Source organism: Eucalyptus grandis, chromosome 8 (genome assembly GCF_016545825.1).
Source record: "Eucalyptus grandis isolate ANBG69807.140 chromosome 8, ASM1654582v1, whole genome shotgun sequence".
Lineage (NCBI taxonomy): Eukaryota > Viridiplantae > Streptophyta > Magnoliopsida > Myrtales > Myrtaceae > Eucalyptus > Eucalyptus grandis.
In genome coordinates this window covers 56711308-56781844 of record NC_052619.1, presented here as the reverse complement: position 1 = coordinate 56781844, position 70537 = coordinate 56711308, and the positions used below count along the sequence as shown (strand labels likewise).

The 70537-nt window shown below is 38.3% G+C and overlaps 8 protein-coding genes across 8 annotated transcripts; 7 read left to right on the top strand and 1 right to left on the bottom strand.

Moving 5' to 3' along the window:
• Positions 1 to 27813: 27813 nt before the first annotated feature.
• On the bottom strand, positions 27814 to 28610 carry LOC104415190 (pathogenesis-related protein STH-21). The gene is made up of 2 exons (XM_010026441.3): positions 28349 to 28610; positions 27814 to 28247 (listed from the first exon to the last, which is right to left on the bottom strand). The coding sequence occupies exons 1-2, from the start codon at positions 28530 to 28532 to the stop codon at positions 27949 to 27951; spliced, it is 483 nt and encodes a 160-aa protein (XP_010024743.2). The 5' UTR covers positions 28533 to 28610; the 3' UTR covers positions 27814 to 27948.
• A 2876-nt stretch (positions 28611 to 31486) lies between these two features.
• LOC104415189 (major allergen Pru ar 1) lies at positions 31487 to 32320 on the top strand. Its single transcript, XM_010026440.3, has 2 exons — positions 31487 to 31744; positions 31844 to 32320. Exons 1-2 carry the CDS (start codon positions 31561 to 31563, stop codon positions 32140 to 32142), a joined length of 483 nt encoding a protein of 160 aa, XP_010024742.1. The 5' UTR covers positions 31487 to 31560; the 3' UTR covers positions 32143 to 32320.
• A 4885-nt stretch (positions 32321 to 37205) lies between these two features.
• LOC104415187 (major strawberry allergen Fra a 1.06) lies at positions 37206 to 38055 on the top strand. Its single transcript, XM_010026439.3, has 2 exons — positions 37206 to 37475; positions 37587 to 38055. Exons 1-2 carry the CDS (start codon positions 37292 to 37294, stop codon positions 37883 to 37885), a joined length of 483 nt encoding a protein of 160 aa, XP_010024741.2. The 5' UTR covers positions 37206 to 37291; the 3' UTR covers positions 37886 to 38055.
• A 2177-nt stretch (positions 38056 to 40232) lies between these two features.
• Positions 40233 to 41083, top strand: LOC104415186 (major allergen Pru ar 1). Its single transcript, XM_010026438.3, has 2 exons — positions 40233 to 40496; positions 40596 to 41083. The coding sequence occupies exons 1-2, from the start codon at positions 40313 to 40315 to the stop codon at positions 40892 to 40894; spliced, it is 483 nt and encodes a 160-aa protein (XP_010024740.1). The 5' UTR covers positions 40233 to 40312; the 3' UTR covers positions 40895 to 41083.
• A 3588-nt stretch (positions 41084 to 44671) lies between these two features.
• Positions 44672 to 46387, top strand: LOC104415185 (major allergen Pru ar 1). Its single transcript, XM_039298871.1, has 3 exons — positions 44672 to 44931; positions 45047 to 45240; positions 46155 to 46387. Exons 1-3 carry the CDS (start codon positions 44748 to 44750, stop codon positions 46266 to 46268), a joined length of 492 nt encoding a protein of 163 aa, XP_039154805.1. The 5' UTR covers positions 44672 to 44747; the 3' UTR covers positions 46269 to 46387.
• A 5228-nt stretch (positions 46388 to 51615) lies between these two features.
• LOC104417534 (pathogenesis-related protein STH-21) lies at positions 51616 to 52215 on the top strand. Its single transcript, XM_010028791.2, has 2 exons — positions 51616 to 51727; positions 51965 to 52215. Exons 1-2 carry the CDS (start codon positions 51616 to 51618, stop codon positions 52213 to 52215), a joined length of 363 nt encoding a protein of 120 aa, XP_010027093.2.
• Positions 52216 to 54558: 2343 nt separating this feature from the next.
• LOC104415184 (major strawberry allergen Fra a 1.06) lies at positions 54559 to 55691 on the top strand. The gene is made up of 2 exons (XM_010026436.3): positions 54559 to 54941; positions 55055 to 55691. The coding sequence occupies exons 1-2, from the start codon at positions 54758 to 54760 to the stop codon at positions 55351 to 55353; spliced, it is 483 nt and encodes a 160-aa protein (XP_010024738.2). The 5' UTR covers positions 54559 to 54757; the 3' UTR covers positions 55354 to 55691.
• A 4379-nt stretch (positions 55692 to 60070) lies between these two features.
• On the top strand, positions 60071 to 61313 carry LOC104415183 (major allergen Pru ar 1). Its single transcript, XM_010026435.2, has 2 exons — positions 60071 to 60365; positions 60774 to 61313. Exons 1-2 carry the CDS (start codon positions 60182 to 60184, stop codon positions 61067 to 61069), a joined length of 480 nt encoding a protein of 159 aa, XP_010024737.2. The 5' UTR covers positions 60071 to 60181; the 3' UTR covers positions 61070 to 61313.
• Positions 61314 to 70537: the final 9224 nt, after the last annotated feature.

The window sequence follows — 70537 nt, the reverse complement described above, 5'->3', positions numbered from 1 at the left end:
GTCATGGGACCCAGAATAAAACGACAACAAATCAAGCACCGGTTTATGACACTCTGGATTAGGATGGATGTGCAAAGGATTGTTAAGAACTACCAATGTCTAATGCATATGGGGTGTAATTACTCGAGTATCGTAAAATTTACACCCTTTATTTTTCTACAGGACACCCTACAAGGTGTGCATTGTTGGATGCAAATAGCGCAACCTCAAGATCTCCATAACTAGAACAAGAATATGCATAATTGAGTAAAAAGATTAACACACATGTTTTGAGATCCATTGTTCTTAAAACGGAAACGAAAACACAATCTTCCACGCAAGAGTCATTTTCTTATATTGCCCTCCGTATCACTGACTCAATGAGACGGCTCCCTCACGTTTAACGTTAGGTAAACGCTCCTTAAGTGAGGATACATATGAGAATTATGATTAGATGAGAGACTTGAACACTATTTATAGAGTTTCCAACTAAATCCCCTCACTACGGGCTCATTATGGGCCAGGCTCAACTCGACCCACACTAGCCAGTCCCATATTATACTAATTAAGAAACATTTTATCTCACCTTAAACCAATAATGTTTTGCGATAACTGTAAAAACAATAAATTACAATATCAATTAATGTAGTCTAGGAATGTGTGTAATGATTTAGTTGTTTTAGCTGACAAAGAATTTAAATTCAATATTTCCATAGCACTCCACTTTGGACTGGTACGACTTCTAGATGAAAAAACTTGTACAATGACTTTTTGAGAGATTGAGTAAAATCTAAAAATTGAAAATATAATAGCCTGGAAATGAGGCATACTTAGTTATAGACGACCTTAGTACGGAAAATTTTGTTATTTCACAGTTTCTATATGGTAAGATGGAATCGACCCCATTCTTTTCTACAAAATGTATTTTACAAATGCTACATTGAGTTCTGGCATGCCATATTTTCAAATAATGACCACAACCTCACCAAAAGGACCAAATTGCACTCGGTAAAACAACATTTAAGATTTAATTGCACAATTTGAAATGTTTAGTATTTGATTGTATATTTGGCAAATCATTTTTGGATTGTCTTGTGCAATTTTTCTATGCTTGTATATTGTGAGCGATATATATGTCAAACCTGCACAATAATATTAGTGTTTTTTTTATTCAAAATTTAAAAGCTTATGCATTTCTCGTCGATATCTTACCAATCGAATCAGAAATTTTGTGCAGTTACCAAGGCTGCACATGATAAAAATTTTGTTTCTTGATTTCTCTGTTTTTCTGTTCCCCGGAACAGGTTTGAAAGCAATCCGTTTGGTAACACAATTTGATTTCTCTATTTCTGAAATAGATTTATATTCCAAAAATAGATTTTAAGAAATCAATTTCTGGCTAAAAATCAATTTCGGTTTCAGAAATTTTGTCATGCGCACCCCAAACGTATTATTTTGCTCAAAAATTGTTTCCTGGAACAGAATAAAAAAGAATAATTTCTGATTAGAAATTGTTCCCGAAAACATAATGGTTACCAAACCGCACCCTAAGAATAGCCACGTTTATTTTTTATTTTTTTATTTTTTATTTTTATGGATCTTCTTTAAACCTCTGGCTTGACACATAAGGGGATTTCCTATAAAAAATAAAAAAAATTTGGAGGTTATTTGGTCAAATCTTATCAATCACGTGCAAAATATTTTGGGTTAGGACCACCGTCATAGACGAAACACTTGTATGGGACTAGCAAGATATTCCATGAACTCTTAGGCATTCGAGCTTTTAGGCTCATGCCTCTAAATTTAGAAAAAAAAGGGCAGAAGAATAGCCCAAGTATCATAACTTTGCGCGGATGACACACTTAAGCCGCCATAATTTTGAAATGGTATACTTAAGTGCCAATTTCGGAATAAAGTGCAATACTTACGTGCCACTCTAGCCAAAATCAGGCCAAAAAGTTGATGTGGCAATTTTCCGGCGAGTGGGGTTTAAAACGGCGTAGTTTTGCACGCGACGAGACAAGAAAATGTAAAAACGACTTCGTTTTGTGTCTAATGTGTAAATAATTAATATAAAAATTAATTAAATTAAATTTAAACTTAATTTTATTTTAAATATTCAAAAAAAATTAAAAATTAAAAAACTTTAAAAACTTAAAAAAAATTTAAAATTTAAAAATTTAAAATTTAAAAATCTTAAAATTTAAAAATCTTAAAATTTAAAACTCTTAAAATTTAAAAATTAAAATTTTAAAATTTTAAAATTTTAAAAACTTAAAATTTTAAAAAAACTAAAAATTTAAGAAAAACTTAAAATTTTAAAAAAACTTAAAATTAAAAAAAAATTAGTATTAAAAAACTTAAAACTAAAAATTAAAAAAAAAACTAAAAATTAAAATAATTAAAATTAAAAAACTTAAAATTAAAAAAAAATTTAAAATTTAAAAAACTTAAAATTTAAAAAACTTAAATTTTGTGTTTTTTAAATTTTAAGTTTTTTAAATTTTAATTTTTTTAAATTTTTAGGTTTTTTAAATTTTAATTTTTTTAATTTTATGTTTTTTTAATTGTAAGTTTTTGAATTTTATTTTTTAAAATTTTTAAGTTTTTTTTTTAATTTTTAATTTTTTTTTTAATTTTAATTTTTTTTAATTTTAAGTTTTTTATTTTTTAAGTTGTTTAATTTTTATAATATTTTAAATAAAATTTAGTTTAAACTTAATTTAATTAATTTTTATATTAACTATTTACACATCGGACATAAAATGACGTCGTTTTTGTATTTTGTTGGCACGTCACCGTACAAAATGACGCTGTTTTGCACCCAACTTGTGAGAAAATTGCCACGTCAGCCATTTGGCAGTTTTGGCCGGAGTGACACTTAAGTGTCCCTCCGTGCCAAGTTATGGTACTCCAGGTGTCCCAAATTCGAAAAAAGAGAGGAAGTACTTCTTTCTTCCTTGATAAATGTTTGAGTTAAATTACTCAATATCACAACCCACATACAAGAAATAGTTTTGGATTCTCTTGGTTAAAAACAGTTATGTAAATTTTATGTAAATTGACTAGTGATATAGTATATAAGCTAACATAAATCACCTAAACAAGCAAAACTATAACTAAGTTCTAGTTTCATCGACAACATAAAACCAACTCAAAGCTAGTAAGCATTTTCAACAAAGCGACTTGTCATTACTTTGTGGGAAATAAGAAGGATCCTCTGTCCGGACCGATTTGAGTCTCCATGTCCCAACGTTAAATTAGGTACGTCTTACTGAAAGTTGATCACGCCTGCAAAGCCCAAGTACTCAAGTTCTCTCTTTCTCTCTCTCTCCACCGCCTACACCCGGCTGCCACCATCAACGACAATTTCCATAAACCATCATAACATCACCCACAAAAACCACCTTTACCAGCAATATTTCTGCCAAACCTAGCATCGGTAGCTGCCATTTTTACTTGGCAATTTTGATGATTTGTGATATTCCTTTCTTGAAATAATGAGTGACATATATGTTAGGAAACCATCTAATCAATTATCTGGTCCGGTACTACTTGTTAGGATGAACAATAAAAATCTAATGACTTATGAGCAAGAGATCACCAAAAGGGAATCAAAATGTGAGGCAGTTAGCATGCCTAATTATAATAAGTTTCAGTTTCAAAATAAAAGCCAAGAAATTTAAAGTTAAATACCTATATCAATTAGTCGATGATTAAAATATTCAGAGCGTGATTTTATTGCACCGATACCCATCCAAATTAAAACTCTTTGCACTGAAAGCTCAGTCGTCTTTAACTTTTTTTCTCCATTTCCTATATCAAGTACATTTCATGATATTCTAGACAAATGACGATGTGGACAATGTAGAAAGTGACAAGAGTTTGGAAAGTGGTTGCTTAAGGCGCGTTTGGTAACAATTTTGTTCCCGTAAATAATTTCTTATCAGAATTGATTTTTTTTTATTTTGTTCCAAAGAATAATTTATGAGCATTTTAAGCCGTTTGATAACCGTCCAAAATTTCTTATTCTAGAATAGAATTGTGTTTGGTACCGTGCTTAAAATTTCTACTCCAAATCATTTTCTTTTAATTTTTAAATAATTTTTTTTTTTACTTTTTTCCTCTCTTTTTTTTTTTTTTTCCTTTTCTCTCTCATATTCTTTTTCTTCAAGTTCCAATCGCTAGTCCAAGGTGGTGACCAAACGAGGGCCAGCGACCTCACTAGAGCATTGCCGGCCCTTGTCGGCCGAGCCTCACCGGCAATTGGGCGAGGCTCGCCCAGCCTCGCTAGTGGCCAGCGGGCCTCACCGGTGTTGGAGAAATCTTCTTGAATTGTTTTGAAGTTGACAAATCGTTTCTATCGTCTAGTCCGAGGCTTGCAGACTATGCTATTTAAAGTCTGAAGACCTTGGGACAGCCAGACTCAAGACTCAAAGTCTATCCTCATTGATAGTCACTAATCCGTTGAAGAAAGGTTATCCAGAACTGGATGTTTCGTTAAGGATTTAACCTTATCAACTGGAGAAGATCTCATGGATGGAGAAGATCTCATGGCTGGAGAAGACATAAACGGAGTCCTTTGATTGATCGAAGATTGATTCGATAATTGAAGATCCGGTGATTGCCTAAATATTATTGGAAGGTTCGCTTATGGAAACCGAGATCCCGATTGTATGGGCGAACAAGATTGATGGGCTATCAACACGTTCCTTTAATAGCTTGAACAATCTTCCTAATTGATTCCGTCCAACGGGTAGATTGGAGGAATTCCTTTGGTAAGTGCCAACGGGTATGATGGCATAAATGAGTATATAAGGAAGACTGTCTTAGTTGTTCAAGGCATGCGCGATAGAAAAATTCCAAAGTCTGAAGCTCCTTTTTTGTTTAGACAAATCCTTTAAGCGAATACTTGTATACGAAAGAGAGAGTCTATATTTGTGAGAAATATTGAGGAGGTGTGGTAGAACATCTACACTGTGGAATCAAGGCAAAGCTGTGCTGTAACCTCTCTCTTGTTCATAGTGGAATCCAGCCAATAGGCTGTCAGTGAAGTGAAGAAGAGTGGACGTAGGCTTGATGTGTTTGAACCACTATAAACCGCGTGTTCAATTTTCTCTTCTCTCGGTCTTACTTTGATTATCGTTTCCTCCAACTGTCTAGTATTGTGCAATTGCTTGAGAAAAATTCTTTATATACCTATTCACCCCCCTCTAGGTACTCATACTAGCAATATCAATTGGTATCAGAGCTTGTGTACTTACTTTATTTGAAGTGTTTTACTTCGTAGTAAAAGATCCATGGCTAGTATGCTAGCACCAGGGCTGATGGAAGGGCAAAGCAATACCCAGACCACCCTACTTTGATGGAAATGATTACAACATCCGGAAGAACAAGATGAAAGCTTTCCTTCGATCAAAGGATCCTCTGGAATGGGACGTTGTAGAAAAAGGAATTACTCCTACCCGCATCGTCTCGAAAGAGGAAAAGAAACTGATGAAACCAGCGAAATGTCTCGGGAAGAAATAATCAAGAGACAAGCACTCGATGCAAAAGCAATTTACTCCTTATGTTGTGCTTTATCACCAACTGAATATAATAGAATATCTTCTTGTGGTACAGCAAAAGAAGTTTGGGACAGATTGCATATCACCTATGAAGGAACAGTCGAGTGAAGGAAACAAGAATCAACATTCTTCTCGGTCAATACGAAGCCTTCGTAATGAAATCAGGAGAATCTATATCGACATGTTTAGTCGTTTACGATATTGTGAATGGTCTTGAAAATCAAGGTCAACCAACTTCTGATCTCATGAAGGTAAACAAGCTACTGCGTGGACTCTCCGAGGATTGGAATCACATAAAGACTTCGATAAGAGAGACGCAAAGAATTATGCCACTATCGTCGACGAGCTAATTGGAACTCTTCAGGTCTTATTAAGTGGAACGGATCAATGAAGATGAAGATCCAAAAGGTAAGAAATCCATTGCATTAAAATCAAATGATGATTACGATGATACAGATTCGAAGAAGATATGGACGATGAGGAGCTTGCTCTCATGATAAGAAGATTGGAAAACTGAATAGAAAAGGAAGAAGGTTCAACTCAAAGAAACAAAGCTTTCAAAGACAGCAGACCAAGTCTGGTGATGATGAGGAACCAAACAAAGACATAGTCCGCTTTGAATGTAAGAAAAGGGACACATCGGACCCTTTGTCCTCTTCGAAAAAGAAGAAAGGAAAAGCTGAAAGATTTGAAAAGCTCTCAAAAGCGAAACACAAGTGACACGAGTGTGAAAAAGTGATAATGAATATGCCAATCTATGTCCGATGGCACAATCGACTCGGACTCTAGATCGACTCGGATAGTGAATTTGAGGCAAGTAATTTTAAAATTCCTGTCAAAGTTTCTAAATACATTGATGAACCGTGTTTCGGTCTTAAGACTTCTCTCAAAAGAATTTGAACCGAAAAAGGAAAACTCAGCTCTAAAGCAAAAGGAAAATGTTTTAGTAGAAAGAGTTAAAAGTCTAGACTTGATTTGTTTCCATTCTTAAAGAAAATGAAGATAATCTTTTAAAAGAAAATGCTCTTTTTAAAATAGACTTATCAAATATCTCAAAGAAATTTTCAATAGGGTCTGAAAAACTTGAGAAAATTCTTTTAGCTCAAAGACCTTACTTCAATAAGTCCGGTCTAGGTATGACAGCAGAAACAATTCCCTTGATTGATTTTCCTAAAGTAAAAGAAAGAATTAAGAAAAGACTCGAAAGAGGTTTACAAAAATCACTTCAAGAAAGTTTTTGTAAAATCTGTAGGTAGAAATACTCGAGATGTTCAAAATGCAACAGTCCGGATCACTTTGAAAAAGAGTGTCATATGGTTTGGAAACTGTTAAGAAATTATGGGCTAATATCGCTTATGTTACTAACACCAAAGGACCCAAGAAAGTTTTGGTACCAAAGAAAGCTTGAGACTCTTTTTAAATGCAGGTCACCGTCAAGAAAAAGGTAAAGTGTTATCTTGACGGTGGATGCTCAAGACACATGAGGAAGACTCAAATTGTTTTATAAAGATTGCTCAAGTAAATGGTGGAAAAGTTTCATTTGGAGGAAAAAAGACAAAGGGAGTATTGTGGGATTTGGAACTGTGAAAATTGGAAATCTCACAATAAGTAATGTTTCCTTAGTGGAAGGACTCAATTACAATCTTCTCAAAGCATTAGTCAATTGTGTGATACTCGGTTTCAAGATCTTCTTTCAAGAAGGAATATGTTCGGGAATCAGTAAAGACTCTACTCAGTCCTTCATGGGTCGTAGACATGGAAACATTTATCTTCTGGATGTGAAACCAAATGAAGCGCAATATTTTATCTCAATTCAAGACGAAGGAAGCTTATCGCACAGAAAGCTTGGTCATGTCAACATGAAGCAATTAGCCAAAATCTCATCAAAACAGCTTGTTCGAGGACTACCCAAATTACCTTATCAAAAGACTGATCCATGCACTCCATGTATTACGGGAAAGCAGGTAAGAAATTCATTTAAGCCAATAAATCATGTCTCTACTAATCATGTACTACGGTTGCTGCATATGGATCTCTTCGGACCAACCGAACACGAGTATTGGAGGTAAGAAATATTGCCTAGTAATTGTGGACGATTACTCCCGTTTTTACTTGGGTATATTTCCTTGCAAGTAAGTCTGAAACCTTCTCGTATTTTGAAAAGTTTGCTAAAAAGGTTCAAAATGAAAAAGGATGTGTTATCTCAAGTATAAGAACGGATCATGGAGGTGAATTTGAAAATCAAGATTTTACAAAATTTTGTGATGAATCTGGCTTTAATCATGTGTTCTCCTCTCCATATACTCCTCAGCAAAATGGAGTTGTGGAAAGAAAGAACATATCTCTTCAGGAAATGGCTAGAACTCTTTTAATTGAAAGCAAGATTTCTTCACGATTTTGGGCTGAAGTTGTTTCAACAGCTTGTTATATCATCAATAGAGTCTTCTTAAGACCTATTCTAGAGAAAACACCTTACGAATTGTTCAAAGATAAGAAGCCTATTGTTTCATACTTTCATGTATTCGGTTGCAAATGTTTTATATTGAAAAATGCAAATGATCGAGTTGGTAAGTTTGAAGAAAGATCAGATGAAGGTATCTTCCTTGGATATTCTACATCAAGCAAAGCATTCAGAGTCTATAACAAGAAGAGCCGTACGTGGAGGAGTCAATGAATGTCAAATTTCAAGACTCAACGCAAGATGAATCAAGTCGAGACTCATCAAGAAGAGTCTCCAAACTCCCGGATCTTCCAAAGCTTACAACTCAAGAAGCATCTCGGACTACGGAAAACCAGCTTCGGGATGTTCGTGAAGATCCAAACAAAGAAAGAGATCATCAACCAGACGGATCAACGAGTAACTGGAAGCATAAGTCCAGTCATCCTAAAGATCTTATAATCGGCGAAATGAATGAAGGAATTCACACCAGATCCAAAAGGCGAGAAGAGTCTAGTGCTATGGCTCTTGTTTCTGAAATTGAACCAAAAAGCATAGAAGAAGCTTTATCGATGAAAGCTGGATTGAGGCTATGCAAGAAGAGCTCGAGCACGGTTCAGCATTAATGATGTGCGGGAATTGACATCCAAACCAAAAGGTAAAACTATTATTGGAGCTAAATGGGTGTTCGAAACAAGATGAATGAGAAAGGAAAAGTCGTATGAAATAAAGCAAGACTCGTGGCCAAGGGATATACGCAAGAAGAAGGAATAGACTATGATGAGACTTACGCTCCAAAAGAGCAAGGTTAGAAGCTATTCGACTGTTACTTGCGTTTGCTTGTTATAAGAATTTCAGGTTATTCCAAATGGACGTCAAAAGCATATTCCTAAATGGATTTATCCAAGAGGAAGTTTATGTGGAACAACCACCAGGGTTTGAAGACCCAAAGAAACCAAACTCAGTCTTTAGACTGAAAAAGGCTTTGTATGGTTTAAAGCAAGCACCTCGAGCTTGGTACGACAAATTAAGTAAGTTTTTAATACAAAATGGTTTTGCCAAAGGTAAAGTAGATACGACTTTATTTATTAAAAAGGAGAACAAAAGTTTCTTACTTGTTCAAATATATGTGGATGACATTATTTTCGGATCTTCTAATGAAAATCTGTGCAAGAAATTTTCTAAGTCTATGCAGGATGAATTTGAAATGAGTATGATGGGAGAGTTAACATTCTTTCTTGGTCTTCAAGTAAAACAATTGAAGGAAGGAACTTTTATTTATCGAGAAAAATATGTTAATGATCTTGTCAAAAGATTTGGACTGGAAAAGTGCAAAAAGACCGACATACCGATGTCAAGTTCTTTGAAGATAGACAAAGATGAAGAAGGGAAGAAAGTTGATCAAAAGCTGTACAGAGCATCATTGGTTCACTTCTTTATCTTACTACTTCTAGACCTGACATTTTGTTGAGTGTTTGCATACGTGCAAGGTTTCAATCAGATCCTAGAGAATCCCATCTCGGTCTTTGCGAAACGCATCATTAAATACGTTGCTTCATCATCAAGCATCGGTCTTTGGTATCCTAAGAAGGGAGACTTTAATCTTCTGGGATATTCAGACGCAGATTTGGCCGGTTGCAGAGTTGATAGAAAGAGCACTTCGGGAACCTGCCAGTTGCTTGGAAGCAGGACAGTGTCTTGGTTTTCAAGGAAACAAAGCACTGTGTCTCTTTCAACAACAGAAGCAGAGTATGTAGCCCTGGGAAGCTGCTGTTCGCAAATTCTATGGATAAAACAACAGCTAAGAGACTTTGAAATTGAAGACTCATGCACGGAGATTAATTGCGACAACACCAGCGCTATCAACCTTACCAAAAATCCAATTCTCCACTCAAGAGCAAAGCATATAGAGATTCGACATCACTTTATTAGAGACCATGTTCAAAATGGAGATGTTTCAATTCAATTTGTTGACTCAAAGAATCAGCGGCGGATATATTCACAAAGCCTTTGGAGAAAAATCAATTTGAGTCTATACGCTCCAGACTCAACATTTTGAGGTATGAGGATATCAAAGTCTAAAGACTTTCGGACTCGAGACTTACAAGACTTTATCCGAAAGACAGTCTTGGTACGTCCGTCAGACTGTAAGTCTTTCTCTCTTGAATCTCATCTTGAAAAGGTACGATCGTTAGACTGTGTTTAAGTTGTTGCTATATTTAATTGACGTAAATATTGCATCGTTTCATTTTCAAAAGGAAGTTATTTTTGAAATGGCTATTTTGCGGAAAAGACTGAGTTATTTTGAAAAGGCATATTTTTATTTCCTTTATGACGGTTCGTTTATCCCTCTTTTAACCGATCGTGAATCGATTCCTCTTCACTTTTCTCAAACCCTAGAAAGCATCGATCCTCCATTCCCGTTTGTCTTCTTCGTTTAATCCTCAAAAGTTGTCATCTTTCCGGGAAAGTCAAGCAAGAAATCTTCCAAAAACCGAGAAAGATGTCATCTTCAAGAAAGTCTTTGAGGATTGCAAGCGGGGACCACGGCGGATGAGTGAGGGGCCTACGCACTTCGATCTTCGAAGATGAAGTGACTCCCAGAACGTGACAAGCGAGCCCACAACATTCTCAACAGCGTCATTCTCCTCCATCTAGTCCTCAAGGCGTTGATCATCATCAACAGGAAGAAATCATTGAGGATGCAGACCCTGTAAGAGTTCAAAAGCCCGCTTATATTTACCAGTTATATCGTGCCCTAAAAGGAATTCGTACTCCTTTGAACTACATTGATGATTTTTTTAAATACAAAGGACATGGGAACGAATATATCTTTTTGAAAAAAAATGGAAAGTTTGGGAATTGCTCGAAAATGGGTGGCTGAGGAAACCCTTGCAAATATCCCAAGTGATCCTCGTGATTGGGGGCCGAATCCTGTAGATGGGAATGATGATGATAAATTATACAGTCAATTCCAACCGAAAATGGGTGTTGCGGTTGATAATCAAGGAAAAATGGGAGATTTGTTCAAATCAAATGAGCAAAAGGATTTGTACTCGAAATTGCTGAAGCGTGGGGTAATAAACCCTAGGAGTGTAGATTTTGATTTTCTGGATGCTGTGAATATGAACTTGAGGGAAAAGTTCAGTTATCTTCAACTTGAAAAGTTCTGCTCTGACTCTACAGAGGCCTATGCTGAATTAACTGCATATTTCTATTCAAATCTAAGCTTTTTGGATGTGAATAGATTCTCGTTCAGCGTTAAAGACCAAGATTATGTTGTGGATATGAATATGCTGGCAGCTGTGTTAGAAGTCGAAAGAGGAAGATATCAACCAATCAAAGTTTCCATTGATCGGGCCACTCTTAAACCGGTGAAGGATAGGAGAACAGATGAAAAGATCACCTACTTAAGGATGGGTGCATTCAACATCTTGCTTCACAAGATTGTGATTAATTGCCTCCGACCGAAATCAACTTCCAAGACTCGATGTTTCAAGTTCGGATGCCAAGCCGATGTATGCCATTCTCTTTGGAAAAGGTTTTCTCTCCCTCACACTATGATGTTTCACATGTATAGAGCAATGATGAAGGACAGAGGTCAACTCCCTTACCCAAGCCTTGTTACGAAGTTATTTAGACATCTGAATAATCAGCCTCCACAAATCTTTTGTGTTCGACCATGCGGTCATATGGTGGTAGGTCTGAAAATGATGACCAAAATGCGTCTGAAGGAACTGAGCAAGGAGTTGGAGAAATTCAAGGAGAAGACTCCTACAAAATCTCATCAAATATCTTCTGCAGCTAAAAGAAAAGGGAAGGAGCCCATGGTTGCTCCATCCAAGAGAAGAAGAGCTCTCCTTGTTGAGGATGAAGATGATGAGGAATACATCACCATCTCTGCATTGGCTTTGAAGAATTTAAGTCGTCTGTTCCACGAAAGAATCGGAGCAAATGACGAAAGAAGCAGAGAGGAGAAGGAAGAAGAAGAAATAGAAGCTGAAAAAGAAACAGAGGAGGAAAGACCAAGAAGAAGAAGAAGAGAAGAAGGAGAACTGAAGAACACTCTTCTCCACCTGTAGGCATGGAAACAGGGGGAGATCAGGAGAAAGGTGTGAAGTCTTCATGTCCTGATGCAAGTGAAGGAGTCGGTCGCTCACCGGCGGACCCCTGAGGATGTTTATGCATCTCAATTTCCAGAAGAAGGTCATGAAGCTTCACCGCCAAACCCGCAAGACTATGCTGATCTACCATCGTCCGCATTTACTCCATCGATCGAGCCGAAGCAAGTACTCAAACCGATAATGGAGCAGATTTTCGCAGAATCATGGATATTCTTTTGGAGATGCGATGTCGATTTATGCCTTGGGATGCGAAGTTCAAAGCTTGAAGAATGAAGGTCAAGCTTCTTCCTGTTCATTGAATGCTAAAATGCAAGCCCTCTCTGTTCAAAATCAGACCAATGCCAAGAGTGAGGAGATTGCACGGCTAAAGGAAGACTTTAAAATTTGGAAGGCATCGTTCGCCTATGGAAGATTTCCAGCTTGTCCGCGTTCCCAAGCAATCTTAACTTCATCTCATCCTTTTTAATGATAACAAAAAGGGGGAGAGATGCAAGATTTGATCAAAACCTTTCATTCATTAAACTTTTAATTGTTTGTTGGATTGTTTTGTGGTTTGAATCTGTTTGACTTTGGTTTGTGTCTGGATGAGAACCGAACTAGACTTGGACTTGATGCTTCTATTAACCAATATTGATATCTTATAAATGGCTTCATCATATCTTGACTAACCTATTTTTACGTGGTTGCAGATTCTAGTGTTATTCTCGTTAGTCATTTATCTCTATAAGATATGCATATGTGTTTGAGAAATGTTTTGCAGTCAAAGATATCCAAATTTGCGGAAAGTTTTGTCACCATCAAAAAGGGGGAGATTGTTGGAGAAATCTTCTTGAAGTGTTTTGAAGTTGACAAATCGTTTCTATCATACTAGTCTGAAGGCTTGCAGACTATGCTATTTAAAGTCTGAAGACCTTGGGACAGCCAGACTCAAGACTCAAAGTCTATTCTCATTGACAGTCACTAATCCGTTGAAGAAAGGTTATCCAGAACTGGATGTTTCGTTAAGGATTTAACCTTATCAACTGGAGAAGATCTCATGGCTGGAGAAGACATAAACAGAGTCCTTTGATTGATCGAAGATTGATTCGATAATTGAAGATCCGGCGATTGCCTAAATATTATTGGAAGGTTCTGCTTATGGAAACCGAGATCCTGATTGTATGGGCAAACATGATTGATGGGCTATCAACACGTTCCTTTAATAGCTTGAACAATCTTCCTAATTGATTTCGTCCAACGGGTAGATTGGAGGAATTCTTTTGGTAAGTGCCAACGGGTATGATGGCATAAAGGAGTATATAAGGAAGACTGTCTTAGTTGTTCAAGGCGTGCGCGATAGAAGAATTCCAAAGTCTGAAGCTCCTTTTTTGTTTAGACAAATCCTTTGAGCGAATACTTGTATACGAAAGAGAGAGTCTATATTTGTGAGAAATCTTGAGGAGGTGTGGTAGAACATCTACACTGTGGAATCAAGGCAAAGATGTGCTGTAACCTCTCTCTTGTTCATAGTGGAATCCAGCCAATAGGCTGTCAGTGAAGAAGAGTGGACGTAGGCTTGATATAAGCTTAACCACTATAAACCGCGTGTTCAATTTTCTCTTTTCTCAGTCTTACTTTAATTATCGTTTCCTCCAACTGTCTAGTATTGTGCAATTGCTTGAGAAAAATTCTTTATATACCTATTCACCCCCCTCTAGATACTCATACTAGCAATATCAATTGGACCTCGCCCTGGCGATCTCGTGGAACCGGTTGTTGGCGACCGGTGGCGGTGGGTGGCGGACAGTGGCAATCAGCGGCGACCGGCAATGGTGGGCAGTGAATAGTGGCGGATAGCAACCGCGGCGGTGGCGATAGATTAGGAAGAAGAAAAGGGAAGAAGAAGAAGAAAATGGGTTGATTTTTAAATTTGTTCCCGGGAACAAGAATTAACTTCTTCTTTTTATTACTATTCTTGATTCTGCTTCAAATGAACTTTTGGGAACAAAAAATTAGACATTTATTCTCGAGAATAAAAATTTTACCATCTTTTCTAAAACTACTCTTGGGAACAAAAAAAAAATCATAATTTGGCATTGTTGGGATGATTACCAAGCAGACCCTTATGGTCCAATGTGGAGTACTCTTTGAATCTGAATGTACCAAAACAATTGACCTATATCGATCACTCTCCTCCATAAATACCACCTAGATGCTCTCTGAAAATCATCAACGCAAAACCAAACCTCTTCCATTGAGACTTACGAGTAATCCTTTTAAAATACTCTTAATTCTCTTCCCCTTCATCCACATCTTGGAAATGGTAGTCACTAGCTATACCCAAGAATTTACTGCCTCCATTGCCCCTTCTAAGATGTTCAAAGCTCTTAAAATTGATTCACGCAATCTCATTCCCAAGATCACTCCCCAGTATATCAAGAGCATTGAGTCTGTCAAAGGCGATGGAGGTGTCATAAGCATTAAGCAGACCAACTTTGCTGAAAGTTAGCATCGAATCTTATGCACACATATTCAGTAAAAGTGATTTCATGAACATCCTTTTATTATGTAGACTTCAGTTAATTCAATCGTTGTTGTTAATGCAAATGGCATGACAGGGGGGCACTTGAAGTATTTGAAGCACAGGTTCGATTCTCTTGATACTAGCAACTTCTTGTGCAAGTATACTCTGATCGAGGGTGATGCGATCTTCGACAAGATCGAGTCAGTCATCTACGAGATCATTTACGAAGTTAAGTTTGAAGCTTCAAGTAATGGAGAGTGTATTTATAAGATGACTAGCGAATACCACACCAAAGCAGGCGTTGAGCTTAAAGAAGAGCACGTCAAGCAAGGCAAAGTCAAGGCCGTAGGATTATACAAAATTGTTGAGGAATACCTATTGGTGAATCCTAATGTCTATGCTTTTTTTTCTTTTTTTTTGGGTCGAAAAGAGACATTGCATTTAGTAGAAAGAAGCAGTACAACCCGCTTCAATAGCGTCTGAAAAAAAGAAGGTCCTACTTATGCAATGTCAATATTCAAGCTGCCCGTGTCTATCTGAAGAGCCATTGAAAAACGTATTGCGTCATTTTGGTGGCAGAATGGAGATGCTAAAAAAGGGTTGCATTGGAAAAGATGGGAAGTTTTGAAAACTCGAAAAGATGCAGGGGGACTTGGGTTTAAAGATCCGCTTACCTTTAATAGAACCATGCTAGGCAAGCAAGCCTGGAGATTAGCCACTTCCCCATCAGCTTTATGGAGCAAAGTGTTGAAAGGGATTTATTTCCCCAAAGGCGATATCTGGACAGCATAAAAGGGACATCGACCATGATGGGGCTGGCACAGCTTAATGCTAGGTAGAGACACCATAAAGAACAACATTAAATGGTCAGTAGGGGATGGTACTTCTATACGTATCAAAGAAGACAGATGGCTTTCACAAGGAGTAATTAGCGGGGAAGGAAACCAAATAGAACCTACTCTAGTGTCCGAATTGATCAATGCTGATTCCAGAGAGTGGAAACAACAACTTATTCATCAACTTTACGAAGAAAATGTTGCTAAAGAGATTTTGGCAATCCCCCTAAGCCAACAATCACAGCCAGATATGCTAATATGGACAGGTAACAGCACAGGGCAATATACTGTCAAAAGTGGATATAACAGAGCACTGATAAACACAAGTAAAACAGACCAGAATCGTCCCTCTAGTTCATATCAAGCACCACGTACCCTTTGGACCCAAATATGGAGTCTTGACGTGCCACCAAAGATCCGCACTTTCCTGTGGAGCATCTGTCAAAACGCTCTTCCCACGAGAGCAAACCTACACACACGGAAAATAGTCAGCGATCCCCTATGTCCGTTCTGTCATACAAGCCCAGAAACTATAGAACATCTCCTATTCTTATGCAAATGGACCAAGACGATCTGGGAAGACCCAATATTTACAACGATCAGACCAAGTAGCAGCATAAAACGCACAGATCAGTGGCTGTTCACTGCTTTCCGAAAAGATTTGGACTCACCTACTCGAGAGCTTACTGCTATGGTCTTGTGGAACATCTGGAAGGCGAGAAATAGCTGGATTTTTCGAGCAAAGGAACCCAGACCAGCAGATCTGTTGAGCATAGCACAGGAACAACAGATTTCTTTCAGCAGAAGGAAACCACATAGACACGAACGATTAATCAACCGACAGAAACCTGCTCACTGGAGGCCTCCAGAAGGCCAGGATCTGAAGTTAAACGTTGATGCGACATGGCTCCCAGGCGAATTTCTTTGTTCTGTCGCGGGCGTGATGCGTGATTCGGATGGAAGAACCCTCGAAGGCTTCGCGGCCATGGCTAGGGTTTCTTCGGCAAGTGAAGCGGAAGCAGAGGCAATTTTACACGGCTTGACGTATACGCACGAACTTCAATCGATGCACGTGGGGAACAGAGGAAGTCGAACTGGGAAGTGCTTCATCGAAAGTGACTATTCTGCTGTTGTAGAAATGGTGATGGGCCGGGCCGAACCTCCATGGAACCTAAAAGAAATCGTGGAGCAATGCAGAATGGGCTAACTCAAAATAAGAACATCACGGTAATTCATTGTCCACGCCAAGCAAATGCTGCAGCGGATTGGATCGTGCGGAATCACCGGCTTAATACTCTCCCCAGTAATTTGATGCTTTCTCCCCCCTTTCCTCTCTTGAATATTTTATGTGCTGATCTTTCTCCATCGGTATTATGTAAGTCTCCGCATTAAGTAAGTAAATGGCAGTTCTATTTGTCAAAAAAAAAAAACAAAGGAGGGGGGGCAGAAATGGCCTAATTTGGAGACAAAGAGCCATTGCTATGGGCCTTTGCGGCCCAATCCGCAGCAAAATTTGCTTTGCGTCTGCAAAACCTAACTTGAAGATGATGGAAACAGGGGAGGAGAGCAACAACTTTGCCGAGCAGCGATCTGACCTCCCATGGCATTGCTTGAAGATCTTGCATTGCTTCAACCATTGCGAGATAGTCCGACTCAATTAGAAGGTGATCCCGAGTCTTGTCGGATCGCAACAGGTGATGTGGGGTTAAACTCAGCGCCTGGATCTCCACCTACAACGCCGAGGAAGCAGGTACATCTCTAGTAAAGCCCTCGATCAATTTACCTATATGGTCGCGACAGAGGTATGCTATTGATCTAGTGGTGCTTCCTGGCTGAAAAGCCCCATCAATGTTGATCTTTAGGGCTCTGGGATTGGGTGGCCTCCAAGTTGTGGTTGGATCTAGGTTACTTTGAGCTAATCCCGCTGCATGGACAGAAGCAACTTGTGTCGTTCGAGCTTGGGCGAGTGCTGCAGCCACAACATAGGAGGGATCTGGACTCTATCGGCAAAAGATGGACTTGTTGCACACCTTCCAAATTTGCCATAAGATTGTAGCGATAAGCTCCATACCATGTAAGATGTTCCTTTTTTCAAATTGATTTGTAATCCAGGCCTCTATACGATGGATTTCTGTGGTTAGTATACAAATGCTAATTTGAGGATGAGACCAAACTTTGGATGTCCATGGATAGAATAAAAATAGGTGTTCCATTGTTTCTGGTTGTTGAGCTGAGTGTAAAGTACAAACTGAATCTAAACTGATGCGTCTGTGGAAGAGGTTGGCTTTAGTGGGTAGAGCATTTTGGCATATTGACCAAAGGAAAAGCCAGATTTTGGGAGGGAGTTTGAGTTTCCATATGTTTTTCCAAAGGAGCTTTGGTGTTTGATATGAAGATGATGCTCTGTTTTCATTAATACTAGGGCTTGCTTGCCGTACAGAATGATAACCGCTTTTCATGGTATACTCACCATGAATTATATTTGTCCAAATGAGCTGATCTGCTATATAATTAGGCCTTACCGGGATCTTGAGTATTTCCGTTGTAGTTTCGGCATCAAAATGATGTTGTAGTAAAGTCACATTCCATTGATTGGTTTCCAGATCAATAAGAGCAACCAATTTTTCGGGTTCGTCTCTAGCGGCAATACCGCCTAGTATGCCTCTAGGGAGCCATCAATCTTCACGAATTCTTATCTCTGTCCCGTCTCTTCAACCTTCCCAATGTCTATGCTTGAGAATGTTTATCTTGTGCTATTTTGCCCCTCTTGTCATTCATGTTTCAGATTTGTTGGATGTCGAAATTTGAAAATTTTATTTTAAATTACTTTTCAATCATTGACAAACAAAATTTTTAGTAACATTTCTGTTTAAAAATTGTTTCTGGGAACAAAAATAGAAAAAAATATTTCTGCTTCAGGAAACAATTTTTGAACAAAAAAAGAAATATAAAAAGAATAGAAGCACGTTTGGTAAATTTATATAATTTTTTTTTTAAATATTTTTATTTTATTGTTTCTATTTTCTTTCTTATTTTTCTTATTTATTTTTCCTTTTTTTCTTTTTTTTTTTTCTTTTTCCTTTTTCCTTTTTCTTTTTTTCTTTTGGCCGGTTGCCGACCTTGGCCATGGCCGACGAGGGCCGGGGCCTCGCCGGCCACGGCGAGGCTTGCCAGCTCCTAGCGAGGCCAAGCCTCGTCGTAGCCGGGCGAGGCTCGGCCTTGCCTTGGCCGGGCGAGCTTGAGAGCCGCCCGGCTCGGCGCGAGGTCGGTGACGCTCGGCCTCGTTGGGGGCCGGCGACGCTCCGGCAAGGTTGCGGCCCTCGACGGCGTCACCGGCCATGGCCGAGGCCGACGACCGGCCAAAGAAAAAGAAAGAAAAAAAGAAGAAGAAAAAGAGAATAAAATGGAAGAGAGAGAAAAAGTGTTCTAAATTTTGTTCCACAAACAAGAAACAAAATTTTTTTGTTTCTTGTTTCTATTCCAAATGTATTTCTGGGTACAAAAATAGATTTGGAACAAAAACGCAAACAAATGCGTTTATGTTCCTTTTTGTTCGCAGGAACAAAAAAAAAACGCAAAAAACAGTTTTTAAACAGAAAAAGAAGTGAAAACAAACAGGCCCTAATTGTAATTGTGGAAAAGAGTTTTTTTTTTCCTCCTATCGATCATACGGGGCAATTTACCGCATATATTTTGAAGGTCCGACCCAAGGAAAAATAATTTGAATTTTGAACTGCTTTTTGCCTACCGAAAATTTAAAATAATATAGATTCTGCACGTGGGACTTGGAGGAATTTGTTCGTTTGACAAGTAAACTGGAAACTACATGCAAGTGCAACCCACTCAACCAAAATAAATTGTAGTATCATTCACGTCTAAAATAGATGCGCCTGTCTAAATTAATAAGAAAAAGGACTTCCCAAGAATTTATGTACTTGGGGACGAAACCTACGTTCGGTCGGAGGTCGTGTAGAATGCATTGAGGGGGCACTATGCTTGCGCACCCCTGCTTTTCAAGATGTGTTTTAAGAGTTAGTTTTGCCCTAACATTTACGTAATATCCAACTTTCTTATGGATTGTGATCATCTTTACTTGTCATGAAATGAAATATTACTTATGTTGGTTAAATTTGGAGGTTAACATATTGTAAGGGCCTAGTGGTAACTCAACCAATATTTATGTCGCAAAAAGAAAACCTGAAATTTCAAGTATGACATGAGGCATGAGCTTCCTTGACTAGACATGAGTTTAAATGTAAATTTGTTTCGCGAAAAATAAATGATTTAGAAAATATTTTCTTAATAATAATATCTTATATTGCTTATAATAATGAATAAATAAAAAATATTTTCATTGTCATGAAAATATTTAGATGTAAATTGTTATAGACAATGAAAATACTTTTATTAATTACTTGTTGTAAGTAATATGAATAAATATTTTAAGGAAAATATTTTTCAAATAATTTATATTATGTGAAACGAATGAAGACTAAGTACTTAGTTTTTGTATCGGTGAAAAAAAATAAAGAATTTCCCTTTAGGTGTTCTCGTCATCGACTCCAATGGGAAATTGAGTTCTTAGTAGGGGTGAGCATCGGTCCGGGTCAACCATAGACCGACCTTGGACCGCCAAACCTTGCCGATCCGGGTCTGGTTCCCCGGAAGATTAGGTCGGTCCTTGATCTTAGAATTCATGGACCAACCTTTGTGTGGGTCGGTCTTGGTTACGAGAGTTCTAGGTCGGTCCAATTTGGACCAACCCTTAAAATATATATATTATTTATAATTTTTTTATATAGAGAAAATTTTAAAATAAACGGTGTCAACAACATTAAACAACTCTTTAGTGAAGAGTTCAAGTAATTTACATTATTCTTTAATAACTTAGATTTTTAATGTTTTTTACGATGTCAATAGTCATAATTTACGAAGGATAAAAATGTTTTTGTAAGGAGTCTTCACGGCATCTAAAAAAGTATAATTAACTCCTTATGGCATCCTCCTTTAGTATTCGTTTTCTTTTGTTTTATTTGTCCTCTTAGTCTTCAATTTGCCAAAATTGAAAGAAACAACTTCTTCACTCGCCATTTGCCACTCGACACTCGCCTCGCTCGCTTAGGGTCACTCGTGCCGCTCGATGCTTGCTTGGTTTGTTGCTCCCTGTTCGACATTTGATGCTCATTCTGTTCGACGCTCACCGCACTTAACTCTCATCGCTTGCCTTTCTTAGCTGACCTTGTTCATTATCGAACACATCGGGTCGGTACGGTCCTCGGTTGCCCTTTCAAGGAGTACAAAAAATGAAATAAAAAATTATTGGTTAATCCTAGGTTGATCTTGAAACCGGACTGAACCTAAGGTTAGTCCAGTCCTTAATCGCTTTTTTAAGGAGTATAAAAATGAAATGAAAATTATCGGTTGGTCCCAAGTTGACCCTGGAACCGGACCGAACCCACTGGGTCGGGCCGGTCTTCGGTCCCAACTCAATAGGGTTGGTCCTCGGTCTCAAAAATTGAGAACCAGCACTGTGCGGGTTAGTCCTAAAGTTAGGGGGTGGACCGGCCCAACCCGGACCATGCTCACCCCTAGTTCTTATACCAATCTTTTCCTAGTTCTCGTCATGACGTGGAAAGCAGTCGATGGAAAAGATATAGGAAATTAATAGTTCATTTTGTAAAAACATTTGCTTTGCAAAATCAATAAGTCAATTTTTAGATGACCCGTCCTATCTTCACATTGAATTTTTCATTTTCTATCAACAGTCTGATAATAATTATCACCAGTGGAAAAATCCACACGACCAGAGGTCAAAGTCTATCGTCAGGTCGTTGTGGAACCAACTCCATAGATGGAAGTGGGTCAATAGGAGTGTCAATGGATCGATGCCCGACCCGATCCAAGCAAATGGAACCATGCTTTACCTGACCCAATGCGATACCTGAAACACATATATTTCAAGTTGTCGGGAGTGCCCGGGTTGGGTCTATATTGCCGTGTGTTGTTGCTATAAAATAAAATAGTAATTTCATCCACTTCCCACTTATCCTTTATTTATATTAGTTGACTTGATTTTTTTGATTTTTAAAGTCAATAATTTGGCTCAAGTTTTATTTTGACAATTTAACTTTATTTTCTAAAAAACAATGACTTCGTCTTTTATATTTTTAAGAGACTTCACTCATTAATCAATACATATGGGGTTTCGTGGCCTTTATTGGCCTTTCTTTTAGCTTCTTTTTTTTAAATAAAAAGAATTTCAGCCAATAAGTTCCAATGTGTTCTAGTCAATTAGAATGTGGAAATATTAGTGTTATTCATTTTAATCTATGTCGTTTGTTCCTCAGTTATTATCTTTAATAGTTTTATTATTCTAATAGTCCCTCAGGCCATATTATAGAAGGATTTCTTTTTCTACAATAGAATAATGTTATTAGTCCTAAAATCTTATGATATTTATTTAATTACATTATTCGTTACTTGAGAATGTAGTAATTAAGATGATATATATCTTTAGAATCCGACAGAACAGATTGGGCATCTTATAAATCAACAATATTGGAAGACGATCATATTCCCAACATGATAATTGATCTTACAATTTGGTTTTCATTTGAATCTTCCGATGTCTCTATATATGTAAGCTGTGAACACATAAGTGAGGAATTTTACTTATTAAGATATAATCCTTCGTGTTTGAAAACCGAAGTCTTCCTGCTTCATCTTCTAGATGACCGTGGCCGCTGTTTGCACTTAAATGGTCTTTTATTTGTATGCTCAAAAGCATTTGCTGGTTATGTGTAAGATCATGTCAGAATAAAACTTGAAAGAGCAATGAGCAATTCAATGATTGTTGCATTATGTGTAAGATCATCGACTATCTGCTCATTTCGATCCAAACAAACGAGACAACATCCGCTCATTTCGACCCAAACAAAACAATATCCTTAGGACTTGAAACCACTAGCTAATCTCCAATTACGGTTTGACTTCAATTCAAACCTAAACACTCGGACTTGCAGACTCAGATTATCAAAATAGAGCAAGAACGTACCCGTGTCAGATATTTGGTTTCAGGCTTCGACCGCGATCTAAATCCACTAATGAAAAGCTTCGACAACAATGACCACACCAGCGTAGCTTGAATACTCGAGATTAAAACACTTCAAATCCCCTCTGCTCTCTCTCTCTCTCTCTCTCTCTCTCTCTCCGCTGACTACATAAGATTGAGCCTTCCCCTTTTGCCTTCGTCCAACGAATGTACGAATGTATATATCTTATCCGGAGTTCTTAGAGGAGAGCGAGAAGGGGTCAAATAGATCGATTCTTCTTCGCTCTCTCTGTTTCTACAACGATCACGAGAGAGAGAGAGAGAGAGAGAGAGAGAGAATGAGAATTTAGTCTCATTCATCTTTACTATGTGTTGCCGATATTAATGATGTTAACAATATTAAAATATCTTTTAGAGATGTTTATGATTTTTTTTTCTGAATTTCTATATCTATTTTGATTATACATATCTAATTTGATTTTCTTTGATTCCCATTATTTAAACCTATAAATAGGCTCTCCATGTACTCCCTTCAATATATTGAAATATACTAAAATTCTCTATTTCAATCATTCATATTATACCTAACTTGATTTGGAAAGATTGCTGAAAGGAGAATTGAGAGATTTCAGTAAATTTTGATGTCGATTTATGTATATATATAAAAGAGTACAAACACAACCTATTTATAGGCTTTGAAAAAAGAAATCAAATCATATGCACATAATCAAAATATATAGAAAATAAAAGAAAAATATCTTAAATATCTCTAAAAGATATTTTAATATTGTTATCATCCTTAATGTCGCTGACATTATGTACATGTGTTTGCGATGCTTAGGAGAATTGAACCCTGTCTCAAGTTTGAGCCCAATGCGAGATTCCGAATATTATGAATTGGATATGTTGTGGACATTCGAAATCGAGCAAAGAAGATCCGAAGATAAACTTTCAAATTTAAATCTACATTTGAGAGTTTGGCCACTGAAATAGGAAAGTCCAACGACTTGGACTTGGATTTTATTTAAAACATACAGAGATATGTTTTGGATAAAATTGTTTTGGATAGGAAACATAATCCTATGAGAAGCTAGCAAAAGAATAAAGGTTTCACTTATATATAGACTTGTGGCCGTGGGTGGTAGATGTGGATCACAAATTGTCTTGAAGCGCCGCATGAGTACTTGGTGTTCCACCGTTGATCATGAAGAGTTGGTCTTGAGGCGTCGTCTTGTCGTCGAGTGCTTGAGAGGGATTTTTCTTTGTCGTTTTTATTCTTGAATTACATCCAAGAAGAATTAGTGTTTGTAACCGATTTAATCTTGTGGTAAGATTTGCGTGTAATTCCTTCGTGAGATTATTTCGTGAGAAATTTCGGGACTAAACACTGAGTGTGTTATTTGGTGTAATTGGGGCTTGGGAAACACCGAGAGAGTGTTTGAGTGACTCGAGTGTGTAATCTCCTTGTATTGCTTAATCTATAGTGAAATTCGCTGCTGCTCTCCCCGTGGATGTAGGTCTTTACGACTGAATCACATAAATCTGGTGTCCGATTTATTTTCTTCTTCTATCTATATTATTGTTTGATCGCTCGCCTTATCACAACAAGTGGTATGAGCTAGGTTTGGTTAAGTTGAAGCGAATAGATGGCGACGAAGAAGTAAAAGTGAGAATCAATAGATTTGATGGGAAGGATTTCAGTTTTTGGAAGATGCAGATTGAAGATTATCTTTACCAGATGAAACTACACTTGCCCTTATCTAGGGAGAAACCAGAGATGATGAAGCAAGCTGATTGGGATTTGCTGGATTGGCAAGCTATGGGTGTTATTTGGCTGACGTTAGCTCGTAACGTCGTGTTTAATATCTTGAAGGAGAAGACCACTGTTGATTTGATGCAAGCCATGTCAGATATGTACGAGAAACCCTCTGCGATCAACAAGGTCTATTTGATGCGACATCTGTTTAATTTAAAGATGAGCGAATGTGCGTCAGTTGCAGATCATATCAATGAATTCAATGTAATTGTTAGTCAATTGAATTCAGTTGAGATTAACTTTGAAGATGAGGTACGCAGATGAGGTACGCGCTTTGATTCTATTATCCTCAGATAGTTGGAATACTACTATTACTGCTGTCAGTAATTCCTCTGGGTCAACAAGTTTGACGTTTGATGAGGTTCGAGATTTGATTTTGAGCGAGGATATTCGTAGAAGAGAATCTGGCAAACCTGCATCTGCTGCTTTAGTAGGTGAAAGTAGATAAAGAACTAGCACACGTGTTAGCAGGAACATGAACAGACGTAGTCAGTCTAGGATTGTTGATGTTGTTTGTTGAAGCTTTGGCAAGAGGGGGCATCTTAGAAGGAATTGCCTTAAGCTGAATAATAAGAAGGGTAAGGGAATTATAGTTGAGTCTACATATAATGTTGCAGCTGTAGCAAATAATATTGATTATAGCTTGTCTATCATTGATTATTCATCGTTTGATGGATAGATTATGAATTATGGTTTTTCTTTTCATGCCACACCAAATAAAAATTGGTTATCACTTATGAGTGCACTGGTAGTGGTAAAGTCCAATTAGGGAACAACGCTGAGTGCAATGTTGTGGGTGTTGGTGATGTTAAAATCAGAATGTATGATGGTATTGTGAGGACATTGACTAGAGTAAGGCATGTTCCAGAGTTGAAAAAGAACTTAATTTCCTTGGGTGCCTTGGATTCAGCTGGTTGCAATTATTCTTCAAAAGGTGGAGTTCTAAAGATTGTTCGAGGTGCCTTGGTGATAATGAAAGGAATCAAGCACGGAGGCATGTATAAACTTCAAGGTGAGACAATTACAAATTTTGCCCCGGAGACATCGGATGCATCTATTCGAGAGTCTTTTAACTACTCAAGGAAGACTTGGGTGTTTGTGCCAATACACAAGTTTGATACTAGTGTCAGGATCACGCGGTTGAGAGCTTTGATCGAGACGGAGACTGGTAAATCGATCAAGCATGTGCGGACTGATAATAGCATGGAGTTCTGCTCGGAGCTAGCAAATAAATTCTGCATGAAAGAGATCATAGTGAAACATTGCACTAGTGCCAGTAAATCACAACAATTTGCAAAATTGATGAGCAGAACATTACTATAAATGGCCCGAAAAATTATCTCTAGTGATGGTATTGCTAGAAGAATTCTAACTGATGTGCTTAGTACGATAAGCTACCTAGTGAGTAGATCCCCATCAACTGCTATTGAGAGGCGGACTCTTGAAGAAGTGTGGCCAGGTAACATTGCTGGTTATTCTATTATTAGCATGTTTGGTTGCCCGTATTATTTTCGAGTGAGTGATGGTAAGCTCGATAGGAGGACAATGTGCATATTCCATGGTTATGCACAAGGTGAGTGGGCGATTAGTTGTGGTACCTAGATATAAATTCACTTGTTAACAACAGAGAAGTTACTCTTGATGAGTCTCCAGTACTTCTGGCTAGGAGTGTTTATGGCAGTGTTAATACGGATCCAAACAGTGTTCAGCTTGAGCTGGAGTTGCGACCAGAAACTCCTAAGGTAGCGAGTACGAGTATTAGCAAAGTAATCGATACAGATGGTGCTTGTAGCGAGGTGGAGCTTATAGAACCAATGGTTGCTGTAACTGCTGATATTAACAATGTATGTATTCGATCTCTTGATAGATATGGATGCAATAATGGTTTTGCTTTATCTGCGGTTAAGGAGGTTGCATTAGAAAATCCTTGCGAAGTAGTTAAAGGTGCATGTGGAGTTGGTTTTCTGATGTGGTCCTCGGTTATGGCAAAGTTCAAGTGAGGCTTGGACTTGGATAATATCTATGACGGTTGAGCCCATCGGGGCTATGGAAAAGTAGCAGCAGAGTTTGAATTTTTGCGAAGCAATTGTAACTTGGCTCAAACGTCGAGCCAATATGGAGATTGTTAAAATATGTCTCGAGTTTGAGCCCAATGCGAGATTACAAATATTCTGAATTGGATATGTTGCGGACATTTGAAATCGAGAAAAGAAGATCCGAATATCAACTTTCAAATTTAAATCTATGTTTGAGAGTCTGGCCACTGAAATAGGAAAGTCCAACTTCGACTTGGACTTGGATTTTATTTAAAACATACAGAGATATGTTTTGGATAAAATTGTTTTGGATAGGAAACAGAATCCTATGAGAAGTTGGCAAAAGAATAAGGGTTTCACTTATAGATAGACTTGTGGCCGTGGGTGGTAGATGTGGATCGCAAATTGTCTTGAACCGCCGCATGAGTGCTTGGTGATCCGCCGTTGATCATGAAGAGTTGGTCTTGAAGCGCCGTCTTGTCGTCGAGCGCTTGAGAGGGATTTTTCTTTGTCGTTTTTATTCGTGAATTACATCCAAGAAGAACTAGTGTTTGTAGCCGATTTAACCTTGTGGTAAGATTTGTGTGTAATTCCTTTGTGAGATTATTTCGTGAGAAATTTCGGGACTAAACACTGAGTGTGTTATTAGGTGTAATTGGGGCTTGGGAAACATCGAGAGAGTGTTTGAGTGACTCGAGTGTGTAATCTCATTGTATTGTTTAATCTATAGTGAAATTCGCTGCTACTTTCCCTGTGTATATAGGTCTTTACGACTAAACTACGTAAATCTGGTGTCCGATTTATTTTCTTCTTTTATCTATATTATTGTTCGATCGCTCGACTTATCGCAACAAACCCCAAACCCAATAATCCCCGGTAATCTCCGGCGCCAATCCCCAATCCCCTTGTTGGATGCCTGTCAACCTTCGGTTGGGTCTATCTAGCGAGTGAATGGTGGAAGCAAATGGATTGCGACTTCATATACCAGACCGAAAAGGACTTAAGTAATGAGGCCGAGCCAAACCAAATTGGGACTCTTATTTCATTTTTACTCGCGCTCAAGAAGAGCGCTTAAATTGTTGGTTAAGAATTAGGTGTCGACGTTCCCCATTAGTACTATTTGAATTGTAATCATCTGGACGAGCAACCCATACGTAAATCCCGGTTTTTCGGGTACGACGATCTTCTCATCGGCTCATCCCTCAACTTGGATCCACTCTCACCAACATACCGCCCATCTTCCAATCGTCTAGTAGGAATGTTCGCAGCAAACTCCTTTCCATGGCCAAACAAATTTATAATCATGGCGACACCCAATTGGTCTGTGCTTCTCTCTAAATTGCTTGTGCGCAGTGCCTAAAAGTTTTGATTTCGGAGAGTTCGAGTATGTAAGTAAATTCAATTGAAAAAATCGCGGAAAGAAAAATTACTTGATTTGTTTTAACTAAATCTCAAATCAAAAGCCCATCCTTCCCTTATAAATGATATATGAATACAATAAATTTTTTCATGATGGGACTTGAAGTTCCGGAGGAACAAGACAAACAGCAAAGCTGAAGTATGTGAAAGTACAACTTATTGGAGCACAAGGGCAACGGCTTAACAATAGACACCGGGGTTCACCGAAAGGTATTCCTCGACCACTTTGTAAAGTCCCATAGCCTTGTCTTTGCCTTGTTTGATGTCCTCTTCTTTAAGCTCTACACCCGCTCTAGTGTGATATTCACTGGTCATTTTGCACACACATCCGCCATTATCTGTAGCTTCAAAATTGACCTCATAAGCAACAAACTCAATCTTGTCTAAAATTACATCACTCTCGATTAAAGTATACTTGCACACAAGGTTCTCAGCATCAATGGCATCAATCCTGTGCTTCAAATACTTCAAATGACCACCTGAAATATCAATTGCTTAAGTTAACACATTGATTGAAATCCTAACAACAGAACCCTCATTTATATGTTGAGTATCAACTTGAGTTCACATCATGACTAACCTTCGGTGAAATTGGTCTGCTTAATACTTCCAGCTCCACCATTTCCCTGGAGGAACTCGATGCTCTTGATGCCCTGAGGAACAATCTTGGGCATAAGATTGTGGGAATCAAGAATCAAAGCCTTGAACATCCTGGATGGAGCAATTGGAGTTGTGAACTCCTGAGTGTAGCTAGTGACGGCCATCTTATTGATGGAAATGAAGAAGATGGATTATGAAGTATTTGAAAGGATTACAAGTGATGCTCGGCAGAATGCAGAAGCTTGAGTTCTTCTTGATGCCGAAGAGTAATCATCTGGTGCGTATTTATAGATGAGTGGCCTAATTGATTTGGCTTCTCATTGCATAATTTCAAGGGTTCATACCGACAGCACTCCAAAACCGACTAGTCAGTCGTTAGCCACCGTCCTTTAATTTTCTTCCTGTCCGCATAGTATATGGACCTACCATAATGTAAATGCATATTTATAGGAATGGTTGGCAATCCTAAAATAGGAAAGAGGACCCCTGAATTATGTGCAATCGATTTGAAAAGTAGAAGTCAAATTCGTAAATCACTTTGTATTTTCATTCCTCCTTCCGGAGAAACACCAAATAATTTCGCTATCCAATAAATTTGACTAAAGTCATACAATGACACCTGCTTATTTAATTTGGACGGACCCCATGCCCCCGCGCCCCCACCCCCACTTCTTTCCCGCCCTTCTTGATTGACTTTGTTTACCATACACGATGAACATTGACCTCCGTACGTATTGATTTCTCCACCGGTGAAATTTTTTGCCGCTTTGGTGATTGAAAATGACAAATTCAATGTGAAGATTCTACAGGTCATCTGAAAATTGACCAACTGATTTTGGGCAAATGTTTTTAAAAAAATGAAGTTACCTATTTCATTTCATGATTGCTTTCCATGTCATGACAAGAACACCTAACTCTTTTTGGCGTGCCTTTCAGAATTCGTAGAGAGAACTCCGCATTGGAATACAAGCAGCCAGCCACCTTCCAAACTCTTGTCGCTTTCTGCACTGTACGGACCGTCACCTCTCTTGAAGATCATGAAAAGTACTTCAACTCATAAAAAGCAAGATAAGTCAAAGACGACGGAACTTTCAGTGCAAAGAGCTGTCGAACAGTCGTCGTCAAATTTCGTGGGCCAACTACAAAGTTGAGGAATCCCGTGCATGGGGTCAAGAGAGAATAATTTCCTGTATTAAATTTTGTCTCACCGGCATTGAAAATGTGAATGATTGATTAAGTTTTTAGGTATAGAGTACACACAGCGTTATGAAAACACCACTGGTAGCCCTAAGGCCCTTAATCCTTTGACGTTGCAGAGGAGACTTTGGATTTCGTTGCTCGACCATTCCAACTTTAAACTCGTCTCCAGTTTGAGTAGGAACCAAACAAGAGCTCTTATGAGGAAAAAATCAACAAAATGATGCTAATCGCGTATGCTGAGGTGTATCTAGTCTAGATGGGTGTCAGTGCAATAATAATGCGCATTGAAGAGTTCAATCATCGAGTAGTTGATATATGTATTCAGCTACAATTCACTGACTTTACTTTCTAAATTGAAACCTGGTCTAATTAGGCATGGGTTTAGATTTTGATTCCCTTTTGACGATCGTAAATTATTGGATGTTTAGCGTTCATCCAAACAGGTTGTACCGGATCCAATAATTGATTAGATAATTCCCCAATTTATGTTGCTCATAACGTCAAGGAAGGAATACCGCAAATCATCAGCATTGCCAGGTGTGGATGGCAACTACTGATGGTAGGTTTGCCAAACATATTGTGGGCAAAGGTTGTCGACGATGTGGGTGATGGTATGATGGGCATGCCGTTGATAATGACAGCTGGAGAGAGAGAGAGAGAGAGAGAGAGAGAGAGAGAGAGAGAGTATCAAGGTTAGGTGAGGTAGCATCCTAGAAATAATTATTCAATTCAGGCCGTTTGGTCTGTCGGAATTCAAGGTACATGAATGATAACTTTAGAGGCGTTAGAATGACTATTCTTTTAGGGCCAAAAGGTAATTTTGGTTAGCTTAACCAACTTTTTTATAAGTAGAATATATTTGCGTGCAAGTTCAACGTAATGAATGATATTTACAAAGGGAGATCTACTTAGGGCAATTCCAAGGTGAAGCATCAATTGTTGAGTTGATCATTGCTCTTTCAAGTTGTATTGTGACATGACCATACACAAAACCAACAAATCCAAAACCATTCCTCCCACAAAAGCTCCAAGCTAGAGCCAAAAAGAAACAGGGAAAACAAAGCTAATCTAGTTCCAATAATTACCACCACAAACGATTTTGAAAAGAGCATTTAAGCACAAAAAGCGGGATTTGCTAAGAGGTGCTCTTCAATGGACTTGAACAGTTCCATAACCCTGTCAAACCAATGTTATTTTATTTAGATTGGAGATTAATCGTTCAAATCTATAATAAATTTTACTTTGAACACTATAAAGAAACTCAATCGGGAAGACCCCAATCAAGGTTTTAGGACATAATCTTTTCTAATGGTTTAATTTGAAAACCATACAAAAAAAGACAAACCGTTTTTAAGTGCATCCAGTTATAGTTTGGTAATGAGTTAGTGAATAACTTTTCCACTTCAGACTCCATGTCTGTCAAATTTGTCAATTAGCGGTGATAGAAATAAAATAAAATAAAAAAACCTTTGAAGGTAACTGATACAAGATTATTAGATTTGTAAAGAATGAATTGAGCCTATTTTATCTCTACCATCACAGTTAGGTTAGGATTGGCATCACATGGGCAAAAGTCAAAATAAATAAATAAATAAAAGAAGACCAGAGAAGAAAACAACGTTTTCTAGAAAAGTATGGTGTTACTTCCACCTTAAGATATAGAATTTTCCGTACTACGGCGGTCAATGACAGGCATGCTTCGTTTGAAGTCTATTATTATATCTAGAATCTTGGACTTAGTCAATCTCTATGAAAGTCACTAAATGTGATTTTCTTCTAGAAGTGGGGCCAGTCCAAAGTGGAGCGCTACGGATAGATTGATCTTGAATTCTTCGTCAGCGAAGACAGCTAAACCATTACACACCCATTTCTTAGTATCTATAAATACCCATCCCTTGTGCTCAACATCTTCACAGCAAACTCAACAGTCTTCTTCTACCTTCAAGCAAATCTTTCTCCTCCATTTTCAGATCTTTCCTCTTAAAAACAGTCATGGGTGTCACTACCTTTACCCAAGAATTCACAGCCCCAATTGCCCCATCAAGAATGTTCAAGGCTTTGATTCTCGATTCCCACAATCTCATCCCCAAGATTGCCCCCCAAGGTATCAAGAGTATTGAGTTCATCGAAGGAGATGGAGGTGTTGGAAGCATCAAGCAGACTAACTTTGCTGAAGGTATTTATCATCTTTAGTCCATGAACTGCATACTCGAATTTGCCCTTCTTATCAATTCATACTATAGTGATTCTAAGCAAGAGTTTCAATTTATGTCAGGTGGTCACTTGAAATGTTTGAAACATAAGATTGATGCTCTTGACTTAGATAACCTCGTTTGCAAGTACACCTTGATTGAAGGTGGTGTGATCTTTGATAAAATAGAATCGGTAGTATACGAGGTCAAATTTGAGGCTTCAAGCAATGGCGGATGCATTTGCAAGATGTCTAGTGAGTATCACACGAAAACTGGTGTGGAGCTCAAGGAAGAGGACATCAAACAAGGCAAAGAGAAGGCTATGGGTTTGTACAAGGTGGTCGAGGAGTACCTTTCTGCCAATCCTGATGTCTATGCTTGATGCTCCTTTTAATTAAACCATTTGCTTTCGGCAAAAACTCTGAGGAGTTATCATTTGTTTTTCCTTTTTGGGCCATGTTGTATGGAATTTGCTTTGGGAGATCCAAGTCTTGGGTCTTAAGTTCTTCCGGGATTTATCAATTTGGAATAAACAAATTTCTTTGGGAAGTTATAACAAAGTTTTCTGTGACTACTTTTATTTTGAATTTACTTATGATCCGTCGAGTTCGGGGCCCAACTCCATATCCGAAGATGCCCAAATTGTTGATTGAGATTTACTAATCAGCAACGCGCCTTTTGCTTCTTTGTAACCATACTCCAGAACAAATGGGAACTCGCAGCGAAAATGATGTGACATAAAAACAAAACTTATGGCCTCATATGTGACCTCAGAGATGGGCCCGTTATTGTTGATGAAACCATACAAGATGATGGTTATTTGATGTGAATATTACCTTATACATCATTCAATAAAGTCTCTCCGAATCGATGTGAGATTTAAAGATGTCACAAACTCTTCTAATTAATAAAATGATGTGCTCGTTATTGTTGGCATAGATTACCTTCTAATACTCTTATTATTTAATGTGTAGTGCAGTCCATTTATGTCCCTTTCATCATCCTAAAATCTGTCTGAATCCTTTCACCTTAGCGATCACTCCTTTCTCCTTTTGCTGATGGCGCATGGCACCAGAGAGACAGGCAGTTTCTAATGATCCGTTCACAAGGCTAATAAGGACGGACGTAGCGACCCATGTTGACACGCATTATAAAAGCTTCAAGGACGGGACGCAACTTGGAATTCTGTTCTCAGTTTTAATGACCCCACTTCCCATTGCAAAGGGTGTACGGATCTGGTATTTTATTTCTAAATGGGTCGAGTTATCAAGTGTCTCCAGCACTTATTACTTTTGGAATAATTCAATTTTGAAAACACTAACTCTTCATGAAACACAGTCAGTACATTGAAAAGTGTTTAATTTTTTAACTGATTAGTGCTTTTGGGATACTTATTAATAAACTCTTTTTTAAATTGTGTATCCCTCTATATGACACAGTTAGGTATCACAATGATCATTTCGAGCCTGTGCGGTATAATTGTGTTGTGTTTTACTGTAGTTGTTCTGCAAATTGTGTTTAGCAATATATGTATTAAATTTTTAGCACCTCAAAACCAGGAAAAGGCAACTTTTGAAAAGTGATTGTAACTACTGAAGCGATGCTAGGGCCGAGAAAAATTGTCTGGTGACCCATAACCCAAATCAAACCAACGGATCTTTCAGGCTCTTATACGCCCGGGTGGGGCCACCGAGCCTGAATTTATAATTCAATTCGAGCCGCGCGCTTTTTGAGCTTCGAGGCACATGACGGATAGCGATGGAGCTGCTATTAGGATTTCTTTTAGGGCTAGAAGGAAATATGTGATAGCTTAAGCAACGGGAAAAGTGCCAAAAAAAGTCTTAAACCTTTTGTCTTTGTGCCGATTTAGTCCTAAACCTTTTTTTGGTACCGATTTAGTCCTAAACCTTTTTACGTTGTGCCAATTCAGTCCTTTCCGGCCAAAATTGGCCGGAATTTACTGACTAGACGCAGAGCCACTGATGTGGACTATTTTTAATAATATTTTAATATTTTAATATTTTAATATTTTTATTTATTTTTTAATTTTTTTTTTTTTGGTCTTCTCATCTTCTTCCTCCAGCCGGTCGCCGAACCTCGGCGACTAGCCACCTCGCCAATGGCCGCCCTCAAGGCCTGGGTGGTGAGGCTCGCCCTCGCCGGATCGGCGAGGGTCGCCTCACCCATGGCCGGCGAGGGCGAGCCCCGCTAGCTCGGCGCGTGGAGCATGGGGAGGAGAGCGAAGCCGATGGTGGCGAAGCTCGGCGAAGGAGACGACGCGGAGCACGAGCCGAAGTCCGCGGTGCCGCTCGGTGGCAGCGACGACGACGAGGAAGCAAACGAAGACCCGAGCCTGAAAATCGTCAAGAAGGCACTCTCGGTGCGCGCCGCGGCTTCGCCTCCACGCCGCCGGCGCGACGTGTCGAAGGAGGACGACAATAGGCCTCGGTTCCATAAGACCTCGAGGACCGAATCCGGCCGCCTCCTCGCGCCGAGTTGGCGAGGCTCGCCCTCGCCACCCAGGCCTCGGGCGGCCTCGCGCCGGGCGGCGAGGCTCTCCTCGCCGGATCGACGAGGTCGAGCCTCGCCTACCATGGGCGAGGCTCGACCTCGCCAAATCCGACGAGGGCGAGCCTCGCCGCCCAGCGCGAGGCCGCCCTCGCGGCCACTGGCGAGGTGGCCAGCAAGGTCGACCTCGACCTCGCTGGCCGTCGCCTCTGGCCGGTTGCCGAGGTCCGGCGATCGGCTGGAGGAAGAAGATGAGAAGACAAAGAGAAAAAAAAATTAAAAATTAAAAATTAAAAATATTGAAAAATTGAAAAATATTAAAATATTATTAAAAATAGTCCACATCAGCGCCGATCTGGCCACGTCAGCCAGCTGACGTCTAGTCAGCAAATTCCGGCCAATTTTGGCCGGAAAGGACTGAATTGGCACAATGTAAAAAGGTTTAGGACTAAATCGGCACAAAGACAAAAGGTTTATGACTTTTTTGGCACTTTTCCCCTTAAGCAACTGATGTATAAATATGATACACTCGTGTAGTGATGAATGATAATCACCAATGCATATTACTTGGGCTAAATCCAAGGTAATGGATCCATTATTGAATTGCTTATTGCTCTTTCAAGATTTATTGTGATGACCATCTAATACCTTCACTTGGGAAAATAGCCAAGATGGAGTCCAAATTCGAGTCCATCAGTACTCACATTCACTTAAAACTTTAAGCTAATGAGTTATAGGCCAATTAAGATATATTAATTTTTTTATATCATATAAATTTTCCGATGTAGGATTTTAACACAACTCACTCATACATGTATCCTAGCAATAACTTGTTAATTGTGACCTGCCAACTTTTTCTAATTACTGACCTACTTTTAGCAAGAAAAAAAAGACCGGTAAATTGTTAATTCTGATTTGCCAATTTTTTCTAATAACTAACCTACTTTTATCGACTCAGTCAAATTTCAATATTAAGTATAACCTCAACCAAATGAATAGGAGCGATTGCCAAAATATAACCCTGATACTCAATTTGCAAAGGCTTACATTCTATAGCATATATATATATATATATATATATATATATCTCTTTCTGGGCTCTTAACCCGGCCTCACATTATGTTCATTGTTATATTCCTGTTCTCAACTAAAATTTAATATAACTTTCTCGGCCTTTTTGCCTAAAAAATAGAAGAATTCCTGAGAATAGTGTTGTAATTATGACCTTATAACTTGCTTTTTCAGAAAAAGAGATCCGTGTCATGTATGTTTAAGTTGTCATAGAGACAAATGAATCACAGGTCATCCATGTGGCAATTTGGTCTCGAGCGAATCAAAATATTCCCTCTAAAGTTTGTAATTATAGAACAAATATAATATTATGCCATTCATATTGGACTATAGTCTGTGAACACATACCTAAAAGTTCTCTGTAAAGGTTGTCATCTTCCCAACATGAAGTGGTTGCAATGTCTCTGTTAGACTTCCATAAACCATCACATGCCAAAAGTCATGTACGCTCGACCAATTTTCTAATAAGTCCGAATTGGCAGACTATTCAACATGATCTTATGATATTCAAAGTAGCACATTTATCATGGCTGTTGTTTTTTTCCCATTGATATATAGTCCGCCTCCTGACATATAATTTGTGTTTTTGTAATATTTTTCAGTGTATCAATACTCAAGCACAAATTTTTTAAAAAGCTTTAAACTGCAACACGAGATGTAGAAGTTATCATGCAGTAGGCTTTTATGTGATAATGAAGTAAATCAAACACTCAATTGAGTGTTCAACTAAGGTCCAGGTACCACAGTGATTGTTATCTAAATCAGTTATATGTGGCAGCTAGAAGGGTAAGGAAAGAAAAAGTGCTTGATTTTTCTTACATTGACTTGGGGTCCAGCTTTTTCTTAGGTTAATTAATTTCAAATGGTAAGTTAAACTTTGATGTGTTTGTTTCGAAAAAAATTCTTAATAGAGGAAAATGTTTTTCTCGAAAATTATTTTTTAAGAAAATTATTAATTTTTCAGTTGTTTAGTGGTGTGTTTAAAAGTGAGACTGAAAAAGTTTATTGATGTTCATATCTTATTATAAAAATTTATTATCTTCATTATAATTATTTTGTGATCTAATGTTAGATATTACGATGATATGGAAATTATTATATCAGATATTAATAATCTACAGGATAAATTTTAATTTTTTTATCAAATAAAGCAACCTTAAAAAAGGATGTAAAACAATATAAAATGCAAATATTTAGCAATGTTAAATCTCTCGGTGGTCAAAAAGCTTGACGAGAGAATGGTTTTTCATTATTTTCTTCTCTTTTTCTCCATCTGTGTTCCTCCTTCCTGTTTGCTCGTCCTCTTTCATGTGCGCGCTGTGATAATACCACTCTAATTGACCATCACCGTCATTGCCCGCGCCCATCTCTCTCCCCTTCCCGTGCGCCCTTGAACTCGGATAGGAAGTCGCCTAAGGCCAACAATTCATCCACCGGTACTCTATCTACAATAATCTTATAACATAAATGGAATTTCATCCAACTTTTTCCAAATTACTTCCAATTTCTTGTTTCTCATTTTCCTCTTTACGTAGAGCATATTCTTATTTCGAAAATAAAATTGGTATCAACTTGCCAATTGCAATTCGGTCCAAGTCGCTGGCAAGTGGGAAGGGCTATTTTCTCCCCTTGTGACTGTTCTAGAAAATTGCGGGTCCGTGCCAATGAAGTGAAGACTTTCAAACGATTATACTTAAACCAAAAAAAAAAAAAGATGAGGAAAAACAAAGCCTTGGTCGGTTAGTCCTCCGTGGAGTGCTCTGAGCTCTCTTGAACGTCCATGTGAAGGCCTTAAAAGGTAAGCCCCTTTCGAGAGTCTATAAATAGCTCCTCGGTCCTTCATCTTCTGCATCAAACTCAAGTTCTTCCGCTAGTAAGAAGCACTTACGCATTTTCCTTCATATTCTCCCCAAATTTCTGGTTCGATTCCTTTCCTCTCCCAAGACAAAAACATGGGTGTCACCACATTTACCCAAGAATTCACCACCCCCATTGCTCCATCTAGAATGTTCAAGGCTTTGATTATTGATTCTCACAACCTGATTCCCAAGATTGCCCCTCAGGGTATTAAGAACATCGAGTTCGTCGAAGGAAATGGAGGAGTTGGAAGTATCAAGGTCACCAACTTCGCCGAAGGTTAGTTTATAATGATGCTCATAGAGTCCCATTGGTTTCCCAAATATATGAATGTCTCTTTATTTATATACCTTCTATAGAATGTTATCTGATTTTTGTATGGTATTATAGGTGGTCACTTGAAGTTCTTGAAGCACAAAATCGATGCTCTCGACACCGAGAACTTGGTCTGCAAGTACACTTTGATTGAAGGTGATGTGATATTTGACAAGATCGAATCGATTGTCTATGAGGTTCAATTCTTGGCTTCGAGCGACGGTGGATGCGTTTGTAAGATGACTAGTGAATACCACACTAAAGGGGATGTGGAGCTTAAGGAAGATGATATCAAGCAAGGCAAAGAAAAGGCTATGGGACTTTACAAAGTTGTTGAAGAGTACCTATTGGCTAACCCCAATATTTATGTTTAAATCACAACTTCTTGTGCCATTTCCGTCATGTGTCATTTTGAATTTATTTCCCTTATCTGTCACTATAAGGGGTATGCAAGCGTGATCTATTGTAATTTTTAGTGCGATTGAATTGTAATTCTAGGTGTTATCAATAAATTTCCATTGGAATTGTTGATGTTTTAATATCAGATTGGAGTGAAGAGTTCTCATAATTGACTCTTCACTCTTTCATTTTCATGTTTCCTATATTGATGTCCCGATCATTCAAATCAACAAATCATCCAGTGTTAACTCCTAAATTTCACCTGCAAGTTCATCATGCATTTTTTTTTTCTGAATGAAAATCGGTTCCAAAATCAAATCTGCTGGTTACAGCGGACCCTGGTAACGAAACGTCAGTTTGTATGTTCACGCATTCCTTGCTCCACATCGCCATTAAAAACTAGAGTTACTATGCACAAAATGAACCCTAGTCATTTTGCATCAATACACTAATCTTTAGGTGTTATTATGCTTCGATTAGTGTAATCGTGGTCTATTTGTGTTCAATCGTTCTATTTATTGTGATCTTAGTGATTAATCATATTGCCGTTAGTGTATGTGAAAGGGTGGCACAAAAAGCATGTAATGAAAAATTACAGAAAAATAGCATTCTCGGAGGTAGTAATTTTAAGTAATGTTTTGAGTCCATGTTTAATTTCGCGTTCTCCTAATCTAATGCAAGCCATAGCTAGAATTTTTAGTATAATATAGACGCTAGATCATGTCATTTTGCGTAATTAAAAAGAAAAGAGTTGGCAAAGAGAAAAGATAAAAAGAGTAGTGTGGCGTATAGTTTGGATTGTTGTTGCTATTACTTAGCTAGTTGGTTTGTTTTGTCTAGTTCATGATCGTTTCATGTTATCTAGTTTGAGGTATTGGCATGATTAATTTATGAAACTAGTCACTGGGATCTTGTCCCGTGATATGATAACAAGATCATGTACTTCTTTGCTTGACACCATGTTGGGTTTACTTTTCTCACACTTTACATTCCGTCTTCTACATTTACATGCTTACTTCAATTTGGCGTGTTGTTTATTTTATATGTTTGACAGATAGCCCTTTTTGCTCACCTAGTGAAATGTACCTAGGAGCTTAAAATTTGATAAGACCACTTGAATCACATTTTCGATTACACTGTAAGTTTAGGGTACTACAAGGGCACTAATTAGATAATTAGCATAACCATAGAGCTCGTGAAAATTGAAACGACCTTCCCCCGACCAAAAAGCAAACGACCTTCCGAGTTTTACTTGGTCCCTAACCGGCCTAAAACAGGTAACTGGTGACTCCGAAATGAAGAAAAAAAAAAAACATGTTAATCATAATGAACCGAGTCAACCAATTGCTGCAAATTGACAAAGTCTGGGAGAATCCGTGCCGAGTGTTATGATAACTTTGTAAGAAGCTCTAGCTGCTCTCACTTAGCAAGCCATCGCCCTGACGGACGCCTAATCCCCATATCTTGCATCGGGAGAGTCGCAAAGCCCAGCTCAAGATGTTTACACTCATTTAGTTAGTCACAGGGCCCAGAACTGAAACGACAACAAATCGAGCACCAGCTGCTGATAACTTTAAGAATTAAAAAAATTATGTCTGCCCAACTTCCAGCATAACTTTTGCGTGCGTACGTGTTTTGAAACTCTGGATTAGGGCGGATGTGCAAAGGATTAAGAATTACCGATTTCTAATGCTCGCGGTAGTAATTAATTCGGCATCGTACAGGGTATGCCTGCATCTTTCTACAAGACACCCTGGTCGGTGTCCGCGATATACTGATACATGGGGAGTTGACCCTGAACCTTCATCGAACTTAGGGATAGGCACAGGATGGGGCAGGGCCGGAGAATGGCGACGTCGAGAAACTAAAAATCAAAGCATATGAACCAGGAGTAGGACACGTAGGAAAATTAGTAGCAACGGCCACAGACAAAGGTCCAGTTTATGTGATTAATCAAATCTTGTGGACCCATCGCGGGAACCACATAATTCAACGGATGATTTCATTGGATCAACGATGCACCCGATGAGTTCTCCAGCGTGTAAAGCTATTTCCAGCTGTGGGTCGAAGGAAAGTCCGTCTATGCAAATTGGGAGTTTCAAATGATGTGCTAAATAATTTTCCGTAGTACGTAAGTCAATCTCCTACAATGTGAATATACATGTTCTTTCATCTAGAAGTGGGGCCAGTCCAAAGTGGAGTGCTACCGATAGAGATCCAACTTGAATTCTTCGTCAGCGAAAACAACTGCACCATTCCACACGCATCTCCTAGAATCTATAAATACCCATCAAGTTGTTGCTCAACATCTTCACAGCAAACTCAGCAGTCTTCTTCTGCCTTCAAGCAAATCTTTTTCACGTTGCTCCTCCATTTTCAGATCTTCACTCTTAAAATCAAATATGGGCATCACTACCTTTACCCAAGAATTCACTACCCCAATTGCCCCATCGAGAATGTTCAAGGCCTTGATTCTCGATTCCCACAATCTCATCCCCAAAATTGCCCCCCAAGGCATCAAGAGCATTGATTTCATTGAAGGAGATGGAGGAGTTGGAAGCATTAAGCAGACTAACTTTGCCGATGGTAACTGTCATCCTTAATTTGTGATGCGCATACACATATTTGTCCTTCTTATTGGTTTCTATTGTAATGATTCTAAGCAAGACCTTCAATTTATGTCAGGTGGCCACTTGCAATATTTGAAACATAAGATCGATGCTCTCGATTCTGATAACCTCGTCTGCAAGTATACCTTGATTGAAGGTGATGTGATTTTTGATAAAATTGAATCTGTTGTCTATGAGGTCAAATTTGAGGCTTCAAGTAATGGTGGATGCATATGCAAGATGTCCAGTGAGTACCACACGAAAGCTGGTGTGGAGCTTAAGCAAGATGAGATCAAACAAGGCAAAGATAAGGCTATGGGGCTATACAAGGTTGTCGAGGAGTACCTTTCGGCCAATCCCGATGTCTATGCTTGATGCGCCTTTTAATTAGACCATTTGTTTTCGGCAAAAACTCTTTGGGTTTATACATTAATGTTTTCTTTTGGGCCATGTTGTACGGAGTTTGCTTTGGGATCCAAGTCGTGGCTCTTAAGCTCTTCCGGCATTTATCAATTGGAATAAATAAGTTTCTTTGGTAAATAATAATGAAGTTTTATATGACTACAATTATTTTTTTATTCACTTATGATCCGTCAAGTTTAGGGCCGCACTCCCGACCCGCACTTATCAGAAGACGCCCAAATTGTTGAGGGAGATTAATTAATCGTCAATGAGAGAAATTGTGCCTTTTGCTTCCAGAGGAAACGGGAACTTGCAGCGAAAACCATGTAACATAAAAATAAAAATAAAAAAAATAATGAACTCAGGTGTGAGCTCAATGTTAGGTATGGTCCTCCTTAATTAAGATATCTTTCACCTCTAAAATTATCTCAACTCGAATCTCTAATGATCGCCAACCAGTTCAAACGCGTCTTTCACCTATTATCTCCTTCCGCACTTGGCAACTGAAGAGATTCACAGGATTCCTTATTAAGTTTAAGATTCCAATACACATCGGAGACCAACCAATCAATCATTTGTTTGGACGCATGATAGAAATCCGATACTTTCAACTAAGAGATCACCAAGTGGGAGCTCAACTCAGAACTAGTCAATTTATTCAATTCCACTCACCCTCACTCAAAAGTTGAAATCAATAAATTGTGGGCCAACTAGTATATATAACTACTTCACTCCACATCAATTATGTAATGTGATATTTTTCTAATATAATTCATATGTGTATCTCAATAAGAAGACAGCCAGTAGGGCCAAAACAAAGCGATGAGATTGTGCTAACTGGTTGAGGAATACCTTTTGGCAAATCCATATATCTATGCATTAATTGTTGTGATGTCGTGCTTCGCTTTGAGGGTTTAATTTAGAGTTCTGACTTAGAGTAACTAATGTCTTTCTAGATTTTTTTTTTTTTAATGAAAAATAGTTATGATTGTGCGCAAGTCAATGATATTCATATAAATAAAGTTGATGGGTTTTTACGATGGTCTCTATAGCATCGTGGGCCAATGCCATGAGTTGATCCAAGAAAAGAGAAGAAAAAGAAACAAAAAACAAGCGAAGCTAGAATTTTCAAGAGATTTACAGATTATTTGATACAGATTCTCGCCATCAGCTTTCGCTGTAAATGGGCTGATGCAACTTTGAAGCGTTCGGAAAACATCTCACAGCTGCAGTTCCTCCAAAATTACAACAGTTTATGTCAACTTTTATGAATTTTTTTACTCAATTTTGAGGGGTTGCAGTTTTAGAACTTGTATTACCAAACATAAAAGTTACGACCCTTCATGACACAACGGCTACAATTCACGTATAGCTATATACAAGCAGGCTCTTATTATAGTCCGGAGGAATCAAACCAAAGAACCGACCCCATTCAACAAGCATTCGAGTTAGACTTGTAGCTATTTTAGAGGAGTTTTGTTGCTATTTATAGCGGAACTCCTGGGTTCCATACACCAAAAAACTTTTAAAACTGTTCGATGATGGTAATTTTACGCAAAACCTTGATTAATTACTATATTGTTGGAAGCAAAAATTGACTGGTAAATTACTTGTCCGACAATTTGTTAATTCCGACTTGCCATCTTTTTCTAATTACTAACCTGCTTTAGCAGTTTGACCAAAAAACTGCTTTTAGCGGATAAAAAAAGGACTGATAAATTGTTAATAACTAACTACTTTTATCTACTAGATCAAATCTCAATATTAGGTATAGCATCAACCGAATGAATCGGAGTGATTGCCAAATTATAACCCTGATCTTCAATTTGTAAAGGCTTAAATTCTACGGCATATTTATTTTTTTGGGCTCTTAACCTAGCCCAACATTTGTGTTCATTGTTATGTTCGTATTCTCAACTAAGATTTAATATACCTTTCTCGGCCTTTTTGGGAAAAAAAATAAATAAAATAATTCCTGAGAATAGTTTTGTAATAATGATTCCATAACTTGCTTTTTCAGACAGAGATATCTGTATCATATAAGTTTAAGTTGTCATAGAGACAATTCCATTACAGGTCATACATGTGGCAATTTGGTATCGAACGAATCACAATATTCCCTCAAAAGTTTGTAATTATAGAACAAATATAATATCACGCCATTCATATTGGACCTTATTCTATGAATCCATACCTAAAAGCTGTCTGATAAAGTTTGTCATCTTCCCAATATGAAGTGGTTACAATGTCTGAATGAGACTTCCATAAATCATCACATGCCAAAATTATGTATGCTCAACCCATTTTCTATTAGGTCCGAAATGGCAGACTAATCAACTCGATCTTATGTTATTTAAAGTAGCAATTTTATATTCTACGTTTTTCTTTTTCCCATTGAAATACAGTCACCCTCTCAACATATAATTTGGGTTTTTGTAATATTTTTCAGTGTATTAATACTCGACCACAATTTTTTTTTTTTAAAACCTAAACTGCTACACAAGATGTAGAAGTTATCATGCAGTTTGTTGGTAGACTTTTAAAGGATCTAAGATTGAAGTAAATCAGACCACTTAATATAGTTTTCAACCGAGCTCCAGGTACCATGGTGATTGTTATCTAAATCATTTACATGCGGTAGCTACAAGGGCAAAGAGAGAAAAAGTGCATGATTTTTCTTACATTGACTCGGGGTCCAACTTTTCCTTAGGTTAATTAATTTCAAGTAGTAAATTAAACTTTGGACGCGCTTGTTTTGTGAAAAAAAAATACTTAATATAGGACAATGTTTTTCTTAAAAATCACTTTTAAGGAAAATTACTAGATTTTCAGTTGTTTAGTGGTGTATTTGAAAGTGAGATTGAAAAACTTTACTGATATTCATTACAATTACTTTGTGATCCTAATGTTATATGGAAATTCTTATCTAAGATATTAATAATGAATAGGGTAAATTTTAATTTTTTTTAATTGTCAAAATAAAGCAACCTTAAAAAAGTATGTAAAAAAATATAAAATGCAAATAATGAACAAAATATTGAATCTCTCGGTGGTCAAAAAGCTTGACGAGAGAATGGTTTTTCATTCTTTTCTTCTCTTTTTCTCCATCTTTGTGCTTCTCCTTCCTCTTTGCTCATCCTCTTCCATGTGCTCTTTGTGGTAATACCACTCTAATTGACCATCGCCCCCGTTGCCCACGCCCATCTCACTCTCCCCCTCTCCACGCGCCCTCAAACTCAGATCGGAAGTCGCCTAAGGCCGACTATTCACCCACCGGTACTCTATCCACACTAATCTTATAACACACATGGAATTTCATCCAAATTCCTACGAATTACTTTCAAATTCTTATTTCTCCCGTTCCTCTTTTACGTGGAGCTGCTTCTTAATCCAAAAATAAAATCGGTACCATCTTGCCAATTGCAGTTTAATAATTTTGCATCATTGACGTATGTGTTAAGTCAGATACTTCCGTCCAAGTCGCTGGCAAGGGAAGGGCTATTTTTCTCCCTTGTGACTGTTCTAGAAAATGGCGGGTCCTTGCCAATGAAGTTAAGACTTTCAATAAATTGAAAAGAAAAAAAAATGAAAAGAAGAAGAAGAAGAAAAACAATGTTTTGGTCGGTCAGTCCACCGTGGAGTGCTCTGAGCTGTCTTAAGATCCATGTGATGGCCTTAAAAGCTAGCCCCCTTTGAAGAGTCTATAAATAGCACATTGGTTTTTCATCTTTTGCATCAAACTCAAGGTTTTGCGCTATCACTCATACTCCTTCATATTCTCCCCAAATTTCTGGTTCAATTGTCTTTCCTCTTCCAAGACAAAAACATGGGTGTCACCACATTTACCCAAGAGTTCCCCACCCTCATTGCTCCATCCAGAATGTTCAAGGCTTTGATTGTTGATTCCCACAACCTCATTCCCAAGATTGCCCCTCAGGGTATCAAGAGCATCAAGTTCGTGGAAGGAGATGGAGGAGCTGGAAGCATCAAGGTTACCAACTTTGCTGAAGGTTAGTATACATATCAAATGATGCTCGAAGAGTCCTATTTGTTGCACCATCATATGAATGTCTCTTTATTTGTGCACCTAATATAATGTTATCTGATTTTTACATGGTATTATAGGTGGTCACTTGAAGTTTCTAAAGCACAAAATTGACTTCCTCGACACGGAGAACTTGGTCTGCAAGTACACTCTAATTGAAGGCGATGTGATATTTGACAAGATCGAAAAGGTCGTCTATGAGGTTCAATTCTTGGCTTTGAGCAACGGTGGATGCGTCTGCAAGATGATTAGTGAATATCACGCTAAGGGGGATGTAGAGATTGAGATAGCTAGTATAAGCGCCTAGAGGGGGGGGGAATAGGTGCACAAACAATTTATCGAGATACAGAAGCGATTCTTGGCAAATGATAGAAAGGAAGTTTGTTATGAAGTGCGATCAAGCTAAAGAGAGTAAGGAAGAGAAAATTAAACACAGAGTTTATAGTGGTTCGACTTATTCCAAGCCTACGTCCACTCTTCCGCACTGACAGCCCACCGGCTGGATTTCACTATAATCAAAAGAGAAGTTACAGCACAGCTTTACCTTGATTCCACAGTGTAGATGTTCTACCACACCTCCTCAAGGTTTCTCACAAATATAGACTCTCTTTTGTATACAAGTATTCGCTCAAAGTGATTGTCTAAACAAAAAGGAGCTTCAGACTTTGGAATTCTTCTATCGCGCACTCTTCAAACAACTAAGATCTTCTTCCTTATATACTCCTTTATGCCATCATACCCGTTGACACTTTCCAAAGGAATTCCTCCAATCTACCCGTTGGACGGAATCAATTAGGAAGATTGTTCGAGCTATTAAAGGAACGTGTTGATAGCCTATCAATCCTATTCGCCCATACAATCAGAATCTCGGTTTCCATAAGTAAAACATTCCAAGAATATTTAGGCAATCATCGAATCTTCAATCATCGAATCAATCTCGATCAATCAAAGGATTCTGTTACGTCTTCTCCAGCCACGAGATCTTCTCCAGTTTATAAGATTAAATCCTTGACAGAACATCCAGTTCTGGATAACCTTTCTTCAACGAATTAGAGACTGTCAATGAGGATAGACTTTGAGTCTTGAGTCTAGCTGTCCGAAAGTCTTCAGACTTTAAATAGCAGAGTCTGCAAGCCTTCAGACTAGACTGATGGAAACGTTTTGTCAACTTCAAAACACTTCAAGAAGATTTCTCCAACAGAGATCAATGAAGAAGATATCAAACAGGGCAAAGAAAAGGCTATGGGACTCTACAAAGTTGTTGAAGAGTTCCTATTGGCAAACCCTGATGCTTATGCTTAAATTGCGTCTTCTTTTGCCAGCTCCATGATGCTTCATTTTGTCCTAATTTGCCCTAGCTGTCGCTACAAGGGATATGCGAGTGTGATCTATTATAGTTCTAAGTGCAATTGAATTGTAATTTTGGGTGTAATTGAATAAATTTGCATTAATATGGTTGATGTTCTACAAGTAAATTGATCTAATATCATATTAGAGTGAAGAGTACTCAATAATTGACTCTTTAGGTTTTCATTTTCATGTTTCCTTGAATGATGTCCCCATCATTCAAATCGACAAATCATCCAATGTTGACACTTGAATTTCGCTAGTGAGTTCATCATGCACTTTTTTGAATGAATATTAATTCCGAAATCAAGTCAACTGGTTACAATGAAATTTGAGTCTTGTTAAAAAGTTAAAAAAAAAAAAAAAGTTAGTTTATATGACCACGCATTCCCTGCTCCACATCACCCTTAATAACTAGGGTCATTATGCACAAAATGAACCCTAGTCATTTTGCATCAATATACTAATCTCTAGGTGTTATTATGTTTTAATTAGTGTAATTGTGGTCTATTTGTGGTCAATCGTTCTATCTATTGTGATCTTATGATTAATCGTCTTGCCGTTAGCATATGTGAAAGACTGGCACAAGAAGCATGTAATGAAAAATTACAGGAAAATAGCATTCTAGAAGATATGGTGGTAGCTTAGTGTCAAGTTATAATTTCAAAGTAATGCTTTCAGTCTAAAACATTGTTCTAACCTAATGCATGGTGTAGCTAGCGTTTTTAGTATAACATAGACGTTAGATCATGTCATTTTGCGTAATTAAAAAGAAAAGAGTTGGTAAAGAGAAAAGATTAAAAAAAAAGAAAAGAAACAAGAAGAATAAGTTAGTGTAGCGTTTAGTTTGCAATTGCATCTAGGGATAGGATTAATTCGTTAATTGCATTTTTGTTACTATTACTTAGCCAGTTGGTTCGTTTTGTCTTGTTCATGGTCATTTCATGTTATCTACTTTGAGGAATTGACGTGATTAATTTGTGGTATTGATCACGGGAGTCTTGTCTCAAGGCTTGATGATAAGGTTATGTATATTTTTTGCCTGATACTATATTATTTTTTGCCCTCCTGCACCACCACTCCATCTTTTGTAAGGTGCTTGGCCAATACGTCGTAGTTGCGCACCTCTAAAGCTTAAAACAGTTTATCGCGACTTTCAGAAAACTGTGTTACTCAACGTCGAGGTTCTGCAATTTTAAAAAACGTGTACTAAGAAATATACAGAGTTTCCACAGTTCATAGCACAAGACAACCGCAACTCAGCTACAGCTTGAGCAGGCTCTTGCTATAGACCGTGGGAAACAAAACCGACCCAAGCCCAGTAAGCATTTGGGTCAGATTCGTAGCTATTTTAAGGAGGCTTTGTTGCTAAGTATAGAAGAATTCCCGCATCCGATGCATCAAAAAACAAAAAGCTGTCCCATATTGGTAAATCTTATGCAGATGCTAGTGAATTACGTTCTCGTTGGAAGCAAAAAAGTGACTGCTTAGTTGCTTGGCTGGCGACTTGTTAATTCGGATCTGCCAATTTTTTCTAATCTAAGTACAGCCTCAACCGAATGAATCGAAATGATTTGCCTAGACAAAAGCCTGATCTTCAATTTGTAATGGCCTACGTTCTATAGCATATATATATTTTTGGGCTTGTAACCTGGCCCAACATTCCTGTTCTTTGCTATATTCCTACTCTGGATTAAAATATTTCATTTGTACCTTTTTCCGAAACAATTAAAAGAAAGTTCACGAGAATGGTGCTGTGACAATGTCCCCATTACTTGCTTTTTCAAGCAAAGATATGTACAAGAAAATGACACAAATGATCTATGAATTTTAATTTAATATGCAATGTGGTTCCTGAACTTTTAATTTGTTTAAGGCGGTCCATGAACTATAACCAAATGTGTAATGTGGTTCTTAAACTTTTAGTACATATTCAATTCAATAACCAAAATATACGAAAATATCAAATATTTTCCTTGAACTTGAATTTTGAAATGACAATATTAAATATTTTAATATAGTTAAGGAACTAATTGAGCATATATCAAAAGTTTAATTAGTGCATCGAAAAAATAAAAATTCAGATTCTTACCCAAAAAAAAAAAAAAAAATCAGAGATCACATTGCATATTTTGTTACAAATTTAAGGACTATTTATTTCATTATCCCTATATGTTTAGTTTGCTACTAGTCATGCATGTGGCAATTTGGCGTGGACCGATTCGCGATATTCCCGCTAGAGTTTGTCTTCATCGAATAAGCCAGACACGACGCCATTCATTGAACAATATCCTATGCATCCATACCTAAAAGTTGTCTGATAAAGCTTGTCATCTTCCCATCATTAAAGTGGTTGCGATCTTTCGGTAAGGCTTCCCATCAACCATCACATGGCAAAATTACAAGTCCGATATAATGGTAAACTAATCAACGCCATCATATGTTATTTAAAGTAACATATCTATCACTGGGGAGAATTACCAAAAAAGTCCTAAACGTATTGCGGTGTCTTGGAATTCGGTCTAAACATTTTTTTTTTTTTTTTGCCAATTTAGTCCTAAACATTTTATAATTGTGCCAATTAGTCCTTTAGGCCAAAATTGGCCGGGCGGAGCTGACGTGGGCGCCGGCCGGAGACAACTGGCCGGCAAACAATTTTTTAATAATTTTTTAATAATTTTTTAATAATTTTTTCGATTTTTTTAAATTTTTTCAATTTTTTTTTTTTTTTTTTTTTTTTTTTTTTTACCTTTTTCTTCTTCCTCGGCGAGGGCCGGCGAGGCTTGCCCCGCCTGCCATTGGCGAAGGCGAGCCTCGCCCGGTCAAGGCGAGGCTTGGCCTCGCCCAACCATGGTGAGGTCGAGCCTCGCCCGGCCAAGGCGAGGCTCGCCTTCGCCGGTGGTCGACGGGGCGAGCCTCGCCAGATCTGCGGCGACGGCGGCCTCGCCGGCCACACTAGCGAGGCCGTAACCAGATCTGGCGAGGCTCGCCTCGCCATGGCCGGGCGAGGCCGAGCCTCACCTTGGCCGGGCGACGACGTTTGCCCGCCGTCGCCGGGCGAGGCTCGCTCGCCGGTGGCCGGCGGGGGCGAGCCTCGCCGGTGGCCGGCGAGGTCAGCCTCACCAGCCTCGCCTCTAGCGGCGCCGGCCGGCCGAGGAAGAAGAAGAAGGTAAAAGAAAATTTAAAAAAATCAAAAAAATTAAAAAATCGAAAAAAAATTAAAAATTATTAAAAATTGTTCACCGGCCACTGTCTCGGGCCGGCATCCACGTCCACTCCGGCCGGCCAATTTTGGCCGGAAGGACTGAATTGGCACAATTATAAAAAGTTTAGGACTAAATTGGCAAAAAAAAAAAGTTTAGGACCGAATTGGCAGACAATTGCAATAAGTTTAGGACTTTTGGTAATTCTCCCTTCTTTTCTGGTCCTATTGATATGTATTTGGCTGCCCGACGTATAATTTATTTTTGTAATAATTTCAAGTTCATGAATACTAACCCACCAATTTATTTGAAATCCTAAACTACTGCACGAGATGTAGAATATATTATTTGAAACAAATACACCAGGAATCTTGAGTGAAATATCACAATAAAATCTCTCTAAACCACATATAACAAAATTCGTAGGAGCTTCATTCTCTTACTTTATTTTGTGCAAAAATTTCAATAAAACCCATACATATGCCATAGGAGGAATATAAAAATAGTCATTGGAAAGAGAGAGCATAAATATCTATCATGTCTCAAATTTACAATAATTTGAATTTAATTCGAAAAATTACTTGAATCCCTCCTGAAAAATTGTTTTTTTTTCTTTTTGTTGTGTTAAGCAACTGTTATTAATAAGATTTTAATCTATAAACTGGCCAATAAACAAGTACAATATTCCTCAAAATTTGTTTAGCTAAGGGAAGAGAATATTCTTCAAATTCCGGTATCAATTATTTTCATTTGCAGCTAGTCGGTAGACTTGTACATGATTAAGCTTTCAACGAAGGCCCGGCTACCCCACTGTTATCTAAATCAGTCCAAAAGGACAAGGAGTGACGGTGCGTGATTTTTCTCACATTGACTTGTGGTCAACTCTTTTGTAGGTTACTTTAGTTAAACTTCTATTTAAAAAGTATCTTATGTAGCGATGAATATCAGCCATTTTTATTGACATGGGATCACTGTCCAGCTACCGTATCCATTTTTTTTTTTTTTGACAAGATTTCGACTCTTAAATGGCTGTTTGGCACAATTTTTAAGCAACAGTTTCAACTATTAAAAGTGGTATTGTGGCTTCTAATTATAATGTTTGTAGAATTGCCATCTTCTATATTTAAAGGGTAATTGATCTTGAATTAACCCTGTTAAGACCAGAACATGAGCATATTAAGCTTTAATGATTAAGATGTGCTCTCATTTGCTTTTTCTGCTTTTCCTTTTTGTTTTTCTCTTCTTCTTCTTTTTCTCTTTATTATGTGTTTCTCGTTTCTCTATCATGTGCTCATTGTCGTGACACCACTCTAATTGATAAAGGGTAAATTTATGCCTTGAATCAACCCTATTAAGACTAGAAAATATTAACCTTTAATGATTGAGATGTGGTCTCGTTTTCTTTTTCCACTCTTCCTTTTTCTTTTTCTCTTTTTCTCGTTATTTTATGTTCCTCATTTCTCTTTCCTCATCCTCTTTTTTTTTTTTTTTTTGTCCTCCTTTCTACTCTACACTCCTCTCGGATCCTGGGGCTTTCGAAACCCACTCCTGAAACTTACGCGCCCCCACCTCATCCTCTTTAATGTGCTCATTGTCATAACACCACTATAATTGAATGGAATGTCATCTGACTTTTTATGAGTTACTTCCAATTTCCTGTTTCTATCGTACATATTTCTGTCCAAAAATATAAATGATACCAGATTGCCTATTGCAAAATAAAAAAATCATCATCAACGTTTAAGTTAAGTTAATAATTCCGTCCAAGTCGCTTGCACGGGCTACATTTCCTCCCCGCGTGACACTCTAGAAAATGGCGGGTCCATGGCATGAAGCGAAGACTTCCAAAACATTAATTTTTTAAACCAAAAAAAGGAAGACTAAAAACAAAGTCTTGGTTGGTCAGTCCACCATGGAGTGCCCTAAACTCTCTTAACGTGAATGTGAAGGTCTCAAAAGCTATCCCTTTCAAGGTCCACCATGGTTATTTATCTTCTCCATCAAATACAAAGTTCTTGCACTAGTAAGAAGCACCCAAACACATTCCATTTTTTCTCCAGTTCTCTAGGTCAATTCTCTTTTCTCCCCAAGACAAAAACATGGGTGTCACCATATTTACCCAAGAATTCACCACCCCCATTGCTCCACCGAGAATGTCCAAGGCTTTGATTGTTGATTCCCACAACCTCATTCCCAAGATTGCCCCTCAAGGTATTAAAAGCATTGAGTTCCTCAAAGGAGATGGAAGAGCCGGAAGCATCAAGGTCACCAACTTCGCCGAAGATTAGTATATATACCAAGTGATGCTCGAAGAGTCCCATTTGTTGCACCACTATATGAATGTCTCTTTATTTGTCCACCCCTTTATATGACATTATTTGATTTTTACATGGTATTATAGGTGGTCACTTAAAATTCTTGAAGCACAAAATTGACTTCCTCAAACAGAAAACTTGGTCTACAAGTACATTTTGATCAAAGGCAACGTGATCTTTGACAAGATTGAAAAGGTCATCTATGAGGTTCAATTCTTGGCTTTGGGCAATTGCGGATGCATATGTAAGATGACCAATGAATACCACACTAAGGGGGATGTACAGCTCAATGAAGAAGATATCAAACAGCGCAAAGAAGAGGCTATGGGACTCTACAAAGTTGTTGAAGAGTTCCTATTGGCGAACCCCAATGCCTACGATTAAATTGCATCTTCTTGTGCTGTCTCCATGGTGCATCATTTTGCCCTAGTTTTCCCTATTTGTCGCTCCAAGGGATATGCGAGTGCATTACATTGTAATTCTGACAATGATTGAATTGTGATTTCGGGTGTGATTGAATAAATTTGCATTGTAATTGTTGATGCTTTATGAGTAAATTGATCTAATGTTGGATCAGAGTGGAGTACTAAATGATTGACTCTTTCAGGTTTTCATTTTCTTGTTTCCTTGATAATGTGTTATAGGCTTTTGGGTATTATTTCGCCACGTTGTCTTGTTCGCGCACTTTTAATGCTTTAGTTATGTACGTATGAACCTTCTTCACGAGAAAGTGAAGATCGTATAATGTCATTTTCATTTGAAAGAAGCATCATCGGATATTGTTAATAATCATGCATTTCTCTTATCCTAAATGTTTTCATGCGGGACAGAATTCAAGTAGTGGGAAATAACATAAACAAGTTGGGCAATGGCTATCTGCAGTAGATAATGCTCGGCATATTCGTTAGTTTTTTGCAAATGTGATCTTAGTTAATGTCCAGATCACTCAAATCATCCAGCTCAAGATTTATCCATTGGTGTAGTTAGTGATTGACCCATCACAGCTCCCAGATATTGAGAGCACACAATAAAAGTTCAATACCTTCATCTAGGAGATCACCCAGAGAAAGAGATATTGAGAGCACACAATAAAAATTCAATACCTTCATCTAGGAGATCACCCAGAGAAAGGCAAGTCCGAACTTATCAATAGATTCAGTTAGACTCACCTTCATTAAAAACTTAAGCCAATGAGTTATAGTCAATTAGGATGACATATTAACTACTTTACACCACATCAATTATCCAATGTGAGACTTTTGTAATAAAGTTCACACATGTATCTCAATAATTTCTTCATTATTTCATGTGACATGAGCAATGATCAAATCATTCATCTCCCGCATAACAAATGGAACCGAACCATATCACAAATTCAAAGGAGATTCAACCTCTGAGTTCTTTTTCCCCAAAAGTTCCACTAAAGCACCTAACATATGCCATAGGAGGAATAAATATCTATCATATCTCAAATTTGCAAATTTAATTTCTAAAACTACTCAAATCCCTCATTTAAAACTGATTTTATATGTGAAGCAACTGTCACTCATTTCATCTATAAACTGGCCAACAAAAGGAGACAATCTGAAACAAGTACTATATTCCCTAAGATTTGTTTAACTGAGGGAAGACCATATTCTTCAATTTCGGTATCAATTCATTGAGATATTAAAGCTGGATCAATTTTCATTTGCAGCTTGTCGGTAGGCTATTACAAGATCTAAGAATAAAATAAGTCGAATCAATTAATCAATTTTTAAGGGGGCCCGTGTACCATCCTGATTGTTATCTAAATCTTGTTGCATGTGGGTACTGGTCGCTCAAAGGACAATGATAGAGAAGATGCTTGATTTCTCTTACATTGACTTGTGTTCAACCTTTCTATAGGATAATTAATTTTAAATGAAAAGTAGAGCTTTTTTCGGTGGGAGAGATGAACATCGATCATCGGTTCATTATCCAATTACCGTCTCCAATTTATTAACAAGACATCCACTATTAAATGGATGTTTAGTACAATTTTGAAAGGGGTGGTGCAGCTTTAATTATCATTTTTGTAAGATTGCTAAGTTCCAAATTTAAACGGTACGCTTATGTCTTAAATTAGTCTTAACACATGTGCATATAAAATTTTAATGACCAAGACGTGTTCTCCTTTGCAATTTCCATTTTCCCTTTTATTTTTCTTCTCTTTTTACCGTTTCGTTGTATACTTCCTCTTTCCTCGTCCTCTATTGTATACTGGTCATATAACTACTCTAATTGACTATCACCGCCATAATTCGCACCCATCTACACCCCCCCCCGGGCCGCCCCTCCCCCTTCAAATCTCAGATCGGTAGTGGCCTAAGACCGACAAATCATCCATTGACTCTTATAATATACATGGAATTTCATCCGACTTTTAACGAGTGAATTCATTTCCAATTCCTTACTTCTCTTTTTCCTATTTTACATGGAGCAGTTTCTTCATTCGCCGAAATAAATATATCTCGTACCAAAAATGAAAGTAATACCATCGTGCCTATCGGAATCCAAGGACTTCGCATCATTAACGAATTAGTTGAAGTCGACAATTTGGTCCAGATCGCTGGCAAGGGCTGTTTCTCTCCCACTGGGGGTCTCTAGAAAATGCGGGTCCATGGTACGAAGTGGACGCTTTCAAAACATTGATTTTTTAACCATAAAAAGAGGAAGAAAAACAGTGTCTTGGTCGGTCAGTCCACGATGGAGTGCTCTAAACTCTAAACGCCAACGTGACGGCCTAAAAGCTGAGTCTCCTGTCAAGAGTCTATTAAAGCACCCCGGTTCTTCATCTTCTGCATCAAACTCAAGCTCTTGCACTAGTAAGAAGCGCTCACACATATTCCTTCATATTCTCTCCAAATCTCTTGTTCAGTTCTCTTTCCCCTCCTAAGAAAAAAACATGGGTGTCACCACATATACCCAAGAATTCACAACCCCCATTGCTCCATCAAGAATGTTCAAGGCTTTGATCGTTGATTCTCACAACCTAATTCCCAAGATTGCCCCTCAAGGTATTAAGAGCATCGAGTTTGTTGAAGGAGATGGAGGAGCCGGAAGCATCAAGGTCACCAACTTTGCTGAAGGTTAGTTTATTATGAGATGCTCGACGAGTCCCATATGTTTCACAATTATATGAATGTCTCTTTATTTATTCGCCTACTATACAAGGTTATCTGATTTTTATGTGGTATTATAGGTGGCCACTTGAAGTCCGTGAAGCACAAGATTGATGCTCTCGATACCGAGAACCTAGTCTGTAAGTATACTTTGATCGAAGGTGATGTGATCTTTGACAAGATCGAATCTGTTGTCTACGAGGTTCAATTCTTGCCTTCGGGCGATGGTGGATGTGTCTGTAAGATGACTAGTGAGTACCACACTAAGGGTGATGTGGAGCTCAAGGAAGAAGATATCAAACAGGGTAAAGAAAAGGCTATGGGACTCTACAAAGTTGTTGAGGAGTACTTGTTGGCAAACCCTGACATCTATGCGTAAATCGCAACTTCTTCCTGTGCCGTTTCCATCATGCGTCAGCTTGCTTAATTTTCCTTTTTCTGTCACGATAAGGGATATGCAAGTGTTTGTACTGTAATTATGAGTGTGATTGAATAAGTCTCCATAGAACCGGTTGATGTTCCACGGGTAAAATCGATGTAATATCGGATCGGAGTGGAGAGTTTTCTTGGTTGACTGGCTCTTCACGTTTTCATTTTCATGTTTTTTATCCTATGAGAAAATGATGTGACCGTATAATATCATTTTCCAAAAGTTTGAGATCTTTTCGAAGAAGTGGTGGGAGATCATCTAATAAATTATTCACAAGATATCCTTCATAATTATCTCTTTTCCTTATCCTCAATGCTCTTGAGCTTAACAGGATTCAAAGTACTAATAAATAACATAAATAATTTGGCCACTGGCCATCTCAGAATTCACACTACATGGTGGTGCTTGGCATATTCGCTAGAAATTCTTTTTTTGCAAATGTAATCTCAATTGATGTCCCGATCGTCCAAATCACATACCAGCCAGCTCAAGATTTATCCATTGATTGCATTCGTGATGGACCCATCACAGGCCCTAGAACTAAAACGACCACAGATCAACCGCTGCTGTTGATTGCTGAAGACTTGAACAAGTCAACATGGGTTGAAACTTTGGAATGTGTAATGAGAATTATGCAATCCCCTTTTACCCGTCCTACACGAAATTGAACTTCCACACAAGATGTCATTATAGTTAATAAATAAGTTTCATGTGTCCATGTACTATGACACTTTGGGGGTATGTACAATGGGTGACATATTCAACATTCAAAATAAGAATACAAGTGTTCAGAATAAGGTATATGTGCATATCTAATAGTAACTTAAACCTACACATAATAACATTGACAATATATACGCACTTGTCCCTATCATTCCACATATTTAAATATGATAAATTTGTAAAGAGAGAAGATACTAAATCGTTTAGTCCATATGTATTTGTTTAAATATTCCTCGGGGTACCTTGTATCTTTCTACCGAAAACCTTGCACGAGGTATGGGGTACATGGTAATTGGTGCGAATGACCCCAAACCTTGAACTTAGGGATGGGCACGAGGTGGGGCAAGGCCCGGGAATAGCGACGCCAAGAAAAAGAAAGCAATGATAGAGTGTGTCTACCATAGATGGGACAGCATGTGGAAAATCATTAGTGGCATACAAAGCACAGAGTCCAGTTCATATGATCCATTGGATCTCATAAATCCCGCACGAGACCCGCACGATCAGGCCTATGATGTGCATTGGACAAATAGTACCAATCACATCCGAAAGTTATCCCTTGCATGAGGCTGCTTCCAGCTGTGATGGCAAGAAAAGTCCGTCAATGCAAATTGAGAACTCTAAAGGAGGTGGGTGCTAAATGTCTAGTCAATTCCATCAAATATAGTAGGCAACACAATTGACCCAAAATCGTCCCCTTTTGTGTATTTCCAGCTTTCATAGTCCTTGACTCCTGATTCAAATTCTCACTTATTCCGAGGGCTTATTTGGAAATTCATTTTCCTAGCTATGTTTGTCTTCGCAATTGCTTGGTCCTTCGAGTTAGGGCTGGCCCAACATATTGGGCTTTTAGTGTTACAAGTCCGTCGGGCTTTCAAAGGCACAACACCGACGTGGGTCGGTGGCCGCTGACGCAAACCAATTGATGCTCCATCTTGGGCGGGGGCAGTCTCCTATCTAAATCTTCTTTTCTGCGAATATCAAATGTCCATTCTTTTGAGAGGAAACACCGGTATAAATGGAGTCTCATGCCTCATGCCATCAATTACATAAGGCCCAAAAAGCCTGTTATCTAGTGTTGTTGGGGTGGGCCCCACAAAAATCAAATGAGCCGGCTAATGCAGCAGCCCCTTGAACCACACCCAGTGTTTTTATAAAAATAGTGTCCTATCTTTGTTTCTTATATCAAATACCATCCTCACATTTCTAAACCTATAATGTGCACCTCGGCTGACCTCGAAAGGCCCATTTGCTCTCGGCACAATCGAAATGTACACCGAAGGCCCACTCCCACTGTCTCTCTCTTTCTTTCCACGCCCTTTCTCTCTCCTCATGCGTGGCCATCGACCCACACCCATAACAACTCATCATAGCCTGATTTCAACCCCGTCACCACTTCATGACTCAGCTTCCGACGACCTCGTCATGCATGTTGACCTTCTCCTTGCCTTCGTCTCCATTGTGGCAAGCTCACCTTTGAGCTCGCGATCGCTAGGGCTATCATACCAGGTTGCCCTCGAGCTTGCAAGGCTTGCGGCCGGTGACGCAACCCTCTACAAGAGAGCTCCTGAGCTCTATAGTAGAGCTCGGCCACGACCACCAACCACTTGATCTAGCCTTGAGTTTGTTAAAAATTTTATTGTCATTCTTTTGGTTCCAACAGAGTTTGCGACCGTTGCGCCCCTCATATTTGAAGTCGAAAGCGTTCGTGACGGCCTATGGAGAAGCAATGGTGGTGCGCACGGTGGAGAGAAGAAAGACTACTGGTCGGCCTATAGTTTCAGTCTGTCAAGTTGGGGAAGAATATTTTTGGGTTTTTTTTGGGGGGTGTAATTTGGGAAATAAAATGGCAACTTGGTAAATTATGTGTGGGTGGAAGACGCAAATTTGAGATTCAATGCAGAAAGTAGGAATAGTAAATGTAGGTTTTGGAATGGATGAGAGTAATTGATATGGAAAAGTAAAGTTGGTTTTGATTTATGTAATATTTCCTGCTATTTTTACAAAAAAATATTCCATTTTATACTTTTTTCTTTTTATACAAATCGACCATAAACTATTTCGATTATTTTCTCATAATTGCATCAACCAAACATTTTTTTAAATAACATTTTGTGACTAGTGGTTAGACAGGAAACATATATCTCTTCCATAGGATCATTTATAACAGGAAGTAAGAAGTCAAGACTACTAAAAAGATTTAAGTTTTATTTTAAGTAAATAATACTGTAGATATTGGTTTTAGGTGTCTTCAAGAAAGGAATAATTCATAACATCCATCAAGACTCCAACAATCAACATTATTTAATAATACTGTTCAACTCCAATAATACGCTTTATCAATCAAAAACCAAACCTCATTTTATTCTTCTTAAGTTATATTAGTTCATCATGCAGATTTTTTTTTTTTTTTTGGCATAAATTAAATTGATCTTCAAATCGAATAGGCTAAAAGATCTCTCCCCCACTACATTCCTGGCTCCGTCGGGAAGCACATGTTTTCTCCCTTTGGAACGGCTTGAAACTTTCAGATTTAGAACATGCATGGAACAAGTCAATAGTCTACCCATGATGCATATGGGGCGGCCATTTTTTAATCTTTAGTTTCAGAATCATTTAGGAAAATTCTTATACATGGCCACTAGCTAATCGTATTATTAATCTTTGAGTACGTCAACGCCTGATAATCTTTCAAATTTTTGTAAACTGATGTGGTCTGAGGTAGCCCCATGAATGATTCTCTTACCAATATGATATTCGACGTCAAATCACCCAGTGGTTAATTGTAAACTACCCTTTTATAATCTGGATAATTCAAAGATTGAATCAAGGGTAAGATGAAATAATTTGGATTAAACTGTTTAGCATGATGAAGCAAGAGAAAATCTTTGTTACTGTACTAATGAAGAAGAAGGTGTACAACAAAAGCGACTTGTAACTGCCCCTAATAAAAATACGAGAATTACCTGGCGGAATGAGATGACAGTAACAAATATCAACCGGTCAACGTCAAAACCACGATTCATCATCGGAAGAAAACATGTTTTACTTTCATAAGAAATTGAAGTGTAGAATTAGATTTTAACATAGTACTTATTTCTAGTAACTAAGTAGGCCCGTTAAAGACTGGTTTTGAGTTGACCCATCGTTATCCAATTCATACCCAACCCGAGCTAGGCTCCATTATGACCTATATTTCAAATTTCAAGTGATACATACGTAATCCACTCCATTATGTTTGGGTCAAAAGATGGGTTTATAACTTATATTGGTATCGCTAAAATTAAGGGTAAATCTTGAATTGGAGCATAGAATAAGTTTGTTTGCTTGTCAAAATGATGAACACGCTTAGACCGGCTTTCACCAAATCAGAGTTAAATTCATGCACAATCCCGACTCCCCTAATGTGCCTTTTAATTTATTTTTGCAGAGATATTATCAACCCCTTTTTCCTTGAAGTATTTTGTGATTTTTTTCTTGTGTCGATCCTTAAAAAAATCTATACACGTTTCTGTCCAACAATAAAGCAACGATCCAACAACCCCGACGAAGTCAAATCTCCAATTTCTTCCCAGTTAAGGTTCGAGATAATTCTGATGGCATGTCCTGATCGTGCGCGCCAGCTTCTCGTAAAAAGTATGAGTTCAATCGGTTCCTAGGAAGAATATGAGCCAAGATTACAGATCATGCAGTTACAATATGAGCTCAACTTGCATCGTGGACCAACTTCATAGGATGAATGCTTTGACTACTATAAATAATGAAATTATAAATAAATAAATCCCTCAAAAGAAAATAATAATACCTTCTCTATCATGTTAGAACCATTCAAAACTGTTTAAAAAAATTAGAGAGGCACCTACTCCCGTGGGTCCATATCCAAGGAGGACACTATCTAGCACGATCACCTTCATGTCCAATCTATAAAAACCTTCAACTTCTTCGCTCAAAGTGCACCATTCAACAAGATCAGGAGTCGATTCAAATCCAAAAAGAAGAGACTCTAGCTCTCCAATTTTTCCTCTTTTACTTTGTCGAAAATTCTTGTTAGAATATGGGTCTCATCACTTACGATATGGAGATCACCACCCCGATTCCGCCAGCTAAGATGTTCAAGGCGTTTGTTGTCGATGGCGACGAGATATTCCCAAAGATCCTCCCTCAAATCTTCCAAAGCATGAATATCGTCGAAGGTGATGGAGGGCCCGGAACCATCAAGAAGATTACCTTTGGGGAAGGTTAAGAACTAACACAAGATCTCAATATATTTATTGGACCATCCAAACGGTTATTTAGTTTTTCATTAGAAAAGGAGTTTATGTTAAGGTATTCAATTTTAAAATTACAGCTTCGTTTAGTAGATTAATTAAGTTACTCGATCAGTTCACAGTGGTTACATAAAATTACATAAACAATGAGTTATAAAGAGACTAATAGATGATCACTCCAAGTAAATTTCAAAAATGAATAGAGAGCCTACTAAAATAGTATATATTTTTTAGAGTGACTGCAGAAATCTTTTCTAACATTACAAACCTAAAAGGGGAAAAATCCCCGGCAAGAAAGTGAAAAACTAATTTCGGTTCATCATTAATATATGTGCAAGTGAAATTTTCTAATATTCGATCCATTGATTGCAATTGCAGCTAGTCAATTCAAGTACGCGAAACACATGGTCGATGCCCTAGACAAGGAGAAGTTGACATACAGCTACAGCTGGATCGAGGGCGATGCCCTGATGAACATATTCGAGAAAATCTCGTACGACATCAAGATTGAGGAGGGCCCCGATGGAGGATCCATTTGCAAGAACACCAGCAAGTACTACGCCATCGGTGACATCCAGTTCAGCGAGGACCAAATCAAGGATGGCAAGGAAAAGGTGCTGGGCTTGTTTAAGGCTCTCGAGGGTTATCTCTTGGCGAACCCTAATGCTTGCTAAGAACGTATACGTGCGTGGTCATGACAATCTATTACCAGAAGATTATCGATCTTATGATGTCTCCTGAAAGGGTGCGTGTCCCTTCATGGTTTTTTTTATTTTCAATCTTGGTTTTATGTTCATAAGAAGGAGCCTCAGGCTTGCCTTCTGGCAAGTTCTAGAGGTCGTTCTGTTGTGTGAGTATTTTGAGAATGGTGTATTGTCATCAAATAAATTCAAGGGAAATCATCTTTCTATTTTCTTAGTGTTCCGATTACTTTGCTCCTTAATTTGATACATTAAAGCAAAGAAGGTAAAAGGTCAACCATCAGAAGGTGTATATGCTCTTCATTCGTACTATAATTGGCATATCCATCCGAATATTTTAATTTTACTAAGTCAACTATATTACAGATTAGCTAACAATCTATATATCGGAGAATAATTCGTACTTCGGTTATGGAAAAGTGGCTATATCCTGGAGTTCTTAAATAATACTGATGACCTTCATTTCTATATTACACGCAGTATTAAAACTCCAATTTGTTTGTTAATTTTCATTATAATATGCTGAATAATTCTAAATTGGTATTGTAATCAACCCAATTTGCCGATTTAAGTATTAAATCGTACTGTTCCAACAACTTTCTGTCATATGGATAAGATGAAATTAGTATAGACAATTGATATGGGTGTAGTCTGTAGCGGTGTGCATATTATTATCTAATTCGTCCGGCGAGGTCAATAAGGCTGATTTGGGAAAAAATTCCTAAAGTCATATAAGTGAGGAAAGCCTAAATCAAATGACTCGACACTACAATAATATATTATAATATTTCATCTCCATCAAGAAACATGAGAATAAAGAAAAATAGGGTACAACCTGAAAATCTCTATGGTAGGAATACGAGTCTCTCTTCCATTATAGGCCTCTTCAATAATTCATGATCTAGTTATCATAAATTTGAGTGGATGGAATCGCTGATCGGGCCAGAACACCCCATGAAGGTTGAGTCACAAACGATTCTCGAATTATTAGTTGGATGGCTAGAAAAACGTGCAGCCAAAATTGTATCGAGTTATTATTTCACTGTCTTCCAAACCAAAACCACAACCAAACCAATAGAATAGCGAATCTAAACATATTGGCGGGGCACTATTTGAGAATAAAAAAGCAATATTTTCTAATTTTTTTGTGGATGTGCATGTTGTAGCCTCCGTGAGATCAAGTTGAAGAATGCTTGGCTGTCAGCAGATGGCCTGACGCCACTGTCGTTGCTCCCGAGTTTGACCTTCCGATCCGTAAGACTCGACCATGGGGACCGCTGGCTTTCCTTTCCTGCAAATTCTCATTTTACTCGATGTTTAAAAAGCAAAGGAACGGAAGATCCATCTTTTACATCTCAAGTCCTCCACAGGACTCTGTCGAAGCCAAATGTTCTACTTTCTCTCGCCATTGTCGTGCCTAGTCTCATCAACCTCATCTAACGTGCATCCATGCAGGCTCTCTCATCCTGGATACTCCATCAATATTCGAGTTGGGTCTCAGCATCTTGCATGCCGATCATTTTCAAATCTATCGCCTTGTTAGCCTGAGAATTCCAGGCCTTGATTCTTCACGTCTAGGTGATCTCATTAGCGCCTTCTCATGACATGAGAAGGTCGAGATGCTGATTGTGAATATCGTATCCGCTGAAATTGTCAGTGAATCAGCGAAGGTTAGCCTCGATATGTTGTTCAAGTCTTTTCCTAGCCCGTGATGCCTTGCAATCGGCAATGGGGCTTCGAAGCATTATCCGATGCAGGACGGTGGGGTTCGATACCAAAGCAATTTATTGCCTCCATCTTGGATAAATGCACCAATTGGTCAAGGATGTACGTCCTCACCTACCGGCAGGCCCAAGTCTGGTATGTAGCGACAAGGTTTTAATTAGGATTCGTGGTCCCTCTCTAGTCTTTGAAGCAATTTGTTATTGGTCTTTGGTTGTGGATTTGCAAAACTGGAAGTCTCGGTAGGTGGTCAACCGGGGATTATTAGATAAAAATGGAAAAGTACCAAAATAGTTTTAAACTTTTTGCATTGATATCAATTCAGTCCTAAACTTTTTAATTTGACAAATTTAATCCTAAACATTTTCACATTTGTATCAATTCAGTCCATCTGGCTGATTTAAGCAAGAAATTGCTGACATGGCCGCCAACGATTATATGTGGTGACACGTGGACAAATTTTATAATTTTTTTTAATAATTATTATTTTTTCCTTTTTTTCTTTTTTTTTCTTTTCTCCTTACCTCTTGGCCGACGAGGTCACCGGCCGGCCAACCATCGCTAGCCACAGGCTAGTTAGGGTGAGGGCCCCCGCCCTCGCTAGCCACTGGTGAGGACCTTTGCGCCCTCGTCGGCCACAGGCGCGGCGAGGCCCTCGCCGGCCAACGGGCAAGGTTTTCGGCCCTCGCTTGGATCTAGGCGGGCGACGCCTCGCTTGTGGCCAACGAGGGCGCGGGGCCCCTTGCCCCGACCAACCCGTGGCCGGCGATGGTCGATCGGCCAGTGACCTCGCCGGCCAAGGGTAAGGAGAAAAGAAAAAAAAGAAAAGAGAAAAAAATTAAAAATCTGAAAAATTATAAAATTTGTCCACGTGGCGCCACATATCATCTCCGGCGGCCATCTCAGCAATTTCTGACTTAAATTAGCCAGGATAGACTAAATTGGTACCAATGTGAAAAAGTTTAGAACTAAATTAGTTCAATTAAAAAGTTTAGGACTGAATTGGTATCAATGCAAAAGGTTTAAGACTATTTTGGTACTTTTCCGATAAAAATCACACTTGGTTTTGAGCTCCAAAATGAATTTGATGAGCACAAATGTTTATAATTATCAATTCCCTCTACAAATTGACCGTAATAAGTTATGGTCGTTTGAAATTTGCTCGAAGTGTCTAGGCTGAATTCGTATGAGAGGCCACTTTTGTTGCACCATTATGAGTACATCTGGGAATGACAAGTAAACCTGGGAATTTCACAATTGCGTGCTGCATTAAGCTATGCTCATGATTCATGTCACTTGCCCCCTCTTTCTGAATTTCTCTCATGTGTCACGCATGTTTTGTATATCCATCTTTTGGGTATCGTGAAATGGGAAGTATATATACCGTAGAAGAGCATCTTTCCTAAACGAGAAAAGAAAAAAGAGCAATGAAGAATCACTTCTAGCGTCCTGTGGACAAGGGTTTTCTACTAGAATTACATTTAGAAGTCACTTGTAATTATGTCTCCTTTCTTGACGTCGTATAGTGACTATCCTATATTGGGTAATTCTTGAGATAGCTAGTATAAGCACTTAGAGGGGGGTGAATAGGTGTAAAAAATATTTTCTCGAGATAAGAGAGCAATACTAAGCAGACAATAGAAATGAAGTTCTCCTTTCGTTAACAAAGCGAATTATGATCAAAGTAAAGCAGAGAGTATGGAAGAGAAAATGAACACAGAAATTATAGTGGTTCGGCTTATTCCAAGCCTACGTCCACTCTTCCGCACTGACAGCCCACCGGCTGGATTTCACTATGAACAAAAAAGTTGTTACGGCAAGGCTCTCCCTTGATTCCACAGTGTAGATACTCTACCACATTTCCTCAAGGTTTCTTAAGAATATGGACTCTCTTTTGCATACAAGATTTCACTCAGAAAATGAATTGACTAAGAATAAAGAGCTTTAAACTTTGGAATTCTTCTATCGCGTACACATTCGAACAACTGTAACGTCTTCCTTATATACTCCTTTATGCCATCAAATCCGTTGGCATTTACCAAATGAATTCTTCCAATCTTCCCGTTGGACAGAATCAATTAGGAAGATCATTCGAGCTATTTAAAGAACATGTCGATAGACCATCAATCCTGCTTGTCCATACAATCAGGATCTCGGTTTTCATAAGTAGAACCTTCTAAGTATACTTCGCCAATCATCGGATCCTCAATCTTTGAGTCAATAAAGAATTTCATTATATCATATCCAGCCAAGAGATCTTCTCCAGTCGATAAGGTCAAACCCTTAACAAAACATCCAGTCCTTGATAGCCCTTCTTCGACGGATTAGAAACTGTCAATGAGAATAGACTTTGAGTCTTGAGTCTGGCAGTCCGGAGGTATTCAGACTTTAAATAGTAGAGTCTGATGGAAACGTTTTGTCAGCTTCAAAATACTACAGGAAGATTTCTCCAACAATCTCCCCCTTTTTTTATGGTGACAAAACTTTCATACAGATTTGGATAACTTTGATCTGCAAAACATTACTCAAGCAAATATGGATATCTCATAAAGATAAATGGCTTATTGATAACACTAGAATCTGCAACCACAGAAAATAGGTTAGTCTTGCATATGAGTAAAAACATCCATAAGATATCAATAGTACTTAATATAAGCAGTCAATCCAAAATCCGAAATCCAGTCCACAGCCAGACACAAAAGTCAAGTCAAACATCAAAACAAATCAAAAGTTCAAGGTTCAAAGTTCAAATCACATCTCTCCCCCTTTTTGTCATCATAAAAAAGGTTGAGATGGAATCAAGAATGCTTGGGAACACGAACAAGCTGGAAATCTCCCATTGACTGGACAATGCCTTCCAGCTTTGTCAACTCTTCCTTCAGTTGAACACCTCTTCACCCTTAGCATTTGCTTGAATCTGAAGAGCAAGGGCTTTGATCTAATCATTCAAAGAAACTGAAAAAGCTTGACTTGCAGTCTGCAAATTTTGTACTTCGCATCCCATAGCATATATCTAACCCCGCATTTCTAAGAGAACATCAAGAATTATGCGAAAATTTGCTGAATTATCAGTCTACGTACTGGCTTCTGCACGATCAGATAGAGTAAAGGCAGACGATGGCAAATTAGCATAGTAACGCAGATTGGACGATGAAACATCATGTCCCTCCTCAGGAAATTGAGAGGCATAGATGTCCTCTAGATCTGTTGGAGAGCGGCTGACTCCTTCACTAGTAGTAGGATATGAGGACATTCCTCTTTTCTCACGATCTCCCCCTATTTCCATGCTTCAGGTGGAGAAGAGTGTTCCTCATGCTCTCCTTCCTCTTGATCTCATTTTTCCTTTTCTTTTTCTTCTTCAATTCTTTCCTCCTCTGCATCTCTTTCTTCAGCTTCTCTCTCCTCTGTTTCTTTCTCTTCTGCTTCCAAATATTCTCTTTCTCCAGTCCTCTGTTCTATGTCTTTCTCTTGTCGTTCCGTTGATTCTGGAACATAACAACTCAGGTTCTTCAATGCCATTGCAGAAATGGTGATGTCTTCCTCATCTTCTTCATCCTCAACAATGAGAGCTCTTCTTTTCTTGGATGGAGCAACCATGGGCTCATTCCCTTTTCTTTTTGCTACCGAAGAGATTTGATGAGTTTTGACAGGGTTTTCTCATTGAATTTCTCCAACGCCTTGTTGAGTTCCTTCAGATGCATTTTAGACACAATTTTCAGTCCCACTACCATTTGATCACAAGTTCGAACACGGAGAGAATCCGGGAGGCTGAACATTCAAATGTCCGAATAACTTTGTAACAAGAGAATTTGGATAAGGAAGTTGACCCTTGTCCTTCACCACTTGCTCTATACATGTGGAATATAATATTGTGAGGAAGAGATAACTTTTTCCCAAAGCATTGATGGCATACATCGGTTTTGCCTCGAGTTTGAAACATCGTCTTTGAAGTAGATTTTGGTCGAGGTAATTGATCACAATCTTGTTAAGCGAGAATGTTGAACGCACTCATCCTCGAGTAGGAAACCTTTCCTCTCGTCCTTCTATCCTTAACAAGTTCCAACGTAGCACGAGCAATAGAGACATTGATAGGTTGATATCTCCCTCTCTCAACTCCAATCACATCAGCCAACATATCTACATCCACCACATAGTCTTGATCTCGGACACTAAAAGAGAATCTATTCGCATCTAAGAAACTAAGATTCGAATAGAAGTATGCAGTGAGTTTAGCATAGGCACGTAGATTCGTAAAGTAACATTCAAGTTGAAGAAGACTGAATTTTTCCCTCAAATTAACTTTCACAAAGCATCAAGGAAATCAAAATCCACAGTTCTAGGGTTTATGACCCCACGCTTCAACAACTTAGAGTATAGATGCTTGTGTTCCTCCGATCGAAATAAGTCTGTCCTTTTGCTCCGAATTTTTGCCGCAACACCCATTCTCGGTTGAAACTGATTGTACAACTTGTCATCATCATTACCATCTGGCTGATTCAACCCTCCAACACATGGATCGATTAGAATATTTGCCATTGCCTCTTTTGCCGACCCAGCAGGGGCAATTCCCAACCGTTCCATTGTGCGTAAAAAGAAGGTTTCATTTTTGTACCCTTTGTCATTCAGAAATTCGTCAATGTAGTTCAAAGGAGTTCCACCAATGGACCTAAACAATCAAGATCTTTGATTGTAAAAAGTCTAGAGACTCAACATCTTGAGGTTTGAAGAAGTAAAAGTTTAGACTCTCAGACTCAAACAATCAAGATCTTTGATTGTAAGTTATTTTATTCTCTCTCAGATTAAATCTTGAAAAGGTACGATCATATGTCCATAATTGATTTTTGCTACTTTCAATTTCCGTGATTAGTGCAATCTTTCTTTTTCAAAAATGGAGTTAATTTTTAAATGGCAGTTATCTAATTTTTTGAAAAAGGTAGTTATTTTTTAAAATGGCATCTTTTTACTTTCCATTACAACGTTTTGTATGCCTCTCTTCGACTGACCTATATACTGTCAGTTCCTCTTCGTTTAACTCCAAAAACCCTAAAAAGTATCGATCTTCCACTTTTGTCTTATACTCTTGTTTAATCTTCGAAAAGTTGTCATCGTTCTTGGGAAAGTCAAGTTTGGAATCTTTCAAAGACTGTGAAGGATGTCGTCTCAAAGGAAGTCTTCGAGGATTGTGAACAGGGGACCGCAACAAATGCGTGAGGGGTCTACGCACTTTGATCTCACCGAGGAAGAAGAGTCTCCTAGTCAGCAGCAGAGCCCACAACATTCTCAGCAGCGTCCATCTTCTCCATCTAGACCACAGGATGTTATTCGTCGAGAAGAAGAAGGAATAATTGAAGATGCAGAACCCGTAAGAACTTTTAAGCCCTATGTTACCTACAACCTTTATCGTGCTTTGAAAAGGGGTGGAACTCCTTTGAACTACATTGACGAATTTCTGAAAGACAAAAAGTATAAAAATGAAACATTCTTTTTATGCACAATGGAACGGTTGGGAATTGCTCCTGCTGGGTCGGCAGAAGAGGCAATGGCAAATATTCCAATCGATCCACGTGTTGGAGGGCTGAATCAGCCATATGGGAATGATGATGACAAGTTGTACAATCAGTTTCAACCGAGAATAGGTGTTGCGGCAAAAATTCTGAGCAAGAGGACAGACTTGTTTCGATTGGAGGAACACAAGCATTTATACTCTAAGTTGTTGAAGCGTTGGATCATAAACCCTAGAAGTGTGGATTTTGATTTCCTTGACGTTGTGAGCGTTAATTTAAGGGAAAAAATCAGTCTTCTTCAACTTGAACAGTTCTGTTCTGAATCTATAGAAGCCTATGCTGAACTCACTGCATACTTCTATTCGAATCTCAGTTTCTTAGATGCGAATAGATTCTCTTTTAGTGTCCGAGATCAGGACTATGTGGTGGATGTAGATATGTTGGCTGATGTGATTGGGGTTGAGAGAGGAAGAAATCAACCTATCAATGTCTCTATTGCTCGTGCTACGTTGGAACTTGTTAAGGATAGAAGGACAAAGGGAAATGTTTCCTACTCGAGGATGAGTGCGTTCAACATTCTGCTTAACAAGTTTGTGATCAATTGCCTCAGACCAAAAGTTACTTCAAAGACTAATGTTTCAAACTCAGAGGCAAAACTGATGTATGCCATCAATGCTGGGAAAAAGTTCTCTCTTCCTCACTATTATATTCTACATGTATAGAGCAGTGGTGAAGGACAAGGGTCAACTTCCTTATCCAACTCTTGTTACAAAGTTATTCAGACATTTGAATGTTCAGCCTCTCCGGATTCTCTGTGTTCGAACTTGTGATCAAATGATAGTGAGACTGAAAATGGTGTCTAAAATGCGTCTGAATGAACTCAACAAGGCGTTGGAGAAATTCAATGAGAAAACCCCTGTCAAAACTCATCAAATCTCTTCGGCAGCAAAAAGAAAAGGGAAGAAGCCCATGGTTGCTTCATCTAAGAAAATAAGAACTCTCATTGTTGAGGATGAAGAAGATGAGGAAGACATCACCATTACTGCATTGGCATTGAAGAACCTAAGTCGTTATGTTCCAGAATCAACGGAACGACAAGAGAAAGACACAGAACAGAGGACTGGAGAAAGAGAAGATTTGGAAGCAGAAGAGAAAGAAACAAAGGAGAGAGAAGCTGAAGAAAGAGATGCAGAGGAGGAAAGAATTGAAGAAGAAGAAGAAGAAGAAGAGGAAAAAGGAGATCAAGAGGAAGGAGAGCATGATGAACACTCTTCTCCACTTGAAGGCATGGAAACAGGGGGAGATCGTGAAAAAAGAGGAATGTCATCATATCCTGCTACCAGTGAAGGAGTCAACCGCTCTCCAGCAGATCCAGAGGACATCTATACCTCTTAATTTCCTGAGGAGGAACATGATGTTTCATCGTCCAATCTGTGTGACTATGCTGATTTGCCATCGTCTGCCTTTACTCCATCTGATCGTACAGAAGCCAGTACGCAGATTGATAATTCAGCAGATTTTCGCAGAATTCTTGATGTTCTCTTTAAAATGCGAGGTCGGATATATGCTCTGGGATGCGAAGTAAAGAATTTGCAGACTGCAAGTCAAGCTTCTTCAGTTTCTTTGAATGATCAGATTCAAGCCCTTACTCTTCAGATTCAAGCAAATGCTAAGGGTGAAGAGGTGGCTCAACTGAAGGAAGAGTTGACAAAGCTGAAAGGCATTGTCCAGTCAATGGGAGATTTCCAGCTTGTTCGTATTCCCAAATATTTTTTATTCCATCTCAACCTTTTTTATGATAACAAAAAAGGGGGAGAAATGTGATTTGAACTTTAAACCTTAACTTTGAACCTTGAACTTTTTTGAACTTGATCTTGAACTTTTGATTTGTTTTGATGTTTGACTTGACTTTTGTGTCTGACTGTGGACTGGATTTGGGATTTTGGATTGACTGCTTATATTAAGTACTATTGATATCTTATGGATGTCTTTACTCATATGCAAAACTAACCTATTTTCTGTGGTTGCAAATTCTAGTGTTATCAATAAGCTATTTATCTTTATGAGATATCCATATTTGCTTGAGTAATGTTTTGCAGGTCAAAGTTATCCAAATATGTAGGAAATTTTTGTCACCATCCAAAAGAGGGAGATTGTTGGAGAAATCTTCCTTGAGTATTTTGAAGCTGACAAAACGTTTCCATCAGTCTAGTCT

Coding starts and splice junctions, on each gene's coding strand:
- LOC104417534 (XM_010028791.2), top strand. CDS start 51,616: ATGGGTGTCACCATATTTACCCAAGAATTCACCACCCCCATTGCTCCA. Junction 51,728..51,964: donor TCCCAAGATTGCCCCTCAAG/GTATTAAAAGCA, acceptor TTCCTCAAACAG/AAAACTTGGTCTACAAGTAC.
- LOC104415189 (XM_010026440.3), top strand. CDS start 31,561: ATGGGTGTCACTACCTTTACCCAAGAATTCACAGCCCCAATTGCCCCA. Junction 31,745..31,843: donor GCAGACTAACTTTGCTGAAG/GTATTTATCATC, acceptor AATTTATGTCAG/GTGGTCACTTGAAATGTTTG.
- LOC104415186 (XM_010026438.3), top strand. CDS start 40,313: ATGGGCATCACTACCTTTACCCAAGAATTCACTACCCCAATTGCCCCA. Junction 40,497..40,595: donor GCAGACTAACTTTGCCGATG/GTAACTGTCATC, acceptor AATTTATGTCAG/GTGGCCACTTGCAATATTTG.
- LOC104415185 (XM_039298871.1), top strand. CDS start 44,748: ATGGGTGTCACCACATTTACCCAAGAGTTCCCCACCCTCATTGCTCCA. Junction 44,932..45,046: donor GGTTACCAACTTTGCTGAAG/GTTAGTATACAT, acceptor ATGGTATTATAG/GTGGTCACTTGAAGTTTCTA. Junction 45,241..46,154: donor AATATCACGCTAAGGGGGAT/GTAGAGATTGAG, acceptor CACTTCAAGAAG/ATTTCTCCAACAGAGATCAA.
- LOC104415183 (XM_010026435.2), top strand. CDS start 60,182: ATGGGTCTCATCACTTACGATATGGAGATCACCACCCCGATTCCGCCA. Junction 60,366..60,773: donor GAAGATTACCTTTGGGGAAG/GTTAAGAACTAA, acceptor TTGCAATTGCAG/CTAGTCAATTCAAGTACGCG.
- LOC104415190 (XM_010026441.3), bottom strand. CDS start 28,532: ATGGCCGTCACTAGCTACACTCAGGAGTTCACAACTCCAATTGCTCCA. Junction 28,248..28,348: donor GCAGACCAATTTCACCGAAG/GTTAGTCATGAT, acceptor TTGATATTTCAG/GTGGTCATTTGAAGTATTTG.
- LOC104415184 (XM_010026436.3), top strand. CDS start 54,758: ATGGGTGTCACCACATATACCCAAGAATTCACAACCCCCATTGCTCCA. Junction 54,942..55,054: donor GGTCACCAACTTTGCTGAAG/GTTAGTTTATTA, acceptor GTGGTATTATAG/GTGGCCACTTGAAGTCCGTG.
- LOC104415187 (XM_010026439.3), top strand. CDS start 37,292: ATGGGTGTCACCACATTTACCCAAGAATTCACCACCCCCATTGCTCCA. Junction 37,476..37,586: donor GGTCACCAACTTCGCCGAAG/GTTAGTTTATAA, acceptor ATGGTATTATAG/GTGGTCACTTGAAGTTCTTG.